The 61910-nt window shown below is 42.3% G+C and overlaps 1 protein-coding gene across 6 annotated transcripts; it reads left to right on the top strand.

Annotated features, from left to right (window-relative positions):
* The first annotated feature begins 2713 nt into the window (after nucleotides 1-2713).
* gata2a (GATA binding protein 2a) lies at nucleotides 2714-19667 on the top strand. Of its 6 annotated transcripts, none has more exons than XM_015041852.1 (7): nucleotides 2714-2903; nucleotides 2955-3051; nucleotides 8742-9130; nucleotides 9975-10544; nucleotides 14007-14164; nucleotides 17618-17743; nucleotides 18433-19667. In XM_015041852.1, exons 3-7 carry the CDS (start codon nucleotides 8902-8904, stop codon nucleotides 18730-18732), a joined length of 1383 nt encoding a protein of 460 aa, XP_014897338.1. In that variant the 5' UTR covers nucleotides 2714-2903; nucleotides 2955-3051; nucleotides 8742-8901; the 3' UTR covers nucleotides 18733-19667. The 6 variants fall into 6 exon arrangements, with proteins under 6 accessions (XP_014897338.1, XP_014897341.1, XP_014897342.1 ...); XM_015041856.1 differs by having other exon boundaries at nucleotides 2715-2903; nucleotides 14019-14164; XM_015041855.1 differs by lacking the exon at nucleotides 2955-3051.
* Nucleotides 19668-61910: the final 42243 nt, after the last annotated feature.

Genomic DNA, 61910 nt, shown 5'->3' with positions numbered 1-61910 from the left:
ATAATAATAATAATAATAATAATAATAATAATAATAATAATAATAATAATAATAATAATGTTTTTGCTGATGTAAACATTTTTCACAAAAAATTTATTTTAAATTTAATCTGAGCTAGACGTCATTGATATTTGCTGCCTAAAAGTCAGACCACAAAGAGCCCACAGTTGTATTTTTAATCTAATAAGATTCTAATTAAGGTGGTAATGTTAGAGGCATCAACGCTAAACTGAACTATTGCTTCCGGGATAATTAGATTCATGTTGAATTCAGGGAAAGAAAGAAAAAAAAAAGGAAATAAACAAATAAATCGGATTCCCCCCGGGTCACCATAAACTATAAACTACATCACACCCAGCCCACATCTTTAACTTTTATAAGTTAAGTGAATTTTATGATTGTGATGATGAATTATGTTTGTTATATTCACACTAAACAAAAATCTATTAGTAAGTCACATCTTCGCTCTGCTGCTTTTAAGCATTTCACGGTGATTCCGGCAGGCTCCACTTTTTTTTTCTTTTCTTCCTTTCTTTCTTCTTTTTTTATCGTCTCCTTTTTGTGTGCGTGTGCACTCTGGGGAGCACGAGGCCCGAGTAACAGAGGTCCTCGCGCCCCTTGCACCTGCCTGGCTGCGGCGCCGCGCACGAGTCCAGGTCGCGTGCAGGAGATTTTAGGAGCTTTGCATGTTTTACAAAGTTTGCTGCTTCTCTTCTGCTGTGTTGGGGGACATAAAGCACCAAAAGGAGAGGACTGACGGGGGAGGGAGGGAAGGAGCAGGGCGCATTTTTCTCCTTTAACACATTTAACAAAGTGGGTCGGAGGGGCTTGTGGGGGAGGCAGAGCCTGAAACCACACATAGCCAAATCTCAGTGAGTTAATTAAGGCGCAGGGAGCTGTCAGAGTTCTCTCAATTTGGGTGACCGTCAAACTGAGAAATGAGATCAAACATACACGAATAAAGCAAACAATGAGAATTCAACCTACAGAACCGGTGCAATAATTAGCATACCTTTTATTTAGGTCGATTTCAACCACTATTTCTGGGTAGAAATATGCAAGTTTGACATATAAAAGAGAAATACATTAAGTTAATTGATAGCAAAACTTTCCTAACTGAAATCCCGCGTTCAAAAGAAACGTGAATTGATTTGTAGCTAAAATGTTACTGAAACTGCAACCACAGTAAATGACTTCCCCATGGACAAGAAGCTAAACTTGCTAGCTAGTCTGGTCTAGCTAAAGCACGATACACCCTGAGACTTCCCAAACTTTCTAAAGCACAAGCCGTATGAAGGTTCTGCAACTTTCACCAAATTTGATTTTTTTTTTTTCTTAATACAACCCAAATAAACATATCCTTACAGTAGGAGAAGAAAGGAACTCCTACTGGTTGTTTTGTCAACAACCAGTTGACAAAACCAACATCTCCAGTTAAATTTTAATCAAAAAGTAGCGTTTCTTACCAAAATAAATCAACATCCATAGCTTTCAACAATTATTTAATACTATTTTTAAAAAAGCATGAAAACTAATATGAGTTATAAAAATGTTCAAGAGTTAATTGCCTCATATTTAATACCTCCACAGTACGTTTTTATAGTGTAAACAATTACTAGCTAGAGGGCCTAATGAATGACTGCTGGGTGGCACAATCTTTTTTTTTTTAAATAAACTATTTCTGCAGCTGCAATAAGAATAATTTTTAAAAGTGCTCCAAATAATTTACACATCATGTAATAGTTGTGCAGCCATTATGGTTTCCTTGTAGCTTCCTTTAGCTTAATGTGATTTTAAAGGGGTATTGTCTCCAACAGGCCTTTGTACAAACAATAGTCACACACTATAAAAAGGAGCTTTGGAGAGTGATGAATACTAGTCAGTGAAATTATTAGCATTTTACTCAATCCTAATATTCAATAATCGGTTAAATTCTAAAATTGGCTTCTTTATTTTGATAAGAAAACCATCCTGAACATTTTAATTATCATTTAACTTCAGACGTGGCTTCAGTGAGTTGTGAGGCATCCAGCAAAGAATGGTGAGACTGTTATGTTTATGTCGGTTTTATTAAGTAAAACAACTTGGTAAAGGCTAAGAGTTATCATAGGACTTATGGTTAATGATATTTCTCCGTTTGAGGAAGAATGCAAGTAAGCAACTTTTGCCAGATGTACAGTAGCACATAGCCGTGGTTGTGAAAAACAGTCATTTCAATGCCACCTTGTTAGAACAGATTTTCAAAGTTTACCACTGTTTCAGTAACATTTCATGCCCTGACCGTAAATCAGTCAGGGAAAACAAAATGATCTGAATAACTACACAGAATTTAAACTAGTAACACGACTGTAATAAATTGGATGGACATTGTTGCATTGATCCATTAGATCAAATTCTAACAGTTTTAACAGTGTGGCGGCATCGTGACGGTGTATTTTACACAGTTTGGCACAAACTCAACAATAAATTTACATTTATCCGTCATTTTAAACACACGTTTTCATCTAAAGTCAAAAGTAGGATGACAACTAGTGCGCATGTAAAAAAAAAAAAAAAAAAAAAAGAACGATTCTTCATTGTGAATCGATGTGACCCTGTTGGCTCTCCTCTCATGGATCAGGTATAACCATCCGCTGTCAGTGTCTGTATTTAACCGAGACCCGGAAGACAAGCCGCTGGCTGGCTGGCTGGCTGACGTGCCATTACGTCGGGTTGTGTGCCCGTAGTCTCTCTCTCATCCAGCCACACAAGTTTTCAGCTCTGTGCACAGAGAGGCTGTGACAGAGCAGACAGGAGGGAGAGTCAGAGCGCAGCGGGGTAGAAGCACCGCTCTCTGCCCGGCGGATATTACAGCCTGTTCGGAGACCGATAACTTCATTAAATTCCCTGAACCAACGGGACAGGTGTGGACACTTTTCTTTTTTATTTATCATTATTAATATTTTTATACTCAGCGTTATTATTTTTGGAGAGTGAACCAGAGGGAGCCGCTTTCACTGGACGCGCTGTGACTTCAAAACAGCAGCCCCACGTTTTCTCTCAGTGGAAAAGGTAAGAGATGTGTTTTAACACCGCAAGGCTGCGTTTTCAACAATTAAAAGGAGGAAATAATTATAATAATAATGATAATTAAATATAAAGTTTGTTGAGAATTATTTGTAAAGGAGAAACAAATAACTGTAATGAATTAGGTTGGCAGGTTGCATGTTTTTTTTTGTTTTGTTTTTTTCTTAATAAATTTACCCTCAAGACTTACTGTCGCAAATATTCCAACACTTACTGACCACTACATTAAAATCATTATTAATTTTATACAATGAAGGGAAAGAAGGGGCTGCATTTTGTCTTCTTCACAATTCGGCGTTTTTAATAAATGCAAGCAATACAATTCAACAAAATAAGAAAAAAACAAATGCACTTGAAATTGTAAATATATCCCAACTACTAACTCCGCTCACCGCAACAATGACGCGCCTGGCGGGAGTGCGCACTTTCTAATATTTCGCTGTATTACCGTGCAACACACATACGGCCAATAACGGCGCTTTTTTTTTTTTTTTTTATGCGGCGCGCCCCGCGTCGCCTGCGGGAAGGGAGAAGGTGCTCCGCTCCTGGAACAAACCCCCTCGATCGCGAAAATGGTCCAGTTAGTGTGTCATCAGCATTGTATTAGCGGCGACAAAAGTATTCAATTGTCACGCATTTGAAACGCATAATGACTGCGGCGGTCCTCTTTCATCAGCAGACAGAGCAATCACACCCGTACAATGGTGGAGCCGAGGCAGGGGGCGGGCTGGGGGTCTCCGCAGGCATGCATGGAGCAAGGAGCACACGCACACACACACACACACACACACACACATGCGAAGACTGACACCTTGTTATACCCTTTTCAAATACCTGATGGTTGATTTGTGTATATTATTCAAGCAAAATGCAATGGCGCCACCAAGGGAGGGGTGAGGGGCGCAAAAGGCCATCACTGTAAATTGGCACATTACAGCCCTGATCCATGCAATAAGTACAATATTTTTATGAGTATAGATTTAGAAGTATATAAAAAAAGAACAAGGTGAGGAGATCTATTGCTTTCTTTGTTCATTAAATACAGATTGTTGCAAAAAGCAAAATATGAACAGTTTTTCATGTCTGCGCTTTCTATGGTAGGAAATCAAAGATTGAATCTGTAAGGAGACAAATCCTTAACTATAACAGAGTATTTTTACATATATATATATATAACCTCCAAATGGCAACAGCATAATAATAATAATAATAATAATAATAATAATAATAATAATAATAATAATAATAATAATAATAATAATAATATAACCCCATATAGTCACTCCTTTTGAAAAGTCTCTGGAGGCATCCCTGATTTCACCAGTGACCAGTGAAACAACCTGCATTGTTTAGAACGTTTTGCAAAAAAATGTTGCAGAACTTTTCTGCGCTTTCTTTTCTGCACCCTCCACGACCTTTGCTTTCTCTGAAATGTTGTTTATTGTTTTGCTCATTCTTAAATAAGGGAGTGGAGTGGTGCCCTCCAAGCAGCATCCAGGCCCCCTCTCACAACGGTTTTATGGTCTTGTGTCTGGGTGCTTGTGTCTATAAAGCCCTCCCCAGCGCCCTGGCTCAATCTAATTAGCCGTGAGTAAAGGAGACAATAATGCTTCAGCTGGTTTGTGTCATTCTCTTCTCCCTGCCTCTGCTTATCTTCACAAGCCCCACTGTGGCTCTTCACATAAAGATACACACACACACACACACACACACACACACACACACACACACACACACACCTCTCTAAGCAGCACGCAGAGCCGGGCGCTGCAGTCACACACACCTCCACTCCGGATAATGATGGATGACCGTGCCCAATGGGAACAAACAGGTAGATAAAGCCAATCCCATTTAATAACGCCGTGGATCGGAATGATAATCTTGTTGTTCATTAGCCGCTGCGGCCGCACGGCGACGCGGCCGCCGCGGAATCCCCCTCACCGCCGCTCGTGCAGGAGGCGTTATGAGGAAGAGGTGTCCTCCGGCGAAGGCGTAGGACAGGGTAGCATCCTTGGGTGAAAACAATAATGCCGTGTCCTTGAGAGAGACTGAAAGCAGCAGCGTGTCCCTCCCCTCCACTCACTCCACACCCTCACCTCCGACACACTCCCCCATCTTTTGTTGGGGTGCATATACAAATGGGATTAATGAAGGTATGAATTACAGAGAGCTAAATCCTGCTGAGTAATCCATTTGGCAAACACACAAACAACAATGGGCATGCGGCAGCCGCTCTCCTGAGCCTGGGCCTGCGGTGTTTAACGCAGCCCAGACAACACAGGCTGACCACTTGGCTCGGTGACACCTTACAGTATCCATATAAAGTGTCCTTTCACTGCAAAACCGCAAGACCAACGGCATCAGCAGCCACTCAGGATCCAGGCTCAAACAGAGGCGAGCCATTTGATCCTACAGGCTCAGCGATTAGCCAAACTCAGGGACGCTAAATTCCTGTAAGTAATGCTTTACTGATGACTGATCATCTATGAAATACATTCAGTTACAGGACAGAATATGAGGGTAAGAATGTTCTTATGCTCACACCTGCCTAATTTGACAATTTCCCCCTCCCTTTCTTGAATGCAGGCTACCATAGACTGATGAAACAGAGACTGTTGGATTAAACTAATAATGTTGATGGAAACATCTGAATTGGATATATTTTTGGGTACATTTTTAAAATGTCTTTTAAACAACAACACATTTAGTCAAACTCCAAACAACAATTCCAACTTGCTAGGTTAAATTTGCTACATTTCTACTAATTATTTTGTTCATTTTTCTCCTCTGGTTTGTTCTCCCATCCTAAAAAGAAACAGATAAGTGGTTTAAGATTAAGTTGTAAAACATTAGTGTAACTGTAAGAGGTCCTGACAACAAAAGCAAAGCTATCATGTCAAGATAATTACTTCAGCTCAGCTTGTTAGGAAGTTGCAGCTAGTTTAGCTAGTTTAGCTAATTTAGCGACAATACCAAACAAGCCAAGGCTTGCTAGCTGTATGCAAACCTAAGTTCTTGCTTTGACACAGAAACATCCTTGAGAGAATACTCTAACTTCATTCTCATATTTTACCATTTTAAAATTTACAACCAGTAGGCTAAATTCCAAGATTTAGACAAGCAGATAGGAACTATATGGCATACTAAACGTAAGGACAGGAAGTCCTCTGACACCGTGATTCCCCAAATTTCAAGCAAAATAAAAATGTAAGAAGGTCATGACCCCAACTCTTGTTTGAACATACAGGTATTTTTACCAAGCCAGTTAAAAAATGGTACAATGACCACACAATAAGCATCAACAGCTATCATATTAGCCACCATGTTTGTCCTGTTCTTCATCTTTACAACATTTCTAATATCCATAAGCTTTCTAATCGTCATTTTTGGTATTTCATAAGAGTACCTCCTGACCGCAAAGTTATGTTTTTGTGACCTCAAGTGGGGCCTCAACCCCAGCTTTGGAAGCTACTTCTCTAGCAGGTAGAAAAACGTCCACTGGACTGATACGTTCTTACCTGAAAACGTTGGGTACAAAACAAACAAATGATCAACATTCAAAAGGGCAAGCAATGTATTATTAAAAACTCTATTTTGACGTAGACATGGCAAAAAAACAACAAAAAAAAACCTTAAGGTTGTGAAACTATTAATCCATTGTAATTTATATGTAAACAGTCTTGTTTGTTATGGCACCAAAACTGATTGTAGTGCAAGTCTGAATGCGGTTTCCTTTAAGTTAAAGTCATTTTAAAGCTTTAAAAGTTACGAAAAATAAACTGATCTTATTCAACCATTATTGAACATTACATTTAAAAACTTATGCTCAACTAAAATTCTAATAATTCATATTTAATACCCTACAAAATTATTTTTTATAGTGCAATCTTCCTTCTATTGCTGCCATTGCACACACCCACACTAATTTGTTGATTTTAAGAGTTGACAAGCTCAAAGGGGCCAAGCTCATCGGCCCCTGGCCCCTGGCAACATGCCAGTGATTTAATGACTGCTGACTGACACACACACGTACACACACATTCACACACAACGAACCAGGAGTGTATGATGGCTGCTCTAATGACCTGAACAGAGGCGTCGTTTAATGAAGGGACTTCTACCTGCTAGAATGTCCAAAGGTACCTAAAGTCTCACGTCACTCAGTCCACTGCACATTTTCGGACGTCAGGTCAAGGCGTCTGTGTGTCGGATAGTAAATGCCCGGGGCAGCCTCCATTTTTTATTTTTTTATTTTTTTACGTGTCAACCACAGTCGCGAGCAACCAACCGCATGTTGTGCATTTCAAGTTTTATCTAACGCAAAAAAAAGAAAGAAAAAAGAAAAAGAAAAAGAAGCTAAACACGCCTATCGGGTTAACGTAGCCCGCCATTTTTTATTTGTTCTGAGTAGTTTTGAGTCCTCGCGCAGGTGAGGCCTCGCGCCCATCTTCTGCGGCCTCCCTCGCGGCGCCCTGCGGGCGCATATGCAGAGTGGCTCTGACTGGCCGGACCCTGTTTTCTCGGGAGGAATGTCCCGCTCCTAATTAAAGACAATTAGGGCGCTCCCCGCACAATGCAAAGAAACCCAGTTTAAGGGGGTCATAAATTCACTCCTCCTCTGTTGGTTTAAGAGGTGCTAAAATCGCTGTTTATTTACATAACAGCCCTATACAAACAATAGCACTTACTTGTTATTATTATGATTATGATTAGAGAGCTATAACACACCCAATTAATCGCATCTTGAGTCCGGATAGGAAACGAGTAAAACAAGATCTCTGTCCTCTCGACTGCTTAATGCAGGAAAAGGGAATTGTTCTTTTTATTTGAAATCATATTAATACTGTGCAAGCAGAATTTCCTCCCTACGTTTGACGTCTGTCTTTAAGCTCTTAAAAACGCTTATTGGTTATTAAAAAAAAAAAAAAAAGTTCACTCCGTTTGAGCTTCTGGCGAGAGAGAGAGAAAGAGAGAGAGAGAGAGAGAGAGGCAGAGAGAGAAGGAGAGATAGCGAGAGAAAGACAACATAAAGTGGGCTGCTGATTGATAAGTCGTTTAGTTTTGTGGGGGTTGAGGAGAAATAGAGAAATTTAAAAGCAGGGAGAAGAGAGAGCGAGGATGCGGCGAGCCAATTGTGGCAGCGCGCTCCGTGATTGGCGCAGAGCGACGCTCCACCCCGTCCTGGCTTGATATGGGAATTTACTGGCGCCAGCCGCATCAGTCTGCGCCACATCTCATTAATGAGCCCGAGCTCTGCACGGATCAAGAGGTTTAGCACATCCAGCCTGAGTTTTGTGCGTGTATGTGTGTGTGTAAAAGAGAGAGAGAGAGAGATAGAGAGAGTGTGTGTGTGTGTGTCCCGTCAGCTGATCGGAACCGCAACAGGTAGCTACTTACCGCAAACGGGACAGAACTTTTCCCTGCGTTTTATTTTTGTGTCTTTTTTTTTTTTTTTTGCAAACACNGGATGTGCTTTAAGACTCACACACACACTCTGTCTCTCACACACAAACACAGCTGTGCTCTTTACTTTGCCAAAGCCGCAAGGACCCGCTAAAGCTCACTTCACGTGTCACTCGATACGAGTAGAGAAAACACGCAGGACGCTTCTTGTTTTCCGTGGAAGGAGGGATGCAGAGGTGAAAAGTTAACGCTTTGCTCTCATCACTTTGCAGGTCATCGCTGTAGGAGAAGGAGGAACGCAGCGCTATTTAAGGATTCTATTTCTAAAGCCGACAAACAGCTGGGAACTATACACTGGAAAGAGGAGAGCGAACTGACCGATCAGGAGCCGGAATCGGAGGGGTGGGGGGGTAGAAAAGAGAGAGCCGAGCCATGGAGGTCGCAGCGGCGGATCAGTCGCGGTGGATGGCGCACCATCATGCGGTACTGAACGGCCAGCACCCGGATTCCCATCACCACAGTCTGAGCCACAACTACATGGAACCGATGGCGCCTTTGCTGCCCCAGGACGAGGTTGACATGTTTCTGAACCACTTGGACTCCCAAGGGAATCCTTACTACACCAACTCCCGGGCGAGGGTGACGTACAGCCAGGCACACGGTGAGGACGAGCGCGGGTTTATAGAACAATACGAAATGTAAGGGAACTAGCGATGAAAGTAAGAGGAATTATCACAAAAATAAATTATATACAGTAGTATGTGTGTCACTCAATATAATAATAATAATAATAATAATAATAATAATAATAATAATAATAATAATAATTTCATTAAAATGAATTCAATAATAATAATAATAATAATAATAATAATAATAATAATAATAATAATAATAATAAAAATTGTGATAAAATTGTAAAAAGCTCCTCCTTACATTTCTGGGCCAATTCACTGACATAAAAGGGATTTCTAGCAAATGACAGCGAGAGGAAAGGGAAGTATGTCACTTAACCCCTCCGTGTTGGGGCAGGGGTTCTGCAGAGAGAGAAAGAGAGAGAGAGAGGCACTTCCCGGATATAAAATAAAAACCGCAAATTTACTAATAACAATCTTTAGTCCGAGAGCTGCAGCAGGGAGGAAAAGATAGCCAGTCTGTACTGTCCAGACCTGGAGCTGCTTTTATCTGCGATCAGCGGGACTTTATTGTTTTAACAACAATGGGGCTGTTGTCATTTTAGTGAAACGAGGCCTATATAATTAGATAGTAATTAGATCTACAATTTAAAACCTTCCTGAACGTTTTATTTACGTCTGGAACTAAATGTCGGATTTGAGCCACTTTGAGGCTTTAGCTGGTGAGATCTTTTATTTTAACTTTTACAACTTGTCTCAGGATTGTTCTGCTCTTAAAGTTGTGGGATAAAATGTGACTTAAATGCTGATTGTATTACAAAGAATTCAATAATAATTTTGTAAAAAAAAAAAAAAAATCTGTATTTTCAGCTCGCCTCACTGGAAACCAGGTTTGCCGGCCACACCTCATCCACAGCCCCGGCATCCCCTGGCTGGACCCCGGGAAAGCCGCCCTGTCCGCCGCGCACCACCACAACGCATGGGCGGTCAGCCACTTTAGCAAACCCGGCCTCCACCCCGCCAGCTCCGGATACCCGTGCAGCAGCAGCGCCGGCACGGCCTCCGTGTCCTCGCTCACCCCCGCGTCCCACTCCAGCCCGCACCTCTACAGCTTCCCCCCGACCCCTCCGAAAGACGTCTCCCCGGACCCGGGCCCCACCTCCCCGACCTCCACCAGGATGGACGAGAAGGACTCGATCAAGTACCAGGTGCCGCTGACGGACGGCATGAAGATGGAGAGCTGCAGCCCACTCCGCGGCGGCCTGGCCTCCATGAACGGCCAGGCCGCGGCCACTCATCACCCCATTCCGACCTACCCGGCCTACTCGCTCCCCACGCCCCACGAATACAGTGGCAGCCTCTTCCACCCGGGCAGCCTGCTCGGCGGCTCTTCCTCCAGCTTTACGCCCAAATGCAAAAGCAAAGCCAGGTCGAGCTCAGGTGAGTCTCTGATGTTTTCGTTCCTCCGCATTATTATCAGATTATTAAGCCAATTAAAACGATTTATATTCATATTCACCCGATCCAGCCTGTTACTGAGCACACACATGTTTTATCTGGCACGGTAATAATGTTAGAGTTGTTGTTGTTGTTAAACATGCGGATATAATTGTGTATGCATTGCCTTGAGGGTATTTGCATATTTTGCCTGAGCTCAGATTTGGACCTAAAATCCCTCCCTGTGCAGTTTTTACATTTGTTTGCCGCTCTGTCAAAAAAAAGAGGGAAAAAAATCTTTCATTTCTACGCAACATTTCCTCTCTGACACCTCTTATCTTTGTTCCGTCTCACTCTTTGCAATTTAACTTTAACGGGGGGGTGGAGTGGGAGGATGGGGGCTGGGGGTCAGTTCAAGAAGCAATCCACTTCAGGATGAAAGCTTTCAATCAAATCACGGCAAGATAAAAAAAGGAAGTTGGATGCGCTTTAATTGTTCAACTAATCGATTAGTCGTGAATATCTCAGATTCCTCTGCGTGTTTTCAATGGAACAAATCATTGTGCAATTATTAGACGAAACTGACAGAACTTTGCAGCGACTCATCCGGTTCTTTTGGTTACCCTCCGTCACCACAAACCGCCTAATTGCAACTTCTTCTTCTCTTTCGTGCCACAGACTATTTTCTTTTTCTTTTTGTCTTTTTAACGTGGCCTTTTACTGCGCTTCGAAAATAAAGCAGTCACGACGCCCTGGCTCCTGCCATATCCTGTATACCTCCAAGTGAACAAATCACGACCTCAACCCCCCTCAACCCAACCCCCCGCCCACCGCTCTCCACAGTCCTAACAAAGCCCAGGCGACAGAGTCCTGCTGTTTGTGTTTTTAAGCATGGCCTTGGCCCAGTACGTCCACAGCGGTGGACCCGCTTCTCTGTGAAGATGAGAATGCATTTTGCAGAGCATTGAGTAATCATCATCGGCGCTGTTTTTTTTTTTTTTTTTTTTTCTTTTTTGCACTTAAAAGTCTCATGGTGTTAATATTTTTTTTTTACTTGCATATTTTTGGTGTAGGGGAATTGTACGACTCTGTGTGCTCTCCACTAATGGGAAACCAAGTGAAAATAGTGATAGAAAAAAAGAACACAACTCTTGTAATGAGTCAGTAATTTCCCCACATTGTTTCACTTGTTTTCCATTGAATTAACAAAGAATGCCTTGCAGCATTAGCAGCTTGTTAACTACTAATACACCAGTCAGCTAGAAGTCAGATATGACTATGCTCATTTGTAGGTCAAATTCTGGCAAATCTTATATATTTTATATTTTGGATGCATCAAAAAAAGAGATGCACTGTGGGACAGCTTTTCATATTTCTTTGAGTTTTGACAATCTGATTCCAACTTTGACCTTTTCCACTATTTTTATTCTAAGGAATAATGAATATAACACAGAAAATGTGCTGCAGGTTCCTTGATAAATGGCATAATTAAATTCTAATAAAAAAAAGTAAAAACAAAAGGTCCACCTTAGTAATTTCCATCTCTGACTAGATCATTTCTGCAGTTGGAAAAATCTCTTTCGTTTTGTGATATTCAGTTGTCCAGAAATTGGTAAATTTTCTCTTGATTGTCTCTGATAGATGTTTGGCTGGTTAAGTAAAGAAAATTTAGATTAAAAAAAAATCTATGTATTAAAAATCACAAGTTTTAGTCCATAAATGCCTAAACCTAAAACATTCACTTTGCACTGAGCTAGAGATCAGAACTGGCTGATTTTTTTCTTCATCTGTTTTTAATAAGTGATCAAAACATCAAATATTGTTTATTTTTTTGTTGCTATTTGTTTAGTGCATCAAACCTAAAGACGACCAAGATTTTCTGTATATAAACTACTCAACAAAAAATATGTATTTTAATACATTTTTTTCAGCTTCATAAAAATCAGATAAAGACTAAAGGGACGTGAGATTCGACACGTAAACTGACACAATCTTGCAGTATCCTGTTTTCTCTATCAAAGTACCTTCAGATCAGGTTTTATCTTTTATTTTTTACTGGAAAAAAAAAATCGAACCATCAGAACTGGCAAGTCAGATTTCAAAGAAAATTGGCAATAGGTATCAGCAAAGGAGAAGCTCGATCGGTGCATCTCTGCTGTTAACAAATCGTTCCGGATGCAGTTGTGCAATTTATCAGCGCTGTCATCTTTCTAAACTACACCTGGGAAAATGCTGGCCGCCCGACAATCTGGAGTGAATATGAGCTGTTGTGGCAGGAGAAATGCTATAGTGTGACATTTAAAACAAGCCGTCCAGTCTGTGCCCGAGTCAGTAACACAAACATATCTGCTGTACGGCATTCAAAAAAAAAAAAAAAAGGCCTCTTATCTGTCAAACTCTCTGCCCGGTGCCTGTAATGTTGATTGACTGTTGTACAAAATGCCACAATGACATTTCAGCTGTCAGCACGAGCACCTTGCAGTCCTGCAGCTTCCTGTCAAACTGACCTCAAACCGAGAGCTCTTCCCCCATCTGACTTTCTTGTGCTCGGTGCTTCTTCACCCTTCCCATTTTCTTTTCTTATTTCGACACAATGCGTTGCATAAAACAGAACATAGAAGTCACGGTTGATGAATATTTGCAGCTTTAATGAGGACCTCTTTAGTCTGGTCGCCGGACTTGTGAAACACTTAAGAGGAAGGAGAAGGGAGGTCTAAGAAAGATGCATTTCAAAAGGAGAGCCTAGCTTTGTACTCAGGTCAGATTCCATTGTAGAGCAAAGGGTGGGACTTTGGGTGTCGCTGGCTTTATAACAGGAATAATGAGATGGTGCTCTGGGGAAAAATAGGGATTCTTGAAGTGAATTGTCGGTTTAGCAATAGGCTGTTTGAAGTCAAACCTGTAAGGGAGAGACGAGGGCATGGACGGAAGATTAAAAAAGCAGATTTTTTTCTGTCTCTCTCTCTCTCTTTCTCTCTCTTTTTTACCTACAAAGAATGAACATTTGTGGTTTGAAACCAGCTCAAAGTCATTATTAGCAGCCAAGTGACATGCAAGCCTTTCGTCAAGCCCTGCGACACTGTCTGCCACATTTAATACCTCCAACTCACACTAATGCTTCCTCTCATGGGTGCCCACTGAGTTGATAAATAATGTAGTCCTAATTTGATGGTGTGTCTCATTCTTCTTGTTGGACACCTCTGGACATGCTCTCGCCGCCTCTGGATCGGTTTACACGGAGCCGTTTGTGTCCGTGACAACCGCTTACACTTTGCTACACCTGCACGCCGATGCGGACATTGTCCCCGAAGCCGGGCGGATTTTCTCTTCATGTTACAGTGCCATCTGGGGTCACCCGGCGCGGGACGGCTGCCCGATAGCGCCGGACAGCTGCCACATGTGCCGCCTCTGACAGAAGGTGAACTTTTTAATTATATAAAATTTCCTTCCCTTGTCTTCCTCTTGAACTATATGCAGAGGGGCGAGAGTGCGTGAACTGCGGCGCCACGTCCACCCCTCTGTGGCGGCGGGACGGCACCGGCCACTACCTGTGCAACGCCTGTGGACTGTACCACAAGATGAACGGCCAGAATCGACCGCTCATCAAGCCCAAGCGGAGACTGGTGAGTCTCTCGACTCTTGCTCTACGCCCCGAAGCTGTGCTCCGAGAGCCGGCTACCCAAATATGAGCACAAAGCAGATGCCGGCAGCACAATTCCAGGAAAGTTATATTTTCCCTATGATCTTCCTGGAATTGTTTGTCCCTCTCGCCCCCCGACGATCCGCCTTCGCGGCCTGTTACAATACTGCTACTATTGCCATTGTTCCTGCTATCGTTATTGCTGGTACTTCTGATACTGTTACTGATACTGATGCCCAGGCTGCTTGAGTTAACACCACGATGGAGTCAATGGAGCGGTGGGAGGAGGATGCTCACATCTATCTATCTATCTATCTATCTATCTATCTATCTATCTATCTATCTATCTATCTATCTATCTATCTATCTATCTATCTATCTATCTATCTATCTATCTATCTATCTATCTATCTATCTATCTATCTATCTATCTATCTATCATTGTGCCTTCCTGTACATGCTGCTTCATCATCCTTTCCTACTTGTAAATAACCAGTTTAATATCCATGCACTTAAACCATTGCATATGATTATTAATTTTTTTTTCTCTGTCTTTGAATCTGTTTATGAATTATGGCACTAAATAGTCATGAAAATGCTCAAATCTCATGTGTATCTTAATTTATTTGCATTTAACAGTGTGCAATATTTATATTACACTGTCACTGTTTGTTTTGGTTCTGATTCTCGTTTGGGTCAACTGACTCTATTAAAATATGACAGATTTGAAACTCTGACCATACTAAAATAACTCTAGCCAACCTCCTGGTGGTGGACATCTTATTTATGACAGTATTTAGTGGTCAGACTCCTTACAGTAGACTACGAGGAGATAAAAAAAAAAAGTGGGTACAAAACGTCTTCTTGTTGGGTATGAATCGAATGTTCTGCTGGAGAACAGGACCATTTCCTAATGAACACGTGTCTGCCACCCCTTATTTTATGACTTACTTATCTTGCTATGGTTGGGTCAAATTAATACCACTAGCATCACTACTACGAGTAACATCAGCAGGTCAATGTTGCTTCAGATTTTTCCAAAGGCTATAGTCCTGTTCAAAATGTTCTCAAACATTAGCTGGTAATTAGTCTCGCCATTAGACGATCTCTGAAGATACTTCTGATTGGCTCTTTTTCTATTTATTTTTTCCCTCCTCCGCCTCCATCACCTCCACTCCGTTCCTTCTCCATGAAAGCTCCATTAGCCCGCATTTTCCACTGCCCATGTGGCCGTGCAGCATTTTTGCATTTTCAGCTCAAGTGTTTTTCAGAGTTGTGTTCAAAGGGGCATCCAGTTGTTTCCTATCCGGATATCTGGCCGGGCCAGATAAGGAAGTCAGGCTCCCGGCTGTTTCCGCCTTCACCCGGCGCGCTGCATTCTCTGCGGCCGCGGCTGACATATACTGTAAAAGAGATTATCACAACACTGAAGGAGCCGCTTATGTGTGAAGAGACGGGCCGAGAGGGGCGGCCATTGGAAAATAAATGGATTTATGGTCCTCCTCCTGTTTGTCATTCTGTGCGGACAGAGGTAAAATGTTAATGCGCGGTTGTTTTTTTTCTATATTTGTTTATAGAAAAACAAAACAAAAACAAAAACAAAAAAAACAGAAACGCGTATTTTGTCGATTTAAAACCAAAAGAGCGAGCATAGATGTTAGTGAACCGCCAACTCACCTGAAATTGATTTAAAAGGGAAAAACCTGAATGCTGCGTACATTAAAAAAAAAAGAAAAAGAGAGAGAAGAGAACCGGAGGGGTTCGTGCGTGTTCGCTTAATGTTTCTCATTATGCGTGGAGAATTGATCCGCAATGGATGCGGGAGCGCATTGTCGGTGAGGACACCGGCTCCGCTTACACAACCTGTAGCGCAGCTTTTCCTGGATCAGGGCGCGCGCACTGGGACCCAACCGGGTCCTCCATTACAAACTGGTAATAACCGGTTACGTAATGCAACGCACAAATTACCTGCAGCGACACGCTGAAAAAAATAGAATGTGCGAATAAACCCGCAGATTATTTGCGGAGCAAAATACATAAATATATATTTTTATGCATTATTGTAAGAATGTGCGGTACCATTTCCTCCTCCCAAACTTATACGTAATAGCTTAAAAAAAGCTATGCCCATGTACATGTGGTCACCACATATAGGTTGGCTTCTCTATGAACCATGGAGATAAAGATGATGGACCGTCACACACATATTAATCTAATTAACTGCATGTTATTTTCATAAATATCGTATTTTCCACTAATAGTGACTCTAGATCTTTTTTTGGGCCCGCTGACATACTCACCTCACAAACTAATCGGAACTCCAAGAGACGGAATAAATATTTTTTTGAGGTCACATACCAACATTTCAGTGCAGTAAACGACTATTTAATGCAGAAAATCAATTTCAATCTCTGCTTGCTGTCGAAAAGTCAATGTGAAACCATGAACACCGCAGAAGTACGAGGGGTGTCAAAAATGATCAGCACCCAAAGCAGGGGGATCTGAACCGCCACAAATGGAAAGTGGTTGTAATACACGGTGCAGAACATTATATGCATTTAAATGACTTTTATGCACGAGTTGCTTCATAATATATGAAAATTAATGTAACAACAAAAATGCTTAAAATGGTTTAATTAGTACATGAGCATGAAAGTGAACAAAATTCAATAGGAAGAAATTGCAAGGTGTGTACAAAAAGTGGGCTTGAAGGGGAGAAACTTCAATTAATAATAATAACAATATTCATAAATTAGAATATTATGGCTTAACTGATGCAGTGTCTATATGGGAAATGATGACCACAAGTGTTTTTGGAGCGTGCCCTCAAAACACTGAACAGTTATGATTTTTTTTTTTATTGTTATTTAAGAATTTGTGTCTCCTTCGTTTTTATTTAAAACAAAAAAAGTTATCTTGAAAACATTAAATTTTGTTCACATTGTTGCTTCCATCCAAATTTAGCAAAACAAAGACGTCGATTTGACCAACTCCAACCACATTTAGATGTTAACAGTGGTGTTTTTAACTAGGCATCTTTCTGTTTGCACCAGAGGTTTCTAAAATTGGGGTCAGGACCCCATTCGGGGTCACAAACCAACAAATGTGAGGTCCTGGGTTCCTCTTCGTGAGTCAAAGCAAACGGGGACAATTAGTTTAAAACCACCTTCAAAAGAGATGGAAGCAGTGCATGCAAATAGATAATTAAATATATATTTACAGTGTTGATGTGTAGAGATATTATTTATACTGTCGCAGTCAGCCGACAGGGTCAGAGGTTTACTGTCATTTTGCAGGTTGGAACCACTTTAGAGAACAGACACTGTCGTCTTAACCACATGTTGCCCAGGGGTGTTGCACCCAAACCGACCTGTTCAGAATGACATAATGGAGCATTATTTACAATGTTTACGTTCACTCTGTCTGCTCTCCTCAGTCTGCTGCGAGACGTGCAGGCACCTGCTGTGCGAACTGCCAGACCACCACCACCACCCTGTGGAGGCGCAACGGGAACGGAGACCCGGTGTGTAATGCCTGCGGCCTCTACTTCAAACTACACAATGTAAGTAAGCTTAGAGAGTGGACACACACACACACACACACACCCACACACAAAGACTTTCACCCATGTGTGGAGTTTTGGGTGGAGGGGCGAAGGTGGTGTTTAACCGGTTAAGTGGGCGGACAGCGTGTATCGATTTAGGAGTGTGCAAGCAGAGCCTGCTCACCCTGTCGTGCAGAACCCACACCGGTTGTCTCTTTTTATTAATCCGTCGTTGTTTCAATGGGGGGCGTTACTCCCCGGAGAGGCTGCCGGGTGGGACTGGCATTCAGTGTAACGGCGTCGGTTACACTGATGAGGATTTGTCTGAGGCTGCTCCTTTCACACCCAGCCTGTCCTCGTCCCCATGAATTCATATTGACCGGGAAGGTTCTGTTTGGCTCAGACAATTAGACAAAAGCTAAAATAAAACGCCCCTGACTGGCCCCAGAATGCAGCCAGTGGACATGCAAAGCAGCTGCTCATTATTTATGGGGTTTACTTTACACTGGTACGATTCATGAAGGGCAACTGCCATGACAGAAACGCCATGTACATGATAATTGGCGGCAAGTGAGAGATTCCGGCTGACATTTTCGGCCGAAGTGGGGAGGCAAAAAACAACCTTGAAGCACAATAGTGTAGCATTCACACTGTCAGAGCGGCTTTTGTTTGGCATGCCTTGAGCTAATGTGCCCGCTCCTCAACAGGTCAACAGACCCTTGACCATGAAGAAGGAAGGCATCCAGACGCGCAACCGCAAGATGTCCAGCAAGTCCAAGAGGAACAAGCGGGCGGGGGACGGCTTTGACGAGCTCTCCAAGTGCATGCAGGACAAGGCCTCGCCCTTTGGAGCCGCGCCGGGCCTCACCAGCCACATGACCCACATGGGTCACCTTCCGCCCTTCAGCCACTCGGGACACATGCTGCCCACCCCCACGCCCATTCACCCGTCATTCGGTCACCCGCACCACTCCAATCGGTCGCCTGTCTGGGCCGAGCCTCACTGAGGTCGTCCCTCTCCGCCCCGAGGGACGCAGGACCCACCGCATCTCCACAGACACTAAACAGCGGTTGATCGGAGTGCAGTGGCTTTCAGTTGGACTGAATGACCGAGGGCCTCGTCAGGCCATGGCCTCGCCGAGAGGGGGTGGCCATCGCGAACTTTTGCGGACTCTGTGAAGAGCTAATGCGACGAGGGGGTTTGTCCGTTCCACCCACCTCCTCTGTCCCCCGAGGCGAGGGGGGCTGACAGGAGAGGAGTGAATGGAGAAGCTTGTCATTCTTTTTTGTTTTGCTTATTTTTACTAAGTCACTTTGGTACCCACCTCTCCCTGACCCTGTAACAGGAGACTCCAGAGAGGGCCTGAAAACCGCTGTTTCTCACCTCATGCTCATACCGTCATACTTCGAGATACGTGCACCTCGTCCATCCCTGCGCTGTTGTTCAGAACTGCCGCCATAACACACACACGCGCGCACACACACACACACACACACACACACGCACACACACAGAGACGGACTCCTGGGTGCTGGAAGCCGTCCTACAGGCAGAACTGCTGAAAGGCAACAACCAACCAGTGCTCTCTTCACATGCTGGATTGTGCACCACAGTGCTCACCTGTTTTTCATAACTGTTTTATGGGAAAAAGAAAAAAGAAGAAAAAAAACCACACCCCAACACAGTAAATAGAGTGTTTATAAATGCTTAATTGCTATTATTGTTGTTATATTTGATGTTATAATTATTGCTACGATAATTTATTTTCACTCTTTAAACTTTCACCGGACACACATGGAAACGTATGATTTTAATTACATGGTTATTACGTAAAGAAAAACACTGACCTGTCTTGGGCGAATAGAAGTCCCTGAGCTGTACGTTTTTATCATTTTTTTCCATCTCACAAAGAAGAGAAAATAAAGTTTAATACTGAAGTAACGTATGTCTCCAGAATTCTTACAGATGTACGTCCTAGCAAGCAGAGTGGAGAGAAAAGAAAAGATGAGGACAAAAAAAAAAAAAAAATCTGAAGGAATTTCACATGGGTTATTTTTAAAGAGGCTGCGATTTTCAATCGGGTCGCTTTGCAAAAGTATTGACACCTTTTGAAAGTGATTTGGTGTGATTGTATGTGCAAAAAGCAAAACAATGAAGGACGCATTTTTGAACCGGAAGGTTAATCATAAATTTATTTCCAATATTATAACAAAGGAAAGAGTGAACACTGTTGTGTGTATTTGTATTCTGTCCATACTTGGGTTGTGACGGTACAAGCTTTGAATGGAGACATCTATGACAACAATTCTTGTGTTGTCTAAACTGTCTAAATTTCCCAATTGGATTCAGGTCTAAACTTTGACAAGGCCATTATGACTCATGAGTATACATTCAGTCCATCGTAGTTTGGGCTGTTAAAGGCCGTAATGCTGAAAAATGATCATCCAATCTGGTCTCAAGCCTTTTGCAGGATCGAACAGGCATACTTCCAAGAGTTTCCTGTGCTTCGCTCCTTCCATCTCCCCATAAACTCTGACCGCTTTCTCTGTTCCTGCAAAATAAAAGCGTCCTCACATAGCTAGGCGGCTGCCACCATGTCTCACCATGGTGATGGTTCAGGCTTTTGTGCAGTGTGTGTTAATCATGCAGACCTCTGACAGAAGACCAAAAGTTCTTCCACACGTTTCCTTCTGCTACTTTTTAAACGAAGGACAGATTTGTGGACTGCATAACTAAAAGTTGACTAAAATCTCCAAGCTCTCAATCTCAGTTCAGTTTGGACGGCCGTGTCTCGGTAGGTTTCACTCCATTTTCAGACGATGCTGTGGACTGGGCTCTGTGAGATGTTTAAAGGCCTGGATGTTGTTTTAAACATTTTTCTTCCCCCGACCTGCTTGCAGTGTTACTTGGTCTTCGTGGTGCTGTTTGTTCTCTACAAACCTTTCGAGTCCTTCACAGAGCAGCTGGATTTACACAGGGATTAAATGACACACGTGGTGAAGTTCACTTACAAATCATCATGCGTCTTCTGAAGGAAATTGGTTGCACTGGGTTTTATTTGAATGCAAAAGCCATTCACATTTTCCAGAATTTCAATGTTTCATCTTCACTGTTTGAACCAATGTTATCAGATAAAATCCTAATACGTTACAGAGAAGCTTGCGGTAAAAAGATAACATGCTATAAATACCTTTACAAGTCGCTGACTTTTGCCTCCTCGCACGACCTTGCTTTCGGATGCGTCTCCTAATGAGTCCGCTTCCATGTTGGGCCTATTTTTTGTTTTTTTTTCCAAAAGCAAGCGTGTTATTCTAAAATGTTTGTGTGGGACGGTACACACGGCTATTACGCTGAAGTTCCCCCTTCACAAAGAGTGCTTGGTCATTAAAATCATAAGCGGTATCAGATGCATCAAGAGAAGCTCTCTGATCCCTAAAGCGTGGTAATGCTTTGGTCAGGCTCCTCCTCTATCTGTGATGGCTCGTTGTTAAGAGAAGGCCTCTTTGTGGAGCAAAGGCCCCAGGCTGGACCATTGTGCCCAGACAGCAGGCTCCAGCGAAGGGCTCCGGAGTCACACACAGTCATGCATATGCGCGTACCCTCATGCTTACGCACATGCAGCCACAAATTCACACCCCTTCGTTTGATGAAACTACGAGCGCAGGCGTCCCCCGTTTTTGGCGTTCAGAAGTCCCAAACGTTCTGTGTGAACTCGCGTGTGTGAAAACTACTGAGTCATGAGAGCCGTGTTTTTCTCACTCCCAGCGTCTGTCAGAGAGTAGCCCCCTTTCTCTCGCTTTTGGCCGTGGCGATTGGAGTGAGAGGAAGGACAGCGGGGTCTTTAGTGGGAGAGGGAGAGGAAGGAAAGGCAATCAGGCGACCTGAGCAAACACGTGGGGGTCTGCTCAAACCCCTTCACACACAGATGTGCTCGCAGCTGAGGCTGCCAGGAAGCAGGCGTCGACTGTTTCTCCCTCTTTTTCTTTCTCTTTGTTTATTTTTTGTGTGCTCTCTCTTTCTCTCTCTCTCTGTCTGCTCTCCCATGTTTTCTGTTTGCCTTGTGGTCTCCTCCTTTCTGTTTCGCTTGCCCCGTCTCTGCCTCCCATTTGGCCGATTACAGTAAACTGAAGGGGGCGAGGGGACGGATTGGAGAAACTTTGAACACCGCCAAGCGACTAATGAGTCTGCTCGATTAGGGCCAATTTTAGGTCATCATTGCCGAGTTCAACATGCCCTCACACGCCCACAGCACAAACCGTCCGATTAAACGGTCTAAGCTAAAAGCGGACAGCTACCCCTTCCTGAACCCTCCGCCCTGTTGACATCTGCTGGGGTTTTCCAGAGGTCTGGGCTGTTTAAATCGTGAAAAAAAAAAAGAAAAGGATTTGTCCAGGGACTTTTATAGGTACTGTTTTTGTTATCCAGCGTAGGTAAAATGCTGCGTCGTACGCAGCTGTCCACTTCAGAAACCCTGACAGTATGCAGGACCGGGTGGCTGCGTCCAACCATCTGAGAGAGGAAGGGATCCTCTTGATTCACCGGCTGAGCACCGGTGAAAAATGCAACGCACGACTGGCAGCAAGCGGTCTGGCCATCTGTGTGCAGTGTGGGTCTGTGGGAGCCAGGCCGAGCGCCGAGGGCCGCGACTCCAGTGGGCTGTGAGCCGCCGCAGCCAAAGGGTCCGCTCGGCTGGGCTTTGGCCAGGCTCCCAGAGAGCAAGCACTCTTCAGGGAGGCCCTCCGCAGGGAAGGAGCAGCCCTCCCAAAAATAATACAGCGGTCTGAAACACCAGAGACTCCCACATCACACATGAACATGCAAGTCCACGCACAGATGCGGACAAATTTATTGGTCTAGCAAAGAAGAAGAAGAAGAAAAAAAAGCCTTAGAATAGTTTCGCTTTGAGTGTCAGAAGCAAAATCTCGCATTGGAAAGATTAGAGAAAACTTTCAATTGGACATCTATTAAGTGAAATAAAAGAAGAAGAAAAAAACTCCATGTCAAGATGTAAATGTTTTTTTTTTTTTTTTAAGTGAGCAGTAGTGCCCCCAGAAAATGTAGGGGGGCACAGCTTTAAAAAACAAAACAAAAGATGTATCTGTGTACTTTACTGTGACATGAACATTATTCTCTTGCAGCATTTTGTAATACTGCAAGAGTGTCTGTGTCTGTTGAAATGGTTCAACAGACACAGACCTGTATTATTTTTTAATACAGAGCTGTGCCCCCCCCCCCCGCCCCCCGGACCCTTCCCTGAAGGTGCCACTGCTGGTGACACAAAAAATGGATCTGATAAAAGAACAACAACAACAAATGTAGCTGAAGCATTTTTAGTCGATTTTTTCCCCCCCTCCCCAAGTTAACCAACTGTTCTCTGATCTTCCAGTTAATAATCCATAATGTTTTGTTTAAATGCATGAGATGTAAATATGACACGATGCAGAGGGCCTGGCCGCTCGGCTGAATCACAATCCAGATTAGTTTTACCTCCATGCTCAGAGAGCAGGATGCTAAGTGAGGGAAAGACAAGAATCAAAACTTTATGTTAGATAACTTCTGAAACGAGTGACCTCCTGGGGTCAAGGCTCTCTGACAGCCATTACGTGTCGTCTACCTGACAATTGGTTCTTTTGGAGGTAGAGTCTTTAACTAGACTGATTAGATGAGACTAAAATTTAGCTAAAAGTAGGTGATGCACAAAGCGAAAGATAAATATGAGGAAAAAATAAGCATGGTGGAGGAGATGTCATGCTTTCTCCTCCACAGACCCTGGCAACTGGTAACCTGGGTAGAGTTTATGAGCTCTTTGAAATACCAGGAAGAATAGAAAAAAAAGATGACCTATGCAAGAAAGCTGAAAATGGCTTATAGGTCTTAAAGCGAGATAGTGATCCAAAACATGTCGAAATTGACAAGGAAATGGTTCAACAGACACAAAATTAACCAACTGAGCACTGATAAGAGGCATGCCGTAACCGTGCAACTGGCGATGAGGAGGAAAGCAGAAAATAATTTCAAATGGGTATTTTTTAAATTAAACATGACATTTTTCTAAAGTTTTACTAGGAGATTATGGTGCTGACTTTAACACATTTGTGTTGCCAGGGCAATAAAATGTGTCACCATGCACATATTCATGGTTGCAATGTTTTAATGAAGTGGTAGAAGGCTGTGCATTTTTCATGTCAGCGATAATCAAGATTGGGGTAACTGATGGGAAATAAACCTTTGATAGGAGTATGAGAAAGTTCTTTGTAAAGCTTTAAAGAGTACAGGCTTCTGGGTCCTTTTAGTTTGTTGATCTGCTGTTTTAAAAAAGTATTTTATCTATATATCCATATTTTAGGCCTTGAAATGTTTTAAAAAGACATGCAGGAAACTATATTTGGACACCTATTTCCATCCGTTAATTTAGTCTTACTTTGGCATATTACAACCATAAATATCAACGTATTTTAATGGGGGACAGACCACAACAAAGTAGAATTAAACCTTTACAAATAAGAATGTGACTGCTGTGATATCCCTTAGCACAATTCAGAGGAACTAATGCGCGTAAGTAAACCTGATGCACTAATACAAGGTCTCCATGGCGACCCATGGCGGTGAAGGCACCTGCACACTGTGATGAAGTGCTGAAGCACTGGAATCACACGGCAGAGTTAAGAAACATCAGAGTTATATTTAACCTGGTTGAGTTATTAGGTAAGTTGAAGCTCATCTTATTCATTTCCTAGGTTGTTGGTAATTCATGTAGGTCTTCATTTTAAACAAAATGATCTTAAAATGGTCTTTATAAAGTTGTAAAAGAAGCTGATTATCGTAAACGTGACCAGTCATGTGACAAACACGTTTGCTACAGTGGCTTGTCATATTATAATGACCCTTGAATCTCCACATTTTGCCACGTACTACTCACAAACCTCACCATACTTGAGGTGGAAGAAAAATAAAACAAGATTTAAAGCAGATCTTAAAAATAAGAGGAGTTTGAAAAGAGTGGTGGACAGCTGTATTCAGCTGCAAGAGCCAATACTTTGTAGTCTTTGTCTCATTGTCTCCATCAGCTTTACGCATCTAGACTTAGTTTTTGCTTCTAAGATCAGGTCAGTCAAAAAGGTCAGTCAGACTGGATGAAGACAATCTGTGAATAATTTCTGACATTTTGCCACAGATTCTGGCTGCATAACTTGCTGTTTGGTCGATCAAACAAACAACTCATGACCAATTCGCCCCTGTCCCGCCCAAAACATGTACACAAATGACAAAAAGATGGAAATAAAATTAGATGTTATTAGCTGCAAAGTTTTACGTATCATACCGATACCGATATGTTAAAAAAACACACAAATATCGGCTGATGACATAATCTTGCTGGTACATTATCCATGTAGCTCAAACCGCTTCAGAATTGGTCTCTTGGTGAGCAGAGCACCTCGTTCCACCACCCTTACATCACAAACTGCAAACAAGGCTTCATTTCTTTTTCACTTTTCTGATTTTCCAGTAGCACATCTTCTATTTATCATCTTGACACTCGCTCCCACTTGAGCTGTGGATTTCTGCAGCTCCTCCAGAGTTCCTCCAAAAATTTCAATTTGAGCTCTAAAAAAAAAAAGAGATTTATTGTTTTTATTCTTTCTCCACAAGTTTCTCCCAGAGCTGTCTGGTGAGTTTGTTGATCTTCATGATGCTGCTACTTGACTGAAATTCTTCTAAAATTACTTCTGACAGCATCCAGAAGTCATTTTATTTCTGATAACCCTTTTATTTAGGGTTATCAGAGCAAAAGTGGGCGAGTACAAAAGAATCATTTTTCAGAAAGCCACATCTTTTCCCTTATGCATCGTAATTCGGCACTACTTTGTGCTGGTGTAGCGCATAAAATCCCAGTGAAACGCACTAAAGTTCAAGGTTAAAAAGTAACAAAACTAACTGGTGTGGAAACGCTGAAGATGAGGCATTAACATTCACACTTGGAATGAGTTTTATATTTTGAATACCGAACACTATTTTCACCACTGTCCACCCGTTCAGATTTCTTTGCCCTTTATTTTGGTAAAGCGAGGACGTTGTATGTTTTTTTCGCCTCCCTGGGCCGACGGCTGCGCTGAGCGAGGAGGCGTCCCCTCTTGACTCTCCTCCTGAATTATGTGACACAGAAAAACATAAAGTAGGAAGTTACTTATCTCGACTATCAGAGTGGCATTCCTGAGGAGAGATGAAGAGGAGAGATCTTCGGTGCGTCAGTGGGGTGAACATGGTGGCCACCTAGATCAGAGCACCGGGAGGTTTTACGACTTCAACCTGGAACTGGATGTTTTAGCTCATCTTCCACTCCCTGCCTCCTTCTCTTTCTCCCCTCTGCTCTCTTCTGTTTATACTCACCGACTTCCCTCGCCGCCACCACCGCCTCCCTCGCTCCCTCGCTCCCTCCCAGAGCTCGACGCGAGTGTCCGATCTCCTCGTCCTCCTCGCCATCCATCCACTTCCCCCCGCCTTGCTACTCCCACTCTTTCCTCGTCCCCTGTCTCTCCCCCGGAGTATTTGTTTTTCCATCAAATTGAATTAGCGGAATCAAAAGGTATTCCGAACATCCCCTTGCAGAGTTGAGTTAGGGAGAAGGAGACGTAGAAGATGAAAGGAAGTGCAGCGCGGTTCAAACGCAGGTCTCGTAGAGTGTGTGCTGTAAAAACGGGCCGGGGTGGAGGGGACGGAGGGGGGATTTGACCTTTGCCTGGGCCTTGCTGGTAAAGCATCCCTCCTTCCTCAGACCCATAGAAGGATATTAAAGCCGCAGGACAAGAAAGAATTTAGATAAAATGTGGATTGGAGGAACCGATCTGAGCCATTAGAAGTCCTAAACCCATGTGGCTTTAAGGCGGGGGTGTCCAAACCTTTTGTCAGGTGGGCCGAAATCATTTCATTAAAAGTACTTAAAGGCCCCCTCCCCCAAAAAACTTAAATCAAACAAATAAAGTTGTCAGTTTTATTATTATTATTTTGTCCAAAATGGATTTTATTCATCACAGATCCAGAACTTTAACAGGATTTTGCACGTTTACTGTGTCAATAGAAAGGAATCTGGTTTTCAATTTCTTTTGGGCTCGACTGAGCAAATTTATTCTCTGTCGTAAAAACGGAATTTGGGTCAATTTCTTTCTAGACGCTTGATATATTTGGCTGTGCTTAATAAATTAAGTTAAATCTGATTTGGGTGCAGCGAAGACCACTTTTTAGTAAAAGTCTCTGGATAAACGTGGTTCTACTCATTATAGAAGCTCGGATATAAAAAAATGAATACTTTGTGTTGTAATAAACATTTTCCATTGTAAGAAGATTATGTCGGTAATGATTTTACCCTGACTGAGATAAAAAGTCTCCATCTGAATCAGGCATCCATGCTGAATGGGTTACATCTGCATCATCCTTAAACTACAGTGTCCTCACAAAACCAGTCCAAGGGCCTCAAATGGCCCCCCGGGCCGCACTTTGGACATCGCTGCCTGAAGAAGAACTTGAGCAACACCATGACAAAGTATATCTATGAAAAGCTCCACTTGTAATGGTTATCAGTTTATAGGGTTTCTTGCTATCAAGTGACCCAAAAATAAACTTCCTCTTATGCCGGATGAAGAGAAATTCATAGAAATACCCCGAGTCAGAATCTTACAGGAAAAAGGAGTGTGTATTCAGTAAAACACCTGGTCCGGGCTATTCATGGAAACCTCCGCAGACACACCAAAAACTGACACTTGAATAACCCTGAACACTTCTAAGATTAGTCGAGCGCATCATGTGGAGCGATGATGTGATCAGCAGAGCCCTGACAGGAATAGATGTCAGTCGAAGCATTTCTGAGGTGAGAGCTGATCATCGGCGATTATCGCCGTCCCGCTGAGAGGAAGGAGGCGCATCCTGACCCGCCCGGAAAAAAAAAAAAAAGAAAAAAACCCAGATCTCATCGATGATCGATATCGCCGTATTATGAAAGTTCGTACGAAAGTAGCGCTTCTTGATCTGGTGTAATTCTGCCTCTGTTCAGGCAGAATTACCTCTGTCGACCTTTACACCTTTCTGAATGTCTCTCCGCCTCAGAACCGGCGCTGAGAGACTCTGAGCTGCCTACAGCTGCGTCTCAAGCTTGACTGAAGAGACGGCCTCTGAAACACGTGGAAAAAAAAAGAAAAGAAGAAAAACAAGAAGTGAGAGATTCAAACAGGAAGTACTTATGTGGTGCTATTAGGACCAATTAAAACCATAGATGTTTGACAGGGACAGTAAAAGGAGATTGATTGGAGCTGGTGCAGCACTTAAGAGCAATTCTGTCATCACAGAGCTCGCCACTGATTATGCTGTAATATTTAATATTCATTTTTGTCATTACACGTCTTTGTTCTCTTCACTGACTGTACATCGCCTCCTTCAAAATGGCGACACAAACAGTCAGGAATTCAATAAACATTGCCTTCCCTGAGATTAATATTCTCTGCTTCTGCTGCATATTGGCACATCAGTGGTTTGCCATCGAAGTAGAAAAGCGAAAAAGGGAAAATGAAAACATTCAGAGCTAGACCTTCTTGCTATGGTTTGTGGTCTCCAAACGGATTCTCAGTAAAGTGCAGTAACACTGAAAGAAGCTTATGAGTTGTGCATGAACTCACAGGATTTTTGTGGTTACTAAAGTTGTTCTCGTTCAAGACGATCTGCCTCTGTCACTTAGTGTTCTTTGGCTCCATTGTAGTGATTGCAGTGCTGCTGATTTGGTAAAGTTTATGCGTTTCCTTGTAAAATAAATACTTCAATACCCTGAACTTAAGTGTGTTTACCTGATTTAAATAGCAGCCTTCATCAGGTTAAGAACAGCAATGTGCTTCATTGTAGAAAAGTTATATAAAAACTACAAAGGAAGAGAAAACAGAAGGTCGTCAAGGTAAAGATAAAACAGCAAAAGGGATAATCATACCACCCTCGTAAAGTTAAAATCAGTCTGAACAAATGAGTCATAACAGTTGCTGCTGAATCAACACCAAGACAGCAATCACGCCTCAGTTTAGACATTACATGACCACGCAAAAGTATTCACACCCCTAGTTTTTTTTTATTATTTTGATAATGACAAAATGTGGCCTAAATATTTAGTCTGACATTGCAAAAGTAAAATCCAGAGCAACCAATGGCATGAAGGAGTTAGTTAATTTGTGAATAGAGAGCATCGGTGTGTATTTTAGGGTGCATTCACACCAGCCCTGTTGGGTCCACTTCAATCAAACTCTGGTTTGTTTCCCTAGAAAGTCAAGTTCGTTTGAGGAGGTGAGAATGCATAATCCAACTCTGATGTGAACCAAAAAAGCGAACTCTGGTCTGCCTGAAAACCCAGGTCTTGTTTCGGTTGAAGTAGGAAGTGCACTACAGTGCAGGGGATTCTGGGTAAGTACAATCAAAACAAATGTATGAATCTAGCTCTAGAGGGAGGAATGGGTTGTGGTCTTTCACCAAAGACAAAGTCTACAAATCAGACGCTTCTCCATTTGTGTTTACATTTTGTGAAGAAGGAAGTTGCACTTGTGTCTCATTTGTTGAAGAAGACATGATTGACTGAACTAAAACTAACACAGCACATTAGACTCAACAGTCACGTTGAAACATGGTGGTGGTAAGATAATGTGGTTGGGATGCTGTGGTGGCGTAGGGGCAAACACAACCCACATATGGAGACCTTAAGTCTTTGATGTGGATGTCAGGATCAAATCCCCTCATCTCATTGCCTACTTTCCTGTCTAACAACTCTCAAATAAAGGCCACTAGAGCCAATAAATCCTGTTTTAAAAAAACATAATGCGGCTAGTCAGAGTTAGCAGGAAGGTGGGTGGAGCTAAGTGCTACATAGTTTTTGAAGAAAAGCCATTTCATCTGGGCAATAACCCAAAACATGCAGCCAGAGCTGCAAAAGACAAATTCAGATAAAACATTTACATGTTAGAAAAGCCAAGTCCTATTGGGGCATGATTTAAACTGTTTGGAGCATTTGACACATCAAGAGCGTCCAACGCGTCCGACAAATAGGCCGGCAATGGAGATTAACTGCTACAGCAATTTTGACGCGTCTGATGCGCCCTCAACGCGCCTCCACATAGACTCCGTAAACCAGACACGGCTGATGCATGAAATGCTAGGTGTAGAGCAAAATTTAAAGGATCTAAATTCAAAGTGCACACGCGTTGAAGTTGAAGCGTCGGATGAGTCTTTGATGCGTGTAAGGCGTTTGTTGTGAACGCACCACGAGTGAGGTACTTGATGCCATTGACCTAGCTTAGCTGGCCATGAGAGGTTGAGCAGCTAAAGTCTTTTCTCTGCCTACATCTCCCAGAATGCTGTGCGGTTCTGGATCAGAGTTCAGTGAATTGACTGAATGTTCTACCTGACATATTATCTATTGATGTTAATCATGTTTTAATCACAGTATTCCGTTGATGATTTATTGCCATACATTGTTTTCCTTCTGTTTCCCAACATGCTTCTTTGTGTTGGTCTACCAGACAAAGTTCGGACATAAAACCTCCCCCCAAAAAACATGGAAAGACTCAACGGATTTGAAATGGTTGCAATTAACCTGTTCTGGACGTTTTCACAAATTCTTCACTGATAGATTAAAGTGTGCAATCAGAAAGAAGCAGCTGTGAGGACACAGGGTGTGGACATGCCCACCGCCCCTCCCTCCATTCACCCTGAAAACCAGGCCAGTCTCCTCTCACCAGGGACGGGGAGCATTCAGCATGTCCACCTGGGGACAGGTAGTGTTCAGGTCTCATTCATGCCCGGCTCTGCGCCTCCTGCTCACCTGCTCCGATAGACAAATTCTTCTCTGCTGTTTGAGGACAAATGGGCCCATTCATGTTGAGGCTCCCACTGACATAGTGAGTCTGGGGGGTGGGGAGGGATACAGTACCAATGCCTGGGAAGGCTCTGGGGAGTGGGCGTCTGGATCTGGCAACCTCTTCGCCGCCCATATAATATCGCCCAGCATTCCCAGCCTCTGACCTGCTCCCCTTGTTTTCACCGGAACGTAACAGGAGACACGCATGAGCGGGTGAGTCAAGGGCATTCTGGACCGTCGCCAGGAGTGAGAGGATAAGACCCAGGTGCCTACACCTGGGTAGATCCTCCGGATGAGGACGGGGGAGGTGGGTGGAGGATGACCAGAAGGAGAATGGGACAGCAACAGAGGATGGTAGGAGCCCACAGAGACCTGATGTTCTCTGCTCAGACTCCCAAGCTGTTCTGCACGCTATTGTGGACGAACCATAGATACTCAAGAGGTGGATTAACTGACAAAGCCGCCCTGAATTTATCCACTGTATTTTGTTGGCTCTTATGGGTGAGGTTAGAAATTAGGTAGGGCTGTCAATCGACTAGAAAATTTAACCACATTAATCAAACTCTAGCAAAGAGCCATTTGTGTTGGTGTTGTACACAGCTTAGGGATGGTAAAAATGAGATTTTCAATCATAAATTTACATCTCAGATATAACATTTTAGGTACAAAACAGGTGTTTTATTAGTCAAGTTTTTTTTTTACTTTTTTTTTTTTTGCTTTAGTGTCAAAGTAAGTAGGGCTGAAAATCTCCAGCAACTTAAGAAACAGATTTAATCACACAAAAATTATTAAACCAGGTTAAATACAGTTCAGGGTTTTCAGAGACAGTTTTTTGTTTGTTGCAGGGAATAAAGTAAAACTGATATTTCGAACAACTTAAAGCCTCTTTTCTAACCTTTTACATTGGAATACTTGTTAATTTGTTACTGATAAGGCAAAAAGAAAAATAATTCACAGTAAAATTATTTTTGCATTTTTAACTGAAAACAACAACAAACAAATTGTTGAGTGCTTCCGACTTGATAATTTTGGCTCTCTGTGCAAAAAGTTTGGACGCCACTCATTTACATTCTCGACTGCAGAAATCCACGTCTTCAAAAAAATTTTAAGAAAATGCTTCATTGTCTCAAACCGGGCAACAGGTCTTCATTTCGTTGCTTTGAAAGATGTCGTTTTGTTTTAAAACGTAAATTATAAGAAACCATAAACTGGCGGGGAGATCTTCTGAGATGATAGGTTCCAATATCATCTGCGCAGTTAGTCATAAGGTTTTCCTCATGTAGACGTACAGTCATGAGAAAACACTATTGGAAACCACAACACTACGAACGAAAGGGAGCTTCCCTTGCAGGAGCTGGGCGGCCAGGCCTCATTTAACCTCTGCTCATCTGGCCACTCATGCAGAACCACCACATGCAATGAGGGCATTCCTAGATCAGTTTGTTGTTGTGCTTGTCGTCACCATGGCATCTTGTTATGTCTTGTGTTCTGTTTACTTGGTGAGTAAACATGGACAGGCATGCACAAACACAGCTAGATACGTGTCTAAGCTAATTTTAAGGGAAATAACTCGTGAGAAACTGTCAATTTAATTTGACGCAATGTGCTGTGAATGAACTCTGCAATTTAGTTCAATGAGTGTAGACAGGAATGGCTGTAATAGTTTTTTTTTGTTTTTTTTTTAATGTGATTGGTTAATTCAAGTTGATAAACAGTATCAACCCAGTCTGCGAGACCTTAACGCTGTCCAGATGCGCAGTGCGTTCTCCGAATGTCTCCCATTCAACTTCTGCTTAACTTCAGACAAGTTTCAGGATCGGACATGTGTGCAACCTCCAGTGGAGACAGAAATTATCAGGGGCATCGCAGACGCAAGCGCTCGCTCACGGACTGAAGGCCTATCTTTGGAAGGATCGGTATGAAAAAGACGTTGTGCTCACTCATTGGCTCGGTGGGATGTTGCAACCCCGGCACCTAACTGGTCCTTATCTCCCCTGAGCAGACTGCACATCTTGATATGCATCTGTCATATTTGTCGGGAAAAAAAAAGACACAGTGGTAAGAGCACGATGAGTCAAAAAAAAAAAAGAAAGAAAAAAACAACACAGTGACATAAACTCACTTCTCTGTGGTTTCTGCATGATCGCGATGATTCGTCATGTCTGCGCCGTCTCCATGTTGGAGAAGATGAAAACCCGTCCACTGGTTCTTTGAAAGCGATGCTGAGTTTTTGTATTAGCAGCTTTTATGGATGTATCTGCGGTAATTTGCAAAAGTACCTTTACCATGTGAACTTTTTTTTAAAATTATTTTCCCATGTTACAAACTTCATTGTGCTTCATTTGGATTTTATGTGATAAATCATCACAAAGCAGTGCTTGATGTGGAAGATGATTTAGCTCTCCTTTTACGCCAATACGCTTAAAAATAAAACAATCCAGTCTAACCAAATGCGTTCAGAAGACACCTGAGCAGCAGAAAGAGTCCACCGGCGTTTAATTTAATCTCAGTAGAAATCCAGCCGTTCCACAAAGGCCTCAGAGGTTTGATGGAGAACATTAGTGAGTAAACAGTCTCATGAAATCCAAGGAACACAGCAGACAGGTCGGGGGAGAAAGTTATGGAGGACCAGGGTCAAAGGTCATCGTTCTGACAGTAGGATAAGTGTGGCAGAATTGCAAACCTACCAAGACATGGCCGTCCACGTAAGCTAACAGGCTGGACAAGGGAAGTAACAATCATAGTAACTATGGAGGAGCTGCAGAGATCCACAACTCAGGTTGTCGAAAAGACAACTATTATAAAACTGGCTTTCATGGAGGAGTTGGAAATAAAAACACTGCTAAATTTAAAATTTTCTACAAACTTCCTCATGTAGGGGACACAGCAGTCCTCATATATGTGTTTGAGCAATATCAGCAGCAAATATATTTTTAGTACATTTTCTGTGCTGTGTTGTTCAACCAGTAACAATGTCCTTTTTGTTGCTAAATGAGACTTTTCTTTTCCTTACTGCCAATAAAAACAAAAACAACTCAACTGGCTTTGTCCTACAAAACAGAATATTTTCCCCCTCTGTAAAACTTTAAGATTTTTTCTCTGCTCTAAAATCTAATCGAAACAGGTCTCTCTTGTAAATAAAGGTCAAATAGTACAAAAATAAATAAAATGTATTTTCATTGTATGACACATAAGATGTCACTTTCCCAAAGCGTCAAAGGTTCTGTGGCTCCAAACGCTGATAACGTATAGATTGACTTCAGGAATCACTCTTTGGAATAAAAAGCTGGCTGACGCATGAAATCTGTTTAATACGCTGAAGTTTGGTTTTTGCAGATTGATAAAAGTTGTGGGAAAATTTTATTGCGAGGTGGCACTCCTGATCTCTTAATCTGCCAAGATCTCTGCGCCGGTGTTTTTGTTCCTGTACTGCCTTCATGCCATCATGTAAAAAATCACCAGAAGAGCAGCTTGTCGTCATTCCATCGCCTCAGCGATAGATAAGGCCCCGACCGCTGGTCGCCACAGCTGCTTGCATCAGCTCCGTCGGCTGCTGCCGCTGACGCTAAACAAACCTGCAAACGTGCGGGCAGGATCGGAGCAACGCTTCTTTTCCAGGAGGTCAGCGCTGGTCCGCGCGTTCACGCCGCTGATTGACATTCAGCCTGCCAAATCATCATCAGCTGGCACAAACACACATAAAACAACACACACTGACATCTAATCCGGCTAATCCGTCCAGCCGGTTCAACAATTGCTAACGCGGTTAATCACCCATGTAAAAAATACAGACGAGACCAAATTGGCTGATAGAGCTATTCCATTTACTCGTTTGATTAAAACGTTTCCCCGCTGCCATGGTTCACTGGAGATCATCTTGGGTAAAAAAAAATAAAAAATAAAACAATGCATTGAAATTAATTAAAGCCGACGCTTCAAACAGCTTCATTCAATTATTTGGTACAAATAACAAGCTCCGACGTACGATAGCTGCAACACGCAGACGCATCGAATTAGCTAGGAAGGAAAATGGGGATTCGGCGAAGCGCTTAGACGTTCAAACAAAGGCCTGCTCTCCAAAAAGAGGGGAATGCGTTCCTGAAAGGCAAGAGAAAGCATTTTACTACATCCTTTCAGCTGGCGTAAACACCAGCTGGACACGTGCTCGTGAAATTTTGGGTCAGAGCCCCAGAACCCTTGCTCCTCATCTGACCTGTGACCGCTCAAAGTGAGGAGCACTTATACGATGGTGCGGACGCCTCCCCTCTGCCCCCCTCAAGTCTGAGCCCTGAGAGGCAGAGTGAGACAAAGGAAAAGTGTGGCAGCTGAAGGGAAGCGCTCCGATTTGTTTCCTTGGCAGCTTGACAAAACTGCGGGGAATGCAAATGGAGAAGGGAAAGAGAGGTGATCAAGAGCTCAAGATGGGACGGAGGGAGAAAGACGACAGCATACGAGTGGAGAGAGGGGAGTGCTGGATGAGCCGGGGCTTTCAACCGACTGGCTGTTTTGTTTAAGATCCTACTGTTAGAAATATGCTCTCCAAACGCAGCACTTCTGCAAAAGTATTCGTGCCTCTTGAGCTTTTCTCCCCCCACATTTTCGCATGTAACAACCACAAACTTTACCGTTATTTTGTTGGGATTTTTTTATGCAACGGACCAACACAAGGCAGTGCAAAAATCACAAAGAGGAACAAAAAAATGATGTAGTTTTCAAAATGCCTTACAAATAAAGGTCGGCCATTTTGGTATGCTTTTGTATTCAGGCTCCTCAGTTAGCAACTTTGCATATCTTCATCCTTTCTTCTTTAAAACTAAGCTCAACCTCAGTCTGATTGGATGACAATTATCTACAAACCCCCAGCTTTCTCGTTTTGACAAATATTCCCAGCTGGATTAGAGTCAGGGCCTTTGACTAGGCCACTCTAACTCATGGATATGCTTTGGGGTTTTTTGTGCCTTCTCTAACACTTTTGTTGTGTCCCCGTCTACAGGGCACGATGGCTTTCTTTCACCATCGGTTTTCTTCTTCTCACTCTTCTATAAGTTATTTTAAGATCAGTTAAGAGCATGACTAATGGCTGTCCTGTGGAAAGAGCTGTGCTCGTCCTGTCAATGCTCAGCAGATTTGAAGCTGCACTCTGCTCTGCATTTTTGGATGATAACCTGTTCTATGAGTGACGCTAAAACCTCAGGATCCCGTTTTACAGCGTAACTCCACTGGATTTTCCTTAGAGGTATCAGAATAGGGGCGGAGAGGTAAAAAAAAAAAATAAATCAATGAAAACTACAACATATGTCTTCCTGTAAGTAGCAGCCTGCGTACACACATTCGACTGTGGGCACATTGGGAGAAACAAACACACAATGACAGTGGAGAGGGCAATGGGATGCCTCTGCCAGGCACATTTCACAGTGGCCCATCATGGCTAGTTACAGCAGGCCTGTGGCCAACCACTGCTTATGTTCTGGGTAAACACTACTGCTTCAGTTGCATGCAGTCTCCGGCAGTGCCAGCCAATTTACAGCCACGCATATGCGCTGGATGATTAATGGTTTGTTAGTGCCGGGGACGACACTGTAACTAAGCCTCAGAGATAAAAACGTTTGACAAAGTCATTGCAGCTCCTTTCATCTGTATTTGTCTGTTTCGCCTCCTTCGCTGGTGTGCTTTCCTTGGAATATTTGGTTTTTAATTTAGCAGTGATGTAATCTTCTGGTTTTTCATATCTGCAAGTCCTTCACTGTTTGTAGGGCAAGCACAGAGTTACGCACTGTAGTAAAGCTGCAGTATGTAACTTTTATGAAGAAAAAAAAAATGTTTTTTGCATATTTGTTAAAACTGTCACTATGTTGTGACAATTTAATACGAGACAATATGTGGGGAAAAAAATAATGAGCTCATCTGTCTTCTCCCTATGGACCTGCTGCCATTTGCACAAATACACCACTCGGTCAGAAACAACCAATCAGAGCCAGGAGGAGGGACTTAGCGCTGTAAATCAATAATTCACAACAGTATGAATGCTAAGGCTAGCTACCATAGCCACCAATGACGGCAGATGAACGGTTTGCTATTAGCACTTTGAGACGAGGCTCGATGTACACAAGGTTGATTGACATCTCTAAGACACTCCTCCTTGCTCTGATTGGTTGTTTCTTACAGGGGGCGGCGCATTTCTTCAGACAGCGGTAGCATACGCAGGAGGAGCTGGATCTTTTCACAAATTATCTGTCTTCTTTTATACTGTCACCACAGGGTGGCACTTAATAAATACGTAAAAAAAATAAAAAATAAAAATAAAAAAAACATTGTTTTTGTCAAAGTTACATACTGCAGCTTTAAAGGGGCATTTCGGTCTGGCTTAGAGGTTTAAAAGGTGTGAAGCTGTGAAGACAAGATAGGTCGACTCTGGATTCAAAAGTATACCCTCTGGTTTATTCAGAGCCCTGAACCGAGGCCACATGTTTACACAACCCGAAGTCAGGTCATGAGTCATTTGTGCAGTTATTCAACAGTTTGAATATAGTTTGGCTTCATTATATGCCATCATGTGACAGCAGTCAGCAAGAGAACCCCCCCACCCCACCCTCCACAGCGCCGTAGCTCCTCTTCCCTCGCTCTGAGTTTTTTCTCTGAGCCTCCCCCCCCACCACCCTCAACAACCTTCAACTGGCGCCTGTACGGTTAGTTAGGGAACGCCACAGGACATCATGTGACGAACAAGCAAACGCACACGGACACGCTGCCACGTGCGCGCACGCACACACAGCGGACAAAAAACTGCGAGCACGGACACATTCATTCGTCATTCCCCCATCCATTGACTTCTTTCATGTGGGCTGAGCTGAATGAAGAGTCAGCCGCCCCGACAATAGAACCTATTCTACTGGCCGCGTTGAGGACGCGCGTCCGTGTGTGTTTGCCGCAGCGGTGGCCAGACGCACCTTGAGGCCAAAAGTTATCGCTGACTGCAGCCAGAGACTTGCTAAATTTAAAAAAGTTTTGCAAGATGCTCTTTTTTATGTTGCAAGTAAATTTATGTTAGTTTTGCTTTCATGTTTGAACGGTGTGTCCTTGATGATTTTGTGGCTATTAATATTTCCGAGAAGGAAGACAGCTCACCATTCAAGTGCTTTGATTTATGGAGGTTGGGGGGGGGGTTCTCCCTTTGTGTGACAAATGGATGCTAGAGCAACAGAAGATATTAATATTTCAAAACACGGCCATTATGAGATAACCGCCTGTTGATCGTCGTATTCATTGCTGAACCTCCTTTACCTAGAACATCCAACACAGCGTTGCTCCACTGAAGCTCTGTCTTTCCCTCCTTTCTGGCAGACCTCCAGCATCTGAAACTCTAGATGGTGCCGGTTCGACCTTTTACACAAAATTTAGGAAGCCATTAGCGACATCAAATCATTATTGTGGGGGAGGAGGGAAGAGAGAGAGGAAAAAGGAGAGATTGAGAGAGAAAGAGATTGGAAGGAAGAACAAGAGACACACAGAGAAACAGACGGAGATCAGATTTCTTCTGTTTTCAGTCGCCCAATTACAATAATGTGCAAGGGCCGATTTTGCTAATACATATTGGAATGATACCCAGAACACAAAACAGGGCAAATCACCGACGCAGAGGTTAAACTTGATACATTCAGCCTACCGGCGAGCATTCGAGGAATGCCATTTTTACGGGACACGGACACGAACGAGCTTTGGATAGCTGCCTGGATGTTCAAATCAGACCTTAAAGGGCATATATCATGACTTTTACAACCTGTTCAGTTGTTTACAGTTTTGTAACACGTCATGTGTGCATCTGTTTCCATAAACGAAGCTGAAGAGATGTAAAAAAAAAAAATTGTGAAAGAAAAAAAGCGAGTAGCCAAGAACACTGCCAAAGTTTGCTGAACAGTGATGAGATTATGTTTGATAGCAATGTATCCTGCTCCAATTTGAGTTAATAAAGCCAAGATTTATGAGGCAATTCATCCGGTGAGGAGGACGACGTCAGAAGGAATGTTTTCTGAGAGCAGCAGCTTTGTGACGGTACCTTACAGAGAGGCATAGCAGCAACATTATGTGACGATGTCTCTACTTTTAGAAAGAATGGAAAGGCAAATTAGTTTTTGTGACTATTAAATATAATGATAGTCGCTACGTAAATCCTAGCACAAAATAAACTCCTCAATTAAACAACAGCAATCTGTGGCTGATTTCTGCCAGCATTTCTACTGCTGTCACTTCTTTTCCCCAACTTTCCCTCCCAGTTAGCGAGTCTCTTTAGTCCACTGTCACCCCGATTCTAATCCGGCTCAAATGTAAACAGACTTAGGTCTTCATTCCTCGCTTAAACCATATCAAATTCATCAAAGCAGAGGCTCGCTGGTGTCCCTGGCTGCAGAGGGGTCAGAGCAGGGCCACACGGGGCCACACACTCTACTCAATTAGTCCAAGAGCCAGCCAGTCTGTCCAACTAACACCACGTTAGTTTCAGCTCGATGTGCGTGCCACACGGAAAGAGGTAGTGAGTGTTTGTGCACATCCTTAGCTTTATGTGTCTACATGTTGCGATTTCTGGATGTGAAACCTTACTTGTGTCTGTGAGGCTGAATGTAAATGGTGCTGTGTGCTGGGTTAATGGGTCAGTTCATGGTTATAAGGGGCATGAATGTGTGCATATAATCAAGTGTGTGCGTGTGTGTCCTGCAGAGACATGAAGTCTAAAAGCTTCAACAACCAAAAAGGAAAATATGTGAAAGGTTGTCTGCAGGCTAAGGGCAATAATATACCCTGTGTCTGCAGAAACATTATTTCTCTGGTTAAGCCAGAAGCCCTGGAGGAGTCCTTGATGGCCTTGAGAGTGCATCTCTAATCTCAGTGGAAAAATTATTAGTTTTTTCTCCCTGTTTGAAGTCCCTGTGAAATCAAATTCAATGTCAAATGACAAAACTTTTAATGTCACATGTACCGTCTGTACTTAATAAGAAAGCAGTTGTTTTGCAGACATTCTTAATGATATTTTAAAGTTTGTAATTTCCTGAAAGAACAAAACACATATTGATAACCTGCCCTGCCTTGTGAGGCCACAGACGAAGGTGGTGAGTGCTGCTTTTGGCCTGCTGGAGCCAAACAAGTAACCAATGAGACTGGACTGGTATTTCACAGAGCAGTTTTTAGCTTCACTTTGTAATATGTAAAAATAACAGCTAAATTTAGACAGGTCCATTAGAAAAAGAAATATTTATAATTTTACAAGAGGTTATAAATGAGTCAAACTAGATGGTAATGACCCGTTGCACACCAGCGCAGAGCTCGAAAGCCCATTAGTGAGTCTTGGAGGCTGTGTGCAAAAAACTTTTTTTGATTTGTTCTGATGCAAAGACTGGCACGACGTTGAACAAAGCAACGCTTGCTGTGGAAAAAACTAAATTGGTATGAGCTTTAACCACAGAGTGCTGTGACATACCTTAGCAGACACTTGTGGCATCGTGAGTAAATCCAGCCCAACCAAAAGTCGTGGTAAATGAGAAAGAAAACAATTGTGAACACACTTTAAAGGATAAAAAGGTCAAACGGTTGGAAATCTACCCGTTGACGAGACAACCACAAACACTAAAATAATTTTTAGCACCGCTTATTTATATGCAAACACAGTCACAAATTGCATCAAGCAAGAGAGAAGTGAACTCCAACAATCCTGCGAATGTGATAAATTGATTAATTTTGTTGCTGATGAAGACGTTTCTCTCTCTCTTTAAAGTAGCTTGTCTGGAGATTTTCCCTGTTTACAAGGAATGCTTTTCTCCAGATAATATCGTAACATTTACCCTTTGACCCCTATTCTTAGATGATGTAGCGTCCATGCTACATTTATATGTGAGAACGAGCTACAGCCTAAGCTCTCATTGTTCACCCATCTCGCTTCATGACGGAGCAGCAGGAAAAGGAACGGCGTCCGGAGTCGTCAATTACACAGGTTTTCCTTATCGGACTCTAAAGATGAAGATCTCGTAGTTTTTGCAAGGATCTAATTGGACACAATCTAACAAATCAGCGACAGTGAAACTCATGAGGAAAATAAATAATTACTGAAATCACCCACTCAATTGATAGAGATTGCTGCTAATAATAATTCAATTGAATTACCACTGAAGTCGTTCCACCCCAATCAGCTCCCTTATGCTCAACATATTTTGTAAACGCCAAAGGTCCCAGTGGGGCAGAAGGGATCCTCCTCCCAATCTGAGTCCCAAGCCCATCACTCTTCCTCAGGCACTCAGCTGTCAATCCGGTCCTGATCTGGGAACCCTGTTTTATCTGATCCCTCAGAGTTCCCTGGAGGATCCGCGATGGAGGGCAGAGGCGGTGGGCCGCCCCAGCCAAGCCAAGCTACGTCTGCAAACCTCCCAGTAAACAGCTGCGTTAAGAACTCGGCAAATGAAGCACGATGTGTGAATGTGTTTTGAAAAATGTCTTAAAAAAAAAGGGAAAAAAGCTTGTCAGATATGTTTGGCGATGGTTATCATTCATCTTTTTTGGCAGAGTGAGGGTCAGTAAATTTTGCAGCCCTGTGTTTTAATTTGTGTCTTTTAGAACCAGTTTCTCGTGTTGTTGGGTTTTTGCACCTGAAACCAGTTTCAGACAAAAAGTTGTTGTTTTTTGTTTTACACAAATGCTTTGGTAATTTCTTGTGTCCATTATTTTTACAACTTTATCAACAGAAAATGCAATGACGTGTTTTTCTTGCGTAATTAGTTTTGTTGCCAATAGTTTCTCTCTGATTTAGCCGACCTGTTCATAAAGCATTAGTCCAGATAAAGCTTAGTTGACTTTGAATAGTTTTTGTCATGTCTCTCTTAATTCTTTTTGTCATTTATTTATAGCATGATTCATTTTTCATTACTTGACTTCTTACCCAGATGACATATTTCAGTATTCAGTTTGCTAGGCAAACAAACCATTCCTCGAGGTTACATCTTATCGGCCTGAAGCCCTTTTGATGAACGACTGAAACGAAAAAACCTTTCGAGTCTGGGAATGACTCAGAAATATTTCTGCTTTCTGATCACTTTTGCTTTGGAAATCACTAAGAAAATGACACAAAAAAAATCCCCCAGATCATCTTCGAGAGACAAAAATACATTTCTTCACACAAACACTGATGAGCTCAGGTGAGATTTTTCCAAGCCATCCAGTGGGAGTCAAATATGCAACAAATTCCAACATAAAGTTTAAGATGTTTTATAAAGAATTGGCACATAATTGAGAAGTAAAATAATAAAAAATAAAACTCTAGAGTGTTTTGTGTGCAATCTGCCTGCTAAAATTTCTTGGGGCATAAATGTTGAATAAAAAGCATGATTCTGCCACTAACGTGTTTCACCATGGGGATAATGATGGCCAGAGTTAATGCATAGGCAACATTGACGTCATCCAACCTTCTTCCACATATTTGTTGTGTCCTTAACTTGTGGCAAAATGTAAACTATACTTTTTATACATCTCTTAAATAATGACTTTTTAATTGCCACTCTTCCATAAAAGCTCTTCTTGTTTCCAAAAGTGTTTGGGTGTGAAAAGAACAGAGCAAAGATGTTAGAAATGATTCAGTGACTGATGTCACTTTAGAAGTGACTGGGCACAAAGGATGCAGGTAAAAAACAATGCAAGGTTTACCTACTTGAAATCATGTGTAAATGTTATATTTAAGTGTTATGTTTCACTGCATTCTTGTTCACTGTTTTTCCTCAGAGTATCGTTTTGCTAATTATTGTGATTATTCTGATTATTGCATCAGAAGGAAATCGTGAACGCAGAAACAACCGAATCTCCTCAAACAAAATAAAATAACGTGACGACGATCAGAAGCAGCACTAGAACAGAGCACCCGCTTCAGCGTTTTGTCCGTGCCTCCGTGTGTATGACATTGTATCAATGTGTCGCCCCGTCGTGTTTCCCTTTATCGACAGATTCCATCATGTAGGAATAACCTCCGCTGCTAATCATCCTGAGCCTCGTCCGTCAGACGCAGATTCAATTGGGGCCTTTTAATTAATAATGCTGTTTATCGGGGGGGACATCAGGAGCTGGAACAGAGGTGGGGGGGGGGAGTTGGTCGTCTTTGTAATTGGGACGCCTGATTAGGCTCCGGAGGAAGCTTTTAAGCCAGCAAGGTTATCAGTGCTCCTCCCTCTGCTTGTCATCGTCTCCTCAACGTGGGCTCTGCTTTTCCTTTGCTTTCGTCATTTTGATCGCATTATCTCTCTCTCTCTCTCTCTCTCTCTTTCTCTCTCTCTCCGTCTTTTCCCATCCCGGCACCTTTTGCTGGGTTCAAAAGGTGTCTTGCGTTAAATTCCTTCAGTGAGCTGCCTGCAAGGTGTATTAAATGTCTTCTTTCCATTTTTTCCTCAACGATTCAACGACTCCCTGATGTCCGGGTCCAACCTATCGGAGCAGACGGTGAGGCTCAGCACTCAGCCAGCTGGACAGCTCCGGTCCGGCCCGATGTGAATGGAGACTTATTGATCCCAGTGGGCTGTGGTTTCCATTCCCACCCTCCAGTACGCCTTCTACACATTCTGTTTGTCCCTCTTAATTACGCAGACACTGTAATGGATCTATGCAGCTCTCCTGATGCTAAATGGCTTCCTCTCCTTCTTTTATTACCTATTCATTTGATCCAATTTACCCACTCCCCCTCCTCCATCTTTGCCCCCACCCACAGCTCCTCTGTGCTCAGGAATCCCCGGGGTATTGCTGCTAACGGCACCGCTTGTCAGCCCGGCCTGGTGTTGGCATGGCTTGTGTTATTTTTGCTGTGCAATGGTGTGTGCTCTTTTGAAACGATTCAAATTGACCAATAGTGCTTGGTAACAATGAGTAAACCCCCCCGCCCCCACCCCAGCCACCACAGTCGGCTGATGCTTCATGCGGTCGCGACTTGTGTTTGAGTTTCTATTTTGTAATGGACATTGCATCACATTCTCTCCAACATCCGATGATGCTCAGCATGCACAACACACACTCATATCTTCGTTTCGAAGTATTTCGCATTTTTGAGCTCTGTGATCAGGATTATAAATCATCCGATGTCAGATTATTCGGACATTGTGGGATTGCATTACCTGCTGACAAGTTAAAAGCTCGGGAAAATGTCCGCCTCTAGAAATGTGAGGATCAAGTGAGACTACTAACCAGACTACTCCAAATCTTTCTCATCTCGTCAAGCCATTTGCACGTTTGACTCGACTCACAAACTATATGTACAGTGAGCTTGAGTGATTTTTCCAGAAACGTCTGGCCAGTACCTTTACGCCCGGCAGAAGGAAATCATCAAGTGCACAGAAAGAAAAAGACACTTTTAGATTAAAGCAGTTTTCATTATGACTGCAGATGACTAAGAACAAAAACAAATGAATCACTTCTGGATGAAAACAAACCACATTTTTTTCCATGTAATAAAACCCATTAATGTCCCATGTGAAGAATATCTAGCAGCGAGATAACAGCGTTAGGGTCTGTGTTGGGGAGTTGTGTGATCTTTGTCTGCTTGTTTACAGAAGAGACGTAAATCATCAGAGAACAGTCTTAAATTGTGTCACAAGACAGAGCCAGATAAATGAACAAGGATGAGGAGGAGGAGGACAGCTTACATACCAGTCTATTTATGACAGAGGTTCTTCAAATGCTTAATCCAACACCTTAAAGCAAATGGCTTTGTTTCTTTGTAGTAGATAACTCTCAACACATGCAGAAAAATGTGGTACATCTTTTAAGACAATTTTGACAGGGGGAGAGTGACGGTGAACTGTTGAAGTACAATGATAAACATCCAGTTTGAGTTCCAAATTTAAGTTAAGTTCTTTCAAATAACAGATTAAACCTTCAGGTTAGACAGTTTGGGATTCTAAATAATATTCTACAAAAATGTAGTAGGCAGTTATTATATTGTAGTTGAGGTCTCTCTTAGTGTCCTCATTAAGTATTAACCCACATTAACTGGACCTGGACGTTGAAGCTCAAGTCCAAAACGAACTTTTGCCGTGGTAAAACAACTCCAACCTAAAAAATGTCACAGTGGTTTGTACAAAAGGGATGCTATGAAACTTTTAGCTGTCATCACATTTGTGTTGGAGGTTTATTTACTCAAAATCTGATGATGGTTTGCATGGGGAGGCGGGAGGCGGAGGCGGTGCGTCGCCAATGATCTTCCTGTGTGAAACTACGAATAGAAAGTGTAAAACATTTCTGTGCAGATTAATTACTTAATGGTAAAGTACGGTAGACAAAAATCCATAAACTAATGTACACTTAATCCACTCCTGTCTTTTACATCACTCTACTTTTATATCAGACAATTTCTGTGACGGGGGACACTTGACTTGTTTCTTTCTCTGTACGCGTTTCTTACAGGGAGATCATTGGTGGAGCACTGCCTGATTCCTCCATTTCCTGCTTACATTCATCAACATCAGCATAAAAAATGCCAATAGAAGCCTTTTTCGGTGTTAATACCAATTAAAGATGCCAAGTGAGTGACGCAAGGAAGTTTTTAACCTTTTATGAATACCTGACTCAAAAAACGATCGCTTTAATAACTATAAACCGTCACTGATACTATTTTGCTGTTCTTATGTTGCTCATACTGGAAAAAACAGAGCCAAACTAAAATCAAAAGGGCAGAAATGTACAATTTTTTTGTGGGGGGGGGGGGAAAGGGAAATTCTCTGTTTTTGTTGTCTTTTAAGCCAGAATCCAATTTGGTGTAAAACACATTAAAATGTGATGTCATATCTTAAAGTGATCTGATAAAGATTTTAAATAACGCATTAATGGCAGCCCCAGGACTATTATTAAACCACAGAAACGCAGCTCTGGTGTAGTCGACAGCCCTATCTATTCAAAGTGAAACCCCAGTGATGCAACACAAAAATACCCTTCCATCAGTTGCATGTAGATCAAAAGGAAGCACAAAATGGTGGCATTGATGACAGCATCAACGCTGTTATCTATGACTGATTATTTGGTGTTTAGTCACCTTAGGAAACGTTCATTTTCAGGTTACCCTATTAAAGAAAGCACTAACCTATAGATAACCCTGGGCATCGGGACAATAAATGCATTCTTTGTGTCAACGTGTGATTTGTCAGTGACATAACCTGGTATGATAAAATTCAGTGGAGTTCAAATCTGCTCTATGGGAGTCCCACGCACTTGAAGCTCAGTGTAACTAAAAAAAAACAACCTGACTGACACAAACTGCTCTCTTCTACTTTTCTCACCTATGTTATCTTTGCATGGTTCCAGGATAAACAGAGTCCTGGTAAACAGGCTTGTTTGTGGCAGACTATTTATTTATAGACACACATATATAAATATGCTAAAGTTTTGGTGAATAACTATTTTCTGCTGCGTGTGAACGGCTGTGTCTTTCTCGTCTTTCCCATTTTTAAGAGTGTTTAAAATAAACTGGCCTCTGTATCACCTTATTTGCACTCCAGGAGGCATAAGGATTACCTCCTAAGGGTTCCTGGACACTCTAATCAACATAAGTTATGTATAAATTATAAAATTGGCTTCCAGTATTTTTTATTGGAAAAAAACTGTTGGAGAAGGTTGGAGGAGATTATGCTTCTGCAACAAAAGATGGATTTAGTTCAAGGTTTTTTCCACATCTTACATATCAAAGTCACAAAATAAAAAATAAAAAAAATTAAAAAAAGAATGACTATTTATACCAACTAATAGCTCTCCCTCGTGTCTTACCTACCTCTGTTTTGGTTTATTGGGGACTTGTGGTTGGGCCAGGGCGCTCCGTCCTGCGGCCCATCCGTCGGTCGGTTCCTAATCCAGTTAGAGCGCATGGGGTCTGGCGCTTCCCATCTTGGCTGAACAGGCTGTGCTAAATGAGGTTTCCACTTGCCCTGGGGAATCCAACTTTAATGGACGGTGGTCAATGAATGCAAGAAGAAGAGAGGCAGGCCAGAGCAGGAAGCAGTGCTCAGAGGGAGAGGAGGAGGAGGAAGAGCAGTGACAGTAATTAACAGGTGAAGTGATCGGCGGATGATCCGATAAATCAAATGCGGACGTACAGCGCCTCGCACAAGTGCTCATGCCACTTCAGCTCTGTCACATTTGTCACTTGACAATCACCGACTTTTCTGTTTTGCATTGACAGTTTTTTTTTCTGATAGAGCAACAAAAACTAGCAAGTAGTTTCAGAGGGTAAAAAAGAATGTTTACACTTTTTCTTTTGCAAATAAAAATCTGAAAATCAATACTTTACATAGCCAAAGTTTAGGTAGGCATCTAGCAGGTTTGCACACTGCTTCACTAATTGTCTTTATAGAATAACTCGAGCCTGTCAATTTTTAAAGCGACGCCATAGTTTTTTGGCCAATTTTATCCAGGATTGCCCTGTATTTCACTCCATTTATCCACCCAACAACTCTGACCAGCTTTTCTGTCACCGCCCAAAGCATGATACTGCTACCACCATGCTTTTGTTGGGTAAGTAAGTAGCTGAGAAAACAACAGCGGTGTGTTTGATTTATACAATTTAAGATTTTTGTCAACTATTAAAACAGAATCAAGATTTTGTTAAAGAGGAACGTCGCTGTCGATTGAATTTGTGACGACAAACATCACATTAAGATGAAATTAATTTATTTTGAGTTTACTGCTGTCTTATTAGAAAATTATCAATTACAACTACAATATTCTGCCCATCCAGTGGGTCCACTGGATGGGCAGTATCCGTCTAGACGGATACTTTTCAGTCAAAATTAACATTTTTATGATGGAAAAAAACTGTGAATGACAGAAGCTGTTTGAAAAGTTCAGCCATCATAAAACACAGTTTGTGAGCAAAGAAAATAAAACAAATGATAGATAAAGACATGATCCACAGACTAAATTGTGAATGACATCACATCCCGTATGCTTTTATTTAACCCTGTTTCAGACAAATTATGATAAATAAGAACTAGTTGTAACGAGAGCCGTGAAATTAGTTCAAAATATTTAGATGATGAATCAATTCATTTCAGCCTAAATGAACTGAGTTTAGTTTAGTCTGGGATGAACCTGCAGAACTTTAGGTCTGTCACACGAAATCCAAATAAAATACATTTTAAAAATGCGGTTGTAACATCAGGTTTGAAAACATTTAAATAAAATCTAGTTCTCTGGATGCTCATTCACAAATGTGTATTGTGAATTAAAAAGAAAAAAGCTGAAGGAGAATCCTAAAGTCATCCATGTCTGGCGCATTTATGATCTTAAAAGGATTGAATGTAGAGTTGGAAATGCTGTAATGCTTTTAGTCACACAACACCGAGGCGGCAGAGGTCTACGCTCTGCTCGGTCCACTTCCTTTCTCCTGCTATTAGAAAAAAAAGCACTATTGTGTGTATGGAAGTATTTATAAGCTGTAGCCAGTGTTGTGGCTGCCTGGAGCCCTTTGGTACGGTCAGAAAATAGTTCCATCTAAAACTCTCTCTCTCCCTCATGCATACACAACAACAAACAGCCCTCCACTCCACCCTTTCCCACTGGGTCCACTGGATGGGCAGCGCACTCAGGGGAAATGAGGCAACACATACACACCCCACATCCACACACAGATACCTTAAGCAAACATTAAACACACACACACACACACACACACACACACACACACACACACACACACACACACACACACACACACACAGCGGTGCCATTCAGGCCTCTGTTCTCCTCCCTCCATCACAGCTGTCAATCTTAGGGAATTTCTCATTGCATCAGGAGACCTCGACCCACCTTTTAAGGCCTGGAATATTTGGTTCTGCCAGTTGTCATGGGAACCATCCAGATGTTGGCCTCTGATTAGCTGGCAATGGTCAAATGAAATCAGAGGAGGTGCGATAAGATCGGTAAGCGACAGAAAACTGGGAGAGAGGTGGCCGCGAGCGGCAGAGGGAAGAGGGGAGGCGGCGGGGCGGGAGGATAGTAAAAGTCACAGAAAAGAAGGGAGGTGGGCATGGGGTGGGGGGACTGCACACAAGGTACCGCATTCAATGGGAGCGCTATTCTGTTCCATACAAACACTTTAATACCCAACCAGTGTAGACCTCGTCGTGTTTTCTGAATGAATGCGTCTTATGAACAATTGTACGCAGAGGCAGCGGGAGAGCTGAGACTTTTCTGCCTTGTCCTGTGAACCAAACGCAGAAACATCTGAAAAGCAGATGCGCCTTCATTGAGCCGATAACTCCAAACGGCACTTCTCTTCCACCCCTACCTGTCCAACAACAAATCTAATCGCATCCAAAGTCCCATTTCCTGTCAATGAAATTACATTTAACATTTCCCTCAAGGTCCTTGTCCAAAGTGACCCCAAACTCACTGCGACTGATAAGGGTGCTAACTAGGTAAAAGCGCTTCCCCGTGTCCGCTCAGTGAAAAGAGCCGCGGCGCAGGGAACGGGAGGGGAGACGAGCAGGGGACGGGGGGGGGGCTCGGCCCTGCCCCTGCTCACTCCATTTTCCAATAAAGTCCGGCAATCAGATCAGTGCTGCTTTAAATGGACGACTCGATGGCAGCAGGCTGCATTAGCCCCTGGTGTTCTCCCAATCCGATTAGATGGAGACAGTGACAGTTTCCAGCTAGAAAGGGCAGGTAGCACACACACACACACACACGCTCACACACACACTCACACACTTAATTTTAAAGCAAAGACTTGATCGAAATAAAGCTCTCTAAGAGAATTAATACAGCAGCATAAAAGGACGCGTGCAGACGGGATTTCTTGTGGCGCTAATTGGATAGTCAGAGGCAGATGTCATTATTGTTATGTGGTCAGTCACTTGATGTTTTCAGGTTATTGGGCAGTCATTTGGGCATATTAGCAGCTTCTTTGGGGCAGAGGTCGCGCCCTATGGCTACTTTACGAGTCTGTCAGTGCACACATAGATGTGTTGCGTGACTGTTGATGTGCGCCGATGTGAGCGCCTGTGATTTATGCACACAAAAAACCCCCCGACTCCCTCCATCTCGGCCCCTTTGCCTTAAGCAGCAGCCTTTTACGACCATATAATTGCCCTTAATTGTTTTTATGTTAACAATGGGGTACTTTCCGGCGAGCCTGACGTGACAAATAAGCTGCTAGCCCCAACAGGCAGCACTATAAAAATGGTTGCCATTCTTCAGATGGCTTAAACCCAGGGAACGACTGCCGCTCCTGAAGACTTACAGCGAAGAGAATGGTTCCTCAGTGTGCTTATCAGGTAAAATAAACCGTCATGATGCAAAGTAAAGGCTGGGTTACATGAGACTGCATGTGTGGGGTAGAGACTGGAAACTCTGCTCCTTATCCCAGTCCAAGAAACAGGAGTGAGACGGTACTTAACAGATTTAGACAGCCAGTGAAGCCCAACACCTGGACATACAAGAATAAGAGGGAGGAGACTGTTGCAACTTATGTTAACATTTAAAACTCAGCTTATGAACAAAAAAAGGGAAAACCTTGACATTGGATAGTTTGCACAGCTTTAGTTGCACTGGATTAGGGTTGGTCAGTAATACAGTGTTGGGGCTGCTATCAATAACGATATTAAAAACAAAGTTTCTGAAGTCGTCTCTTGCTTTCACTGTTGCCTGCTAATTAGTGAGGATATTGGCTACTGGCTGTACTAAAAGTCAGCATGAGACATCATCAGCTAACGCACATAATTGCCCATCTACAAATATGTACATATAAAACTACACATTATACATGTATTTTACTTATTTAGTCCAGTTTTCTTATGCATAATTTGGTTTTTAACTCTACATAAAGTTCACCTAAGTCGTTTCTCCACTGTGAAGTGTCAGTCTGTCTAGCTGGTTAATGTCTGGTACGGTTGTGTCTCTATTAATCACAATGTGAACATGAATATAGGCAGGAACATGGAGGGGTGTGTGGAAACGTGGCCAGGCTGTGAGCGCAAAGGACCTGTGGTCACGCTCTGATGATGTCATTGTGTGCATGTATGTTGGGCGACCAATCTATTGGCACATTTGTTCGTTGTGGGTTTCTCCATCCGACTGACGTTGTATGCGCTCTTCAGTCACAGCTGATAAAAAGGTTTGGACCTCAAGGTTTGACCATCTACTTGGTAAGTACTACGGTCTGAAAGTGGTGATTGAGATGTTCTTGTTGACGAAAATCCACACAGGTCAGTCAACGAATGAAGTCTGTTGCCAACCAAATTGTTTGCAAAAAAAAAGTTGCTATGTTCAGAACAGAACTTCGTCTGCCATTTCTGTTATGTGGAGGTATTACTATCTTTACAGTGACTTTACATTTGACTCACAGGTGTAAACATTCAGGCCTACTTCACAATAATCCAGATAGTTGGCAAAACCTTATTCTGTTTGGATCTACTGTTTGCACAAGCTGAGATTTGGTGGGGGTTTTTAATAACTCTGTAGTATGTTCAATAGATAAAAGAGAGGTCCACTTTGAAATACACAACCTCTGCTTTCTTAAAAAGAAAATACAACATTAACTTTTTCATGGGATTTTATCAAGTTCACTTCAAGTGTAAGATGAGTAAAAAAATACTTAGTACATATTCTTTTTGGTCTACATTTGTACCCATAAACAACAAGCCACAAATAGTTTGGAAGAAAATTTTGCTCCAATTCAGAATCTTTTGATTTAAATTTTGATGTATTACTGGAAGAGCAAATATTACAGTTTTATTGATGGGAATCTGGCACAGGGTAAGATACAGATTGACTTCAAAAATGCTTTTATAGTATCATAGTTGTGATATGGCAACACACAGTGATGTATAATCTTGTTCACTTAGTTGACACCGAGATCCATCAGGACAAGAATATCTTTCCTCGTTTAAAACGCTGATTTTGTGAAGAGGCTGTCAGGGTTGGAGGTGAAGAGGGAGGCAGTGAAAGAAAAACGCAAGTGTGAGTCCAACTCTGATCAATACCAACACACAAACCCCGTGGAAGAATAAAAACATACGGGAACAAAAAGCAGTGGACTGACTGGATGCTAGGAGAAGTTTGTCTTTCACTAAAGGGAAATGTAACAACAGTTCCTTCTGTGTGCGGCCCACGAACATCGAAGCCCAAAATGTTTGTACTCATAGAATAATTACATTTCAAATCATTTTCATTTACTTATGAATTTGCTTCTGATCGGTAATGAGGAAGGCATATCGCCAAAGACAATAAAAAGGATTTTTACTTACATGATCATAATAAAATGGTTCGTGAAAAGTATTTATACACTTCATAATAACAAATGCATGCTTTTACTGGTATTTTGATTGTTTACCTTCACTGATAAGTTCCCGGTATATTATACTGGGATTCTTGTATTCTTTTCCTTTTAGTTAACAATTTTACGCTGCTTTAGCGCATAAAATAAAAACAAAGCACTTCAGAGTTTCCAGTTATGATGTGACAAAAACAAAAATGGTATAAGTATGTTTGACAAGGAAATGCTATGGTGGTGCCATTAAGTGAAAAAGTCAGGCACACCAGTGGCACCAGTGCAAAAAGTGAGCGTGGAGCCCAGACAGTGGCAAAGCCGTTTATATTCAGATCTTTTTGTTCTCTGTGATTTCAACGAGTTCAGCAGTTCCACGTTTCTGTGTGATAAACCCTCCTGGCTGCTTTCAGACCAAGTGCAACACATCACAAAGAGCAGCCTGTAGATAGAGAGATTTAAAATGAGTTTACTCGGCATAAGTGAGAGCTGATAAAAGCAGACTACCGGCTGTTTTTTAGTGTTTTATGTTGGAAACACATTAGCGCCGCGCAGCGCTACCTGACGCTTTCTGATCCGCCGGTTGATGACGGACCGCAGATCAGCTAGTTAATTTAGGCCAGATAAAAGCCTCTCATCTCCGCCGAGGTAGATTACTGTAATAGCAGCCTTTCACATCTTTTGATCTTTTTTTTTTTTTTTTTTACTGCTGTGTTGCTTCATTTGCATGTGTCAGAGATACAGCTTTATTTGGGACAATTTTAATGGGAACAGGAGGGATTCTAGACACTAAAATCTGAGGCAGATTACCGCTGACCCCCCCTATGATGTTTCACGCTGTTGCTTCACATACATTTATGAGCAAATTATCTGGGTGCAGGTATCCTGCAAACACTGATTGAATAAAATGCATGCAGACGTATAATCTAATAAAGTACTCAAGCAGCTTCCAGAAAAGGAGACATAACATACGCAGGCATGACGGGGACGCAAACACACAACAAGGCACAAACATTCCTTCATGCCTGCACCTCACTGACAACACGTTGGACTTCTAAGCTTTTTCTCAGGCCTCGACCTGTCACTCTCCTGTCTCTACCCGGCTGCTTTTCTCCCGCAGATATGGTCGACGCGGACGTGTATTTTGTCCAGATCATGGTGAGATGAGATGAGAGAAAGTGGGAGGTATTGTTCTTCCTGTGGCGCTAAGCCTCTGGGCGATTACCCTGTCAGGAGAGAGAACTCAGCGCCAGCGCCGACTGCCACGAACCAGTGCTAAATCCCAACTGATCGCGAAAAGAGGCCGATTTTACACTTTAGATTCCTCCCATCTCTTAATGCGGCCGATGAAGCAGCGGATCTTCGCCTCTCCCTCATCTTATCCTCCGCTGCTATCCTCCTCAGCCGGTGGCGTCAACCCCTAAGCTTGCGCTGCGGGGATAAGACTCAACGCCTTGTCAGGCCAGATCAATGTGATCTTACAACGCAGTCCAAGAGAGGGGGGCCCACATAGCCAAGCGTGGCACAGCCATGGCGGATGGCCCCTTAAACAAGCTCGAGCTCGGCTCAGGAGCGATTCTTGCCACCACTTTGTATCTATCTCGCTCAGATAGATACCGTAATCTAACAACAATCTAGTACACAAAACCTGCCAGCTGCATCGGTTAAATCTGACTACCTTACACATACCTGTACTATCTATCACCTCTTTCCTCTCCCTATCTACCAGTTTATCATAAGGGTTGATCTCCCTGAATGCCTCATTGAACTCCTCCATCGGTTTATCTTATCTGGTTTCTCAGAAACACTCCTCAGGACAGTTCTTCAAATTCCTCCCAAAGTTGTCAAAGCATTTCTTTTAACAGAGTGAGATCCCCACAGGATTTGTCCCCTGAAGACGTTACAATCATGAGTGCATGTATATTTGTGTATGTGTGAGAGGGAAGCAGAGATTGTTTACAGTGCCTGCCAAGAGTATTCACACCCTTGGCACTTTTCCCCCATTACTGCAAAGTTAAATGTATTTAACTGACTATAAAGAAGTGCTTAACTGTGATGCTGAAGGGATGTAGCACGGAGTTGTACAGTGTTTTATGAATAAAAATCTTAACATTCTGATGTGCATCCTGAGTCAGTGCTTTACAGAACCACCATTCGTTCTTCTTTTTGGGGTATATATGTACCAGCTTTGACATCTAAAGGTTATAGAAGACAAACTAGAACCTCGGACTGGATGACATGGCTGAAAAGCATATGCAGTTGATGTTGATAATTGTCACCATCGATAATTATTTGTCTTGTTTTTTGTGTTAAGTGTCTGAAGTACTGCCGAACCTGTAGGGTGACCTTTCCTGTTTTACCCACAGTCTTCACCACTCTGTGCCTCGTATTTTTAAGCAGCTATGAGGCAAAGTGGCAAAATATGAAACTGCTGCTGCGCAAGTTACCCAACAGGTTGTTGCTAGGTAACCAAAGCATGAGTGAATTAGTTGATGCCATCAGTCTTGATTAGCTGGACATTAGAGGTTGAGCTGCTAAAGCCTTTTCTCTGCCTAGATCTCCCAGGATGCTGTGCGGTTCTGGATCGGAGTCCAGTGAATATTCCATATATTGACTATTGAATATTCTATCAGACGTATTATCTATTGATATTGATCATGTGTTTATTGCAGTATATACTTTTATTTATTATTGCCCGACCCTGCTTGAACCCCAGTCTTGAACAGTGAAAATGGAGATGGCAGTAAGCCAGTAAGTGAGGTCTGAGCAGATTACTGACTAATAGTGGTCCTTTCAACAGAGTCTCCCGCCTGAGATATTAATTGTTGTAGATCCTTCAGAGTTATAAGGAATCTCTTGATTGTTGCGCTCCAATCAGGCTAACCAGGTAGCCATGTCTTTGAAGGTTTGCAATCACGAGTGAATGATTATGTTGTAAAATAGGAGAGCAAATCAGGAAAACTACACAGCCCCCCAACCTGCACTCTCCTTCGTTTAACCTTTCCTCTCCCTGGTTGTAAATTGTCCAACTAGAGCGATCACATTGCCTTTTATGAGGCGAGTTGGATCAAAACAACTGTGAGCTGAAGGACAGTGGGTCAAATATTTTGTAATTATTTCTGATAGTTATGTTTTGATGCAAGTTCAAAATGTACAATGACAATGAACAGAGACGCTCTCATTTTCAGAGAAATATTGTTAAGGCTCCTACGTTTGTAATCGTGTCGTAGTCTTTCCATCTGCAGACGATGAAAACAACATATTGCACCGGATTTTCTTTGGCGTCACCAAAGTAAAGGGGTCTGAATGCAAATATACAAAGCACTTCTAAGATTTGTATTTGGTAATTTTCCATCATTTTCATAATGTTGAGTTAGTCTAAACACAAAATCTCAATACAAGACCATGTATTGAGATTGTCGTGACGTGAAAAAAATCCAAGGGCTGTGACTACCTTCCCAAGGTGATGCATGTCTGAGTGTGATAGAAGATGTTAGAACAGATTTAACCATCATCCAGCTGTTATTGTGTTCCATAATGCAGCTCCAGTATAATTAGACCTTTCTATTACATTTCCAACAGGGATAAATTAAAACAGGTTTCCTCAGAAAGCAGGTATGTTGGCAGACTGGCTCTGGGTGAAATGATGAAATAATATAAATATCACTCCACATCAGTGCATTCGGTGTCAGTGTGCCATCCCTGCCAAGCAGTCCGATTGATTTCCTGTTTCATTTCGATAATCACACAAGGCCGTGCTCCGATATCATCCACTCCCTCACTTCTTCTCTCTTTTAGCTTTACGAGTGACAGTGGGGGAATAAAGTGGAGCGTAAATCTCTGGCAGTAATAAAGCTGCTCAGGCCAATGTTCCTGCCTAATGCCGGTTCGTCTCTGCCTCTCAACAAATTTGTACTTTTTACAAGACAGGCTCTGGACCGCCTTTCAGTGCTCCCACTAAGTCCTCCTAAAGTGTCAGGTCTCAATCTGGGTTTAGTGGAAGATCCACAGAGCACAGGAAATACATCCACAAGTGCAGCAACGCATAAAAGTAGAGTTACATCTGTTCTTTCACACAAGCTCTCCTCTATCTACTTTGTGTGTGCACACACACGTTTGTATTTCTACCCACATCAGGACTTTGTGTCGACTTCCATTCACTTAGGTAACTACATTTATGCCTAACCCTGAAAATAACCCTAACCTTAACCATTACTAGTCTGTTCCTGACCTTAACCAAAAACCTAATTCACACCTTACCTCTAAACGTAACCACTAACCATAAACAAGAGGGCACATTGTACTGGGACCGGGTTTTGGTCCCGATAAGACCCATTGGTCTTCAGAAGATTAGTAAATAATCAGTAGGGTAACTATACAAGTACACACACACACACAGTTTTACCTTTGCTTGACCACATTCCAGTAAAGGGCAATCATGAATCTTGGCCAGGAATCCGAGCCCTGAACTGGTAACGCGGCCTGTGGCAGCACTCCTCCTATCCCCTATAAAGTATCCTCTGGGTGGGCAGCAGAAGCCCCCCCACATATTTCTGACCTCCATCCATCATTTAGGAGAGAGTGCTCACCTTTAGTCAATGAGGTGAGGTCCCAAATCTGCCCTCCAGAACGCAGCACAAGCCTTCATGTGGACACAGACAGACTGGACTCAGTCCCTCCGGCTACATCTAACCTGTTAGAGGCGCACAGGTGTCAAAACATGCACTACCTGAAACACACGGCTTGAGGCTCTTGAATCAGTCAAGTGTTAGATAATGAAGTTAGTGATTAAGTTCCAGACTGAGCAATTAAAAATCAATCTGTAACTCCTTAGTAAAGCTGCAAAAACAGCAGGCCTTCATTAACCTGACGCTCAGTTTTAACAACTGAATGGTCCTACAGTGATCGGACTTCTGTGTGAACGGTTTGTGACCTCAAAGCGAGTCGGATACGCAGAAGAAAAACTTTGACATCACACCTCAGTGCACTGATTACAGGAGTAATAATAGATGGAGCCGTTTATGAATCGATATGAAAGTTATTGATCAATGGGAGCTGAGAGTATCATCTCAAGGTCAAAACAACACGAAGGAAGTGAAGCAAAAGAAAACACAACTGCTAGCGATGGCCTTTTGTGGACTGCAATCTGTGGAGAAGTCTGTTTGGATCAGTAGTTGGAGCCAAAAGTGGTGGGGTTGTGATGTGAGGCGCTTCAGTGACACAAACTTCTTTCATAATTCTAATTTTCAATCATTGTTTATTTACTGCGTCTGGTTTCTTTGGGTGCAGATTTAAGATGAGGTAAAAACCAGATGAAATACGATCAGAATTTGACCATTTAGACCAGGGGTGTCCAAAGTTGGTTCCTCGAGGGCCGGCATCCTGCATGGTTTAGTTCTCTCCCTAGTGGTTGTAACAACCTCCTCATCAAGTCAGTGTTCTGCTTAGGCCTCTAATGAGCCATCATTTGATGCAGGTGTGTAAAACCAGGGAGAGAACTAAAACATGCAGGATGCCGGCCCTCCAGGACCGACTTTGGACACCCCTGATTTAGACGGACAAGGGCAAAAAAAATAAGTTTGGATTGGGATTGCATTTTGCTGCTGTGTGAACTTAGAATGCGGTGAACTTAAGAAACATGTGGATGAATTAACAAGTATGTACTCCACATCCGCTTTCTCAGTAAGTTTGCATTTTCAGTCCAAGATGCACAAGATCCACTGCACAGGCTGTAGCTCGTGCAAATACAGCTTGCATGATCAGATTTTTTTTAATAACAGTCAATTTTTATGTGGACAACTTGCCCAAATTGCAATAGAGACTGGGCACATAATTTTCTCTCTTGCGGTTTAGTCGACTTGCAAACCAACAGGATATCTGTCTTGACGATAAGTTAATGTGAGAACAGATGTCAGCATTTATCAATGTGAGAAAACCTTGAACAACCATCCCCCAAGAAGCAAATGAGTGATGCTCGTCTGCCTGCCTATCTGTGGGATCTTGCCCTTAAACTTGTGCTAAGCAGTTGCTTAATCAGTGCAATGTAGTACAAGAAGCAAACGCAGTAAAATTTGACCTTTGCACAATCACACATTGGGCATTACTGAAGATTTTATTAACGGCGCTCTGTTTTTCTATTCTCACTGTCACCGCTATTTTCTATTAAATCTCTAAAGAGGACTTGTAAAATATGAACCGGCTCTTGTTTAGTGGCTTAATGTGACGTGGGACAACTAAACTGTTTTCAATGACTAAACAAGCATCGCCAGGGGCTGTGTCCCAGTTTACAAAGGCTTTCTCTCACCTCAAACTTTAAGACTGTTCCCACCAGATTTAGGCCGCTCTTGACAAAACAAGCACAAAGAATGAGTTGTTGTCGAACTGTCGAAGGAAATAATGACGGCATGTAGCAAGTAAGAAGTTTGCATAAAATATCAGTGTGAAGGTCAGATTATTTCATTTTCTAGGGTGGAATGATTACACACTCAGTAGCAATTGTTGTTAAAGTATGAGTTTGGTGAACAAGACAGAATTTACTGTGGATTTTGAAATCCACGCAGGGTCAGAAATATACATACGGCTGAAATACACACACACACTAGTTATTTAGTTCTTCTTTTAAAAGTTTCACTTAGATCATGCGGCTTCTGACTTAACAGGTTTTCAGGCTGAACTAACATTTTCTTTAAAATCGATTGCTATGAAACATGATCGACAGTTTTTAAAATGGCTGACGTCAAGACTTTGGATCGGCCATTGAGCGTTTGAAGCATCAAGAGCATAGAACAGAAAACACACGCGTCAAACTTCAAGCTTTAGACGCATCCTTGACGTGTGTAACACTTTTGGTGTGAATGCACCATAATGTTTGCCTGCTTTATCTATTCCATAAATAGTTTTTATGTATGTTTAGGAAGGACATTTAGTCCCAAACAATAAAGAAGCCACTGCTACAAATTTAAGACTTTCAAGCATAATTTAATTTCACAGTGGTCCATATGGACAACCCACAAAGCTTCTGTAGATAAGCTTTGTGGTCAGACAAATATGTGCTGCTAAACCCATTTCACTGGGGCACATAACCCAGGATTTATCAGCCGTTTCCCAGTCAAATGTCCAGATCATATGTCAGACACCAGCCATTCAGCGGTAGACTGGTCCATTCTGGAAATGTCCATAATTGCCTCTTACAGCGATCAACAGCGGAGGATGTGGCTCCTTTAAGAGCAGGCGAGGAGGGTGAGGAATGCGTGCGTGTGGCAGAGCATGTCTCGATGCACGTAGGCGCAGGTGGCATCAGAGAGATAGGAGCGAGTCAGCGGTAAAACCTTCCTGCTAACTGAGACTAATCCGATAGCAAAAAAATGCAACAAATACTAGTTTTGAAGCTGAAAACCGAAACCTTTATTCGCTTTCCTCTCCTCTGCTGGACAAATTTCAAAGAATTAATCCCAAAGAACATAGCTGCTCTGCTTCCTAAAGGAAGCACCTTCCCTGCACCAGATTGTAGCTAAAGCAGGAGAGGTTGTAAGTGTAAAACACAGAAAAGAGAACCTCTAAAATCTTGAGACGCAAACACAAGAAGAACGATAGGAAAGTCGAAAGAGTGTCTGAAAAAGGAAGTTGATAAATGTTTAAATAGCTTAGAGCTTTTTGGTGGCAGTGTAGCTTCAATAGACGTGTAATGCAGTCACATAGGTCAAAGAACTGGTTCAGCAGGAACTACAGCAGGCGGACGATAACCAGAGGAGCATCCTCAGGTCACGATGAGCAGAGAGAATCTGGGCCAATGTAGAGATTACACTAAAAGTTCACATTCTGAGTGGAGAGTAACAGAGTGCAGCACAAAAAAAGTTGGTTGATAAAACTAGTCCCTTGAAAGACAGGAAGCAAGTCAGACAAAGAGATGTTGTCAGGCATGGTGGTGGCAGCATCATGGAGTTTCACAAGAAAGTGGATGGATTAATGAAGAATTTCATTTCACAAACATCAAAACAGACAAAGCAGGCCGTCATTAGTCCTGCTGAATGGGTTTGACACAAACCCTATAACACACTTACAGCATATAGGATTAATTTAGTAATTAAGCAAGATTAATTTTACATAATCCTTCCAATCCACAGCATCATCATCCACTACTCTTAAGATATTTGGATGACGTAAATCATAACATTCAATTTCCCTTTGGGATAAATAAATTCACTTTGAACTGAAGTGAATTGAATTGAATGTTCTCCACTTGGTCCATGCCAGGAAACCAATCAGTTTAAATAAACTCTACTATTTGTGATAAGAAGAGTAGTAAGATTACAATTTAGATTAATGCCAGAAGCTGGTTAGTGGCTACAAAAAGTGTGTAAGTAGCTGTGGGGCTTTACAATTTGCTAACAACATGCAGAGACCCAGATTTTACAGATTTTATCCCCATCCAATGCTGTCTAAGAACAATATCATTATATTGCATTAGCCTGTTATCTCCGTGGCCATCTCTTATGCAGAGCAAATAAAAAGAGAAAGAGAACAGAAAAAGGACTCATTTTGAATCGACTTTAGTGTGTCTTATATTAGATTGGTGGCAAAAATAGTTACCCTTGTGATATGAACAGGGCCAAAGAGGTTTCTGTCCTCTCTTTTTATTGATTTGCCACAATTTGCTGCCCAACCAAAAGGATACTTGCGAAACCACATCCAAGATCACAACCCGTACTTCAACATGTATTGCTTAACGAGCGCGAAACCTCTCTGCGAGAATAAAGCGAGAGCCCCACCCCAACATGTTGCTTTTGACAGCATGGACTTGTCAAATATGAGCCATGTGAAACTGAATTTTTCTCTCCTGCGACTTAATGATTGAGATGTAGGCAAAAACTGGGAAATTTGATCTCCTCAAACTCAATATTTACATTATTTACAGCAGGAACTTAAATCTACCAGTGATGCGTTTTACAGTAGACGAGCTACTGGTTTGCTATTAGTGCTGTTTACCTCTTTTTGGTCTCCAGGCACAAGGTGGCAAAGATCATGTGAGCGTTGTTGGAGCTGTAATCATAAGAGTTCTATTATATTTGGATATAGCTGTAAGAAAAATTCATGAAGAGATCTTTTCAGTCGAATGGAGCGTGGAGGCTCCATTGTGATAGCTCCATGTGTGAAAAGGGAACACTGTCATAACTCCACATATAGTTTTACATAGTTTTCAGTTTTGATGATCCTTTGAATTATTCTGCCACCAAACAGATTTTGTCATATTTACTAACTCTGCGGTTGGCTCACACTCTGCCGCTGGTGCTTTTATTTACATTTCTCACCACAAAAATGATCACACAGATCATGTTGGTTGTTCCACAATAAAAATGCAGCACATAGCTACAGATTCAGATGATCCATTTACACAATACAGAATCCTCACATAATCAAAACACATCTCAGGAAAAGCGCTAAAGATTTAGTGGGTTACCACCATATGAAATACAATTACTAATACAATCCTATCTGGGTGCTGTGGTCTTCACATTTATATGTTTAGTCTATTTAAACTGTGAACAGCATGTCTGAATTTTTTTAAGTTTGCTTAAACTTTATTTACAAGTATGAACAGTGTCTACTACCTTAAAAATATCAAAACATAAGATGAAGCGAAACAAAACTTCCTTCTCACCTTCAAAACAAAAGTCTTAAGGAAAATATAATGTGCTCTGAAATTTAAATATATTATTTTAAAGCTGACTAAAACGTGTCACAGCATCATCTAAGTTCATATGTGCTCTGTATGATTTAACATTGTTTAATTTAGGGGACTGCTTAATTCATTAATTGTTGTTTCTAAGAACAAATGCTCAGGCCTCGTCAAGACGAACCCAATCATATTGCAAAGCAAGAGAAAATATAGTCTCAAAAATGAATGCCATCTGTGTTTCTCTGTGCAAAAACCACAACAATGGTAAAGTCACTTTCGTTTTCTTTGCCCAGCTGCGCCGCTTTGTCCTGACTCTGCTTCTTATGCAATGTGAGCTGAGGAACTGTTGCTGACAGGAAGAGGTAA

The sequence above is a fragment of the Poecilia latipinna genome, unplaced genomic scaffold, assembly GCF_001443285.1.
Source record: "Poecilia latipinna isolate Pla-1442-1.1 unplaced genomic scaffold, P_latipinna-1.0 Scaffold572, whole genome shotgun sequence".
Lineage (NCBI taxonomy): Eukaryota > Metazoa > Chordata > Actinopteri > Cyprinodontiformes > Poeciliidae > Poecilia > Poecilia latipinna.
This window is presented reverse-complemented; position numbering and strand designations above follow the sequence as displayed.

Bases quoted from the DNA above. Each gene is read 5' to 3' on its own strand.
- gata2a (XM_015041855.1), top strand. From the start codon at position 8,902: ATGGAGGTCGCAGCGGCGGATCAGTCGCGGTGGATGGCGCACCATCAT. The intron at 14,165-17,617 runs GTGAGTCTCTCG...TGCTCTCCTCAG, and splicing joins TCAAGCCCAAGCGGAGACTG to TCTGCTGCGAGACGTGCAGG. The intron at 17,744-18,432 runs GTAAGTAAGCTT...GCTCCTCAACAG, and splicing joins TCTACTTCAAACTACACAAT to GTCAACAGACCCTTGACCAT.